This window comes from Pecten maximus, chromosome 8 (genome assembly GCF_902652985.1).
Source record: "Pecten maximus chromosome 8, xPecMax1.1, whole genome shotgun sequence".
Lineage (NCBI taxonomy): Eukaryota > Metazoa > Mollusca > Bivalvia > Pectinida > Pectinidae > Pecten > Pecten maximus.
The window spans coordinates 6,130,518-6,202,606 of record NC_047022.1 but is presented as its reverse complement, the minus strand read 5'-3'; the positions used below and the strand labels follow the sequence as shown (position 1 = coordinate 6,202,606).

At 36.2% G+C, this 72,089-nt stretch overlaps 3 protein-coding genes across 4 annotated transcripts; 2 read left to right on the top strand and 1 right to left on the bottom strand.

The window, feature by feature from the left end:
* The first annotated feature begins 12,903 nt into the window (after positions 1-12,903).
* Positions 12,904-29,150, top strand: LOC117332819 (nibrin-like). Its single transcript, XM_033891865.1, has 12 exons — positions 12,904-12,984; positions 13,881-14,014; positions 14,374-14,516; positions 15,333-15,492; positions 16,288-16,391; positions 16,958-17,075; positions 17,973-18,163; positions 18,845-18,936; positions 22,494-22,560; positions 23,409-24,614; positions 25,350-25,409; positions 28,955-29,150. Exons 1-10 carry the CDS (start codon positions 12,954-12,956, stop codon positions 24,496-24,498), a joined length of 2,130 nt encoding a protein of 709 aa, XP_033747756.1. The 5' UTR covers positions 12,904-12,953; the 3' UTR covers positions 24,499-24,614; positions 25,350-25,409; positions 28,955-29,150.
* Positions 26,221-32,070, top strand: LOC117332953 (36.4 kDa proline-rich protein-like). The gene is made up of 5 exons (XM_033892040.1): positions 26,221-27,261; positions 28,955-29,152; positions 29,721-29,834; positions 31,816-31,865; positions 32,031-32,070. Exons 1-5 carry the CDS (start codon positions 26,221-26,223, stop codon positions 32,068-32,070), a joined length of 1,443 nt encoding a protein of 480 aa, XP_033747931.1.
* A 3,917-nt stretch (positions 32,071-35,987) lies between these two features.
* Positions 35,988-39,899, bottom strand: LOC117333282 (mitotic-spindle organizing protein 2-like). 2 transcript variants are annotated; one of them, XM_033892506.1, is made up of 3 exons: positions 39,840-39,899; positions 37,872-38,026; positions 35,988-37,054 (listed from the first exon to the last, which is right to left on the bottom strand). In XM_033892506.1, the coding sequence occupies exons 2-3, from the start codon at positions 37,997-37,999 to the stop codon at positions 36,727-36,729; spliced, it is 456 nt and encodes a 151-aa protein (XP_033748397.1). In that variant the 5' UTR covers positions 38,000-38,026; positions 39,840-39,899; the 3' UTR covers positions 35,988-36,726. The 2 variants fall into 2 exon arrangements, with proteins under 2 accessions (XP_033748397.1, XP_033748398.1); XM_033892507.1 differs by having other exon boundaries at positions 39,852-39,899.
* Positions 39,900-72,089: the final 32,190 nt, after the last annotated feature.

The window sequence follows — 72,089 nt, the reverse complement described above, 5'->3', positions numbered from 1 at the left end:
AATAAATATTCCTTATTGAGCGATACGTACGTGGTACGTAAATGATACGAGCTACACCAGTAGAACTTTATCTCGTCACTAGATCAGCAACATATACATAGTTGTTTTTAAACATCTCAATTAGCTGTCCTAGATATAGACTACATATATAAATACGAGCTGAAACATGAGTGGCTAGCGGGACATATTACCTCCTCCATACTAGATCAGCAGGTGGTGTCTGTTTCTATTTCAAGTTCCTTGTTTTGATTACGATTTTGTATGCATATTTGTTACGCTTTATAATGATAATAATAGACGTTCTCATGAAAAGGTATGTTGCATTTTTAAATTATCTGGATTCGTCGCTCATAGATATACACATACACAGGTTTATGCAGCTATGAAACAAACGGCGCAAAATGATACTTAAATAATACGAGCTACAAAGGGATAGGCTTGCGGGACATGTTACATGGGGCCCCCTGCTTACTAGATTAGCTGAAGGTAACTAGCATTTATATAGCAGTATTAAATTTGTTATTTGGGTTAGAAATACCAAATGCATTCTTCAAAAATTGATGTGAACTAAGTCTCAGGCATAGCTATAACATTACAAATCCATGGAATTCTACAAGTTATGGTTTTGCTTGACAATAATAGTTTGGATGGCAAGTATGGCTATTGACCTAAATACGACGACTAGACTATGCTCTACATCGTCCAATGTAACCACCAAATTCTAAACGCATTCTGCAATCAGATCTACCAGGATATGTACTGACACTTTAGGGTATTTAAATGTCTTTAATAATGGGTACTTTGCATTTTTTTTATGTAAATAAATATTAGCCAGAAACCAAACCCCTATCGACATACAGATACATATTTTGTTGTAGATATAAATGATTACATAAATCTACATATACATAAACATATCATATAAATGAATTTTGGCAAAACAAAAATATAAAACGTCGAATGGCAGATATAAGGATAAATGTGCACCAATATATATATATATATTACAAATCGATATTTTTGTAATCAACATTGTTCTTACGTGAAAGATCAAAGCAGTAATCGGAGAGTACATCAGAGAGTGTGGATATTCCTAGTCTTCCTCGTTTGACTCGTGCGTGCCCTGCTTTTCTATCCAGTCTTGCCTCTTTACGGTTTCCAATGCTTACTATCATGTAGTATGTGATACTTTCTACTCTTGAAGTGAATTGATGCGATGTAGATTTTGATTAACTTCAATAAACTATTCAATCCATTTAAAACAACTGCAACATCAGAAAGTCCCTTTATGAAAGCCGTTGATTATTTCACTTACTTTATCTATATCGGAGGCCAAATGCAAAACTATGAGCATGAAATAAAATAAATCTTATATGTGGTTAAAAAGCTCAAGAGTCTCAGGATTGTAGTTGCCAATATCAAAGCCCAACGCGACGTTGTTTTGCAGCAATCATGTTATCACTGGCAATCCTCCGCTTCAGCAATAACAACGACAGTTTAACTCAGTTGTCCTTTAAAGTTTCGTGATTTGCGCATTAGTTTTGAAAGATAACTATAACGAAGTTTACTATTATGTGTATCTCTTAATTTAGAAAGATTATACAATTCAAATGCCACATCGCCATAGCAATAAATGTATTAAATTACGATAATGTTAGCATATCGAGTAATTTCTTCTGGAGTAAAATACTTTTTTTACTCTTGATTGGTGTTATTTGTATAATTTTTCATTTGAACCCTTTAAAATTGAATATAAAAATCATTTTAATAGAAATGGAAATATAACAACTCTATTGGAAATGCTTCTTGGTCTTTTGTTGATCAAATCCCCAATAAAAACGGGAAGAAAGTGCCTGTCCTGTTCTTCGCTTTCAGCTAGCCTGTACAACTTTGAAATATTTTCCCTTTTGGCCATAACAAATGAATTTGAAATATTAAAATAAACGCAAGAATTCGACACGATTCTAACAACTTTTTGCTTTATCTATAACATGTTGGATAATGCAGGTGTTACAGGAATTACCCGTTATACCAACTAAGTGCTGATATCTTTAGTCGAATCCATCATCATCATCATCATCATCATCATACACAATCACACATACTCTTACACGTGAATATATACTGACAGACATACTAAACATACACACATCCTCACACACAGACACAGAATATACAAACATACACATACATATTCAGTTTCCTGGTAGCCTCATCAATCGTGTCAAGGGCTAAGTATCTGTGTTGGTCATATCAACTCTTTCTTAAGCAAAATATCTACCGACAACCACTCTCCATTTGCTTATACAGGGACGTAACTCTTTTGAACCTACATTGGGGTACAGAAATAATTGTATCATATATGCTGCATTATGACAGTGAATTTCGTGAAAAGATCATTATGCTTTCTTAACCTATCTGATCAAGGACAACATCTGAGGAGCAAAATATAACGGTTTCAAAGCAGCATGTTTGGTGTTCGATTCCCCGATCGGACATTAAAATGTTTTGAGTTGCGTGCTCGACCAAATAGGTTTACTCTAGGTTCTCTGGTTTTCCCTTCTAGTAAGACCCGTCGCCGGCTGTCCCTACCCCTACCTCGTGTTTTACGTCATCAAACATTCGATCGTCTATTTATAGAAAATACCCCGGTCGAGTGGAAAATTACGGAGAAGGTCGAAAAAGCAACTCATTTTCAAAGTACTCTTGTGATCGTTCTGTAAATGATATCCTAAAATAAAAAATAAAAATAATCTTTTCCGGGAAACCTTGATTTATATGTGCCGTGCATTATATATGTTTCCGAGTGTACGTGTACGCGTTGGAATTTGAGAGCGTTTCAAACAGTACCTATCAGTCAAATTGTCGATTTTGTCGTGTTTAACACAAAATATCTTATAGATAACAATTTGCACAAGGATATCAAATACATCCAACCTAGGGCGAGTCTAGTTTAACAATGCTGAAAAAATCAGCCAAATCCTATGTGCTATTTTTTCCATTCCCAAATCGCTATTATATCCCGTACAATCGGTGACCTATCACTTCATTCTGTACCTACAGGCTGCCGGCCGTCCACTGATGAGCCCAGGGATCGAGTATGTAAAACGAAATGCTAATCCTATTGCCTGTTTAGTATCAACGCCTTATCAATACGCCCCTTTTGTACCACATTAGATAGCTCGTAAGTGCAAGTATACGCATGGTGCCTCCTCACAATACGTTCTTCAAGTATATGTCAATTTCTTTTCTAGGCCTAGTCCTTTACATTACTATATCAAAACTAGGTGCAAGCTCACCAATTGTACAGTGTATATCAGTAGACTTGATGAATCCATCCCAGCTTATGAATGATATGACTGCCTGAATTTCTGTCAATATCACGCAAGTATTTACAAAAGTAACTTAAGAGCATAATATCAACTCTAATTTCATCTGTATTTACTTCTCCGCAAATACATTACAAAAAAAAAATACTTAAAATCTCCCCTGCTTACCCCAGGCAGATGGTTGTTATATCTACACATGCTCGGAAAGCTACACATGCTTCCTATGCGACAAAATCCTATAAGACTAATAGATGTAAATTTTCAGTCCCTTTAATAGAAAAAAAAAATGCTTGAAGATAGGTTAGCCAGGTCCAATCCAAACATTATAACTTGTTCAGAAAAATGGTAGTCACCAAACATTCAAGTAAAAATATGTGTTTACCGACTCCTTCAAACTATTCAGGGAAAGTATGGAAGGTAGAGGAGGTGAAGGTGTTTTAATAGCCACTAGAAGAGCCCTCTTCGGCAATGAAGTATATGAGCCAAGATTGATAATATTGGCTGTAGAACACTTTACATATCTGCATTTCACCACCTCAAAACAAATAATTCAGGAAGTGCTAAGGGGTTCGAATCATCTGTCTGGTGTTATTGTGTTGCAATAATATAATGATTTATTAGCTTATAAATGAAAATGTCTTTTTTTTTTTACAATTTCCTTGTACGTGGTTACATCTTTGTAGAAAATAAATATCGAGTCTGTAACATTATTTTTTTTTTTATTTTAAATTTTCTTTTTTGAATAATTTTTTTTTTCAATTTATTGATTTGTTCTATTTTTTTGCGGGGAGAGGGGTGTTGCGAATTACGACAGAATAATTTGAGATATAATATATGTATAAACTATATGAAGGTAATACAATACCTCAAGTATGCAACAAATCAGTCCAATGGAGGTTGGACTACATACTAATTTGCCTTCAGTACGAGTAAGTATATTGGTTGTAATGGTTACAGCATAATAGCTCAATATAAAACACTGCAAGTTAATCTACTTCCCGGTTATGCGACAATACTTCAAACGTACAAATGTATCAGGTTTTTAACCCTACAAACTATGACAAAATAAAGCGTTTTTTAAATCTTCGTGATATCTATTTATTTACGTGTTTGATCCCTTAGGATGTTGAGATAATATGTTAAGGTTAAGTTATAAGAAGACAACTCGATTTCATATAGTAAAGCACTACTGGTGACATACTGACAGTGACAAAGAAAATCAAAGTTTTTAGATAAATGATAAAGGATGGCACAAGCGAGTTGGAGAAGGTTAAAACGGAACATGCTATATCAAGTCAAATTAGCATTTTATTCAAAGAGCTATGTCGATTCTTATATTCATAAAAGATACGAGTATGTTTATAATATATGATATATCGTTTATAGCATACGAGGTATTATATGGGGTATAAGAGATCAATATTGAGACTATATAATATGTTATATAACATACGAGATTTTTTTTTTAATTTGTCCTTTCTTTTGGATGGATTTGATATTTGAAATGATCAGTGTTTTTTTCTATCATTTTTATAGTTGTAGCAAGTATACTAATCCTGTAATACTATACAATATACGGAAATTTTGTTTGGTTGATTTGATGAGATAGTGATCAGCCGCCAACAAACGACAATGGCTGTTATAGGGGCGATAGACCCATCAAACAAACCAGTGAGACATTAAAGAAACCGCAATACTTTAACACCAATGGAGAGAGTAATTTGAATTCAATCATAATGATATTTTGATAAATGGAGTATAGAAGAATGTCTGAATGCGCCACAAAGTAAGTGTGGAAATATGTCACCATTATGTATATTGCGCCTGAATTCCTGCAATTGATTAAGAACAAGATAGTTCAATTGATTAAGAACAAGATAGTTCAATTGATTAAGAACAAGATAGTTCAATTGATAAAGAACAAGATAATTCAATTGATTCAGTATAAGAAATGAAAACAAGAATGCACCGATAATGGAGTTGTTTTGTATTTTACACGCTGATCGTTTGATAGACTCACTGCATTAAATTTGCTGGTGGTGGTTTTAATGTGAATTAATTATTAATTATCAAGGTAGGCAGTATAGTCAATAAGCAATAGTTGTATTTAAATATGTCCCAAGCGAAATGTTAATTGGTAAGAAGAGCTGTAGATCATACCCAGATAAAATGTTTTTCTTTGATGAACGTCAGAGATCAAGTGTATGTTAGAATGACTGTACTCTGGCACATGAAACATCTTAATTCGTATAAGCCATGACTGAAGTATGAAGTTCAATTGCCAAGAGGGACAGCCGGACAAACAATAACTAAGGAGTAGGTCAATGGCAATGCGTAGTTTTGAATAATAACTTTTCGTACATGTAAATCATGCCTCATTTTGCGGATATCATATAATTATTTTTGTGTTTTGCAATGAGTAACCTATATTAAATCTTTTCATCAGATTATAATTATGTGATGAATATCCCGTTATATAAATGTATACTTTAACATAAATTGCAGAATTTACGGAGGCAATAGGGAAATAGATCGGTTCGAACGGTGTTACCACAAACATTGATATTGACCCTATGTTTAAAAGCCACTAGCTTTACATTTACATCACACTTTAAACTTTTACTTTGCTAGTCCTTGTGATTTTTCAAATGACTGATTTTGTCTGGAACACCATGCGTATGTGATCTATTGCTATTATTATTTTAGCCAAGAATTAATTTTTTCTACAGCTGTTCTAAATATTATTAAAAGATACTATCCTGATAACTGCTGTAGATTTTATTTTCTATTCTTTTTATTCATTTTGTATAAATAATTCATTCTTTTATTACTATTATTCTTCATTTATTTTCATATTTGATATTTTGTTAAGTATGTTCTCTTGTCAATTAATTTTACAGCTCGATTATTAACGTTTCTATCTCTTGAAGAGCTAACATGGTGAGAACATATCATTTATTAAATTACGTGATTTGTAAAATTCCAGTGTCCTTTATGCATCCGCTAACCCAATATTCACATCGATTTATAGTGACATGCTTGTCCACACGATTAAGTCGAGATATACATATGACATATCATAAAAGCATGATATCAACAGTAATCGAGTTTTCTTTAATAACTGTTAATTAACATCTATCTGTATCTATTTTAGCGAAATTTGCGTTGTTCATAAGATGATATACGTGATATATGTATACAAAATGATAAAACAACAGTTGGAAAAGAAATGTTTTAGCATGATGTCGCTTTAATCTTTCCCTCATATCTTATTAAGTATACTGTTACACAGTATCATTGTAATAAACCAGATTTTTTTCATGTTTTCATTATATTTACGCATGTTTGTCGAAACATAAGCTCGTGGGAGGTAATACTAACTATTTCAAATATTCAACGTTTAATAAAGATTTGATATATCTTGTATGGTATCTACTAGACGTTAGCTGGTTTGACATCTGTGAAATTACGAATTGCCAACTGGGACACGAATGTTCATTAACGGATGACTAGAGGCAGGGCGGGCTGTCCGGGTCAAAACCGGTAACCCTAACACGGGCATACAGCTCTTGGTACAATTACATAATCAATATACTGAGCCATACAGGGTGGTTTCATAGTCTTCCATAAAGCAAGACATCGGTCATTCGTTGTCATCTCCCGATAGATATACACGTATGTAGTTGGCTATATCTTGCAAGTTTTTCACTGACGCGTGTCGCTTTTAACCTTATAGGGACAACAAAACCCAATCAAAATTTAATTGAGCTTTTCCCAATTTCGACAGAGGATTTGATAGAAAGGTAAATGCATCGGGGACTATTGATTGGATATTCAAGTGAGAAAGTTTCCACGTTATATGTGTGATTTGCTTCACATGTATATTTCAAATAAATAGATTTAAGCTTTTTTCCAGTCCGTTCTTGCCAGAAGGAGTTCATTGAGTGTATATGTTGTTGTACATTTTGGTTGATTTTGCCGATTTCAACAGAAGATTGTGGCACCCATTAAAAAAGGTTCAAATGGGTGTAATTTATAAAACTTTTTTACAGGATTGTGAACAGTCTTTCTCAAAATAAGGGTAATTGACCAGCCTTGAAAACTCCATTTAAGCAGGACAGTTGCAAAAACATACATTATCGTCTTTGGAAAATCATTTGATTCCGTGGTTCATATAGGTCAGATGGACGAAAATGTGTCTAACGACGTCATGGTGAGCGATCCTCTAACGGGAAAGCCATATATTCAAGAATGGGTCTGTTATGGTATAGACAGAGATATATCAAGGCTTGAAGATACCTGGTTATTAATGGTTATCTTTTAGCTGTAAGATAGTGTGATAAGGTTTTAAGAGTACACGTTCTTCCTCTCATTCGTTAATATGACCTTATATTGCAATAGAACAACGCGAGCCCCCATGTAGCTTAGATTTGACTTTCTGGCTCCACAGAATGTTCTAGTTCTTGATTGGCCACGGTACAATCTAGATATGTCCCGCATAGAACATTTGTGAAAAGAGCTATAAAGGAGGCTAGGGCGCGTTTCAACAGTCACGTCACTCATCACAAGCAGGTCCTTATTATTGAGGGAAATAAAATCCCCGAAGTAAAAAACAAAAACGCCGTATTGGAGTCAATGTTAAGGAGAGTAAAAGCAGTGACTGATGTCAAGGATGGGCACAGGTATGATAAAATAATCCAGAAACTCACAATTAATTTCTCGCTAGTATACATGTGTTCCTCACCATGAGTTTATCTCACATTTGTATAATGTCACAATAGACATTGTTTCTGTCAGTCTGTATCCTCTTTCGATATTTTTTATTCGACCGTGAAAATACCCAATACATTGAAAAATTACTTTTCAGAGACCAAAAAAACAAAACAAAAAACAAACAAACAAACAAAAATACCGACATGGGATTTTGATATTTTCCATAAACAACCAATGAAGGACACCTTTTTTCATTTTTTGGGGGGGGTAAGCACAATCTCCTTTTGAAACTAAGATGTAGCATGACTATCTGAAGCTCCCGTATATCTAACACTAATAAGCAGCCATATGATCAATTGAAATTCCGGTTACTTTGAAATCTTAAGGGCAACTTTTGATTCCCAGATTTTGATGTAAACCTTGAAAACAGGGCAATGGACCCTTTTAAATTTCTCGTACTCAAAAGACATACTCAAACTGGGGAACTGAAAATTTGAAATATCTCACAACCAGTTGTCTCCTTGGCTGGTCCAGATATAAAACAAACGTAAAGTGAACAGGATATCTGTAGGAACATTGATTTATGCAGATAGCTAATGAGAACTCATACAGTAAAATAATGCAATAGTACCTTACGAGCAAAACTGACTGAAACATACTCATTGTTTGAAAATAAGCCTCTCATAAAGATAATGTTCAAATTATGTATAGAATTGAAGTATCTGATAGTGTCTAGAGAACTTGATTCCAAAGGTCAATTTCCACGGACCTTATTGGTTCTGAACATGTGGTTTTATGCGAGATAAACGTTGATGGATTGATTACCACATGAACTGTACCAATAGTATAGGATAGTCTTTTCTTGAAAATAAGCTTGTGTTTGTTTATTATAAAATAATTTGTCAGCGTCATATTTTCCCCTTGAAGATATATTTTTAAGGATTGATTGTCAATTTTGTTGCTTGCATGGACTGATGAAGGGAAGTGAACGTCGTGCAAATGAAGTGAACTGCAAAGCAGTTCATGTACCATTTGCTCGAGGTTCACTTCCCTTCATCAGTCCATTGATTGTCAATTTTGTTGCTTGCATGGACTGATGAAGGGAAGTGAACCTCGTGCAAATGAAGTGAACTGCGAAGCAGTTCATGTACCATTTGCTCGAGGTTCACTTCCCTTCATCATGGACTGATGAAGGGAAGTGAACCTCGTGCAAATGAAGTGAACTGCGAAGCAGTTCATGTACCATTTGCTCGAGGTTCACTTCCCTTCATCAGTCCATGCAAGCAACAAAATTGACAGTCAGTCCTTATATTTACGTTAACCAAATTTAAAACTTCGCCACCAGATTGCAAAATTCGGTCGCAACAGCGACGTAAGTGCGTCACTTTGTAACATTGTTATACTTATCGTGCATGTGTGCACAGTAGTGGAACAGCAGACAGTCAACTACTCTAGTCGCCAAGGCAACGCAAAATATAGTGCCATACACGTTTTGATTATTACGATGTTGATACACATAGATACGATATTTCCAAGGTGAAATATTTATTTATAATAAATATTTATGATATTGTATAATAAAAACTTAGTAATACCTATATACATACGAATTTAAAGTACAGTGTTGACAGTATAGTATGTGTGTGATTTGGTCACTCGATACACGGGGACTCCGTTAAAAAAATATGAATATGAATGAAAAAAATCGCTGTGGACCGATTTAGCCCTCCTTTAAGTGAGCAATATCATATCATAATAGTATAGATGTCCGAAGTTGGGGGAATGTCTGAACGTGCCACAGAAATAGTGGAAATGTGCCACCATTATGACCATTGTGGCTTCAAATCGGATCCTTGATATCAGGACAATGGACCTTTTCCGGGTTCGCGTTTTCATAAGTCATGCTCAAATTGGAAGACAGAAAATATGAAATATTTCACAACCGGTTGTTTACATCTTCAGAAAGAGCAGACAAGATGCGGTTTCTTGGCTTTTCTAGAGATAAGACACATCTAAAGTCATTAATTTAGGAACATTTATTTATGCAGGTGATGAATAAGATATCATTCAGTACCAGTCAGAGCAGAATGTCAATTTAGGTACCATGTAGAAGGAATATCATCTGACTATGATCTGCTAACTTGAAGGTAGATAATATGTAGAATATCCTAAAATTTCTAAAACAAGCCGATCTGGAAAATAAGCTTACCCTGGAAAGAGCTTACGGACTTCAAAATACAACTTGTTTGAAAATGGATAATTTTCAATTATATCTGACAATGCCCAGCAATCTTGATTCGAGCGCGTAGGTAATTTATATTCCACGGGCTTTAGAAGTCCTGGATTTGTCATGTTGCAAAAATAATCTATACATTATCGTTTACCATATCATCTGCATAGAAATTTGCTTATCATTTAAGAAATAGGCTACGTTTTATACTCACGTTTGTGGTATATCTGTTATTATCAATAAACTACAGCTAATCATAATCACTCACCCTGTTTTAATCCCAGGTCATCCGCATACAACATACGTTATCCATCGGAGTCGATATTACTTGAAAAAATAACACGGGTTTTATGTAAGTTCGTAGTAAACGCAAAGTTTCTAGAAATTGTCATTTAACACATTCGCTGCATGATAATGAATCGAGAATATCCCGACCAGACAGCAGGGGTGTACCGGCCTAAACCTATAGCTATTTTACTGCATATTAGCTCTGTACAAACTAGTGCAGGTAATTCTACTTCCCGGTTAAGCGACCATGTTGAGGCAAGGCATGTATAACGTATATGGTAAACCAAGTCCAGTTTCTGTCTTGTTAACGGCTGATCTGCAGAAACGTGTATCATTATCTTTTATCCCAGAAAAAGACTTGAGACTGAGATATGTAATATAATTTATATGTATATAAGATGTAAATAGGGCTTATTACCAATTGCGCCATTGCCAAGATTTATTGTTAGTTGTATTTTCTTACTTTAATCGGAAACGGATTTTCTTAAATTGTAATAATATGTGTGCGATCCATTTGTCTTCATTGTTACTAGCTCTCATATTATATTGATGAAAATCAGAGAAATGAACATTTTTCAGGGAAAAAAATCAAAATGGTGCAGCTGTGCAATCGTTTGCTGATTTCAGAGATAATGGTGTAAGAGTATTGGAGCGGAATTAAATATCTTGTTAAAATCAGATTTATGTTGTCCCTACACAATGCCATTGTAAAATTCTGCGGCTTCTGTGGTTAAATCATAAATATAAACCCAACGTTTACCATGTCAACAATTTCAACATAAGCTATTACGTCGCTGTTAAGAGAACAGATGTTGCTTTAAATGGTGAATGGAAACTATGAGTAACACTAAGCCAACAGATGTCGTCCCCAACCACATCTGCGTCGCGAATAAACTTTATTTGGCTGTTATGAATTGTGTACAATGGAATAAATTTATATCTATATTGTCGCCATTATTGTGATGTTGCTACAATGTTTATTGATTATAAGTATTAGTATCTCGTATTTGACTGTCCTGAACTGGTGGTGATTTAAAGTTACACTCAGAAACTCAAAACCTACGACGAACACATTTTCTATGGGAAGCGTGATCTGAGGTTCACGGCTCACTGCTCTCATCACGTACTGTAGTGATTATCCTTCCAGCGCATAAGTAAACATAGCTACTGTTGACGTGGAACTCTGTAATGGTTTACACAATGTGTGACGTATCTGAAATAGAAATTTAAAGTACAAACATTCTAGTACACATGAACAACAACACATACATGTTAAAATTACTGGTGATATCTCTCTTGACGTTTCATGTTGCAAAAGTTATTCTCTATGAAGCATTTAAAAACGTAAATGAAATTTGTACTTAAGCTTTATATCTTGATATTCTATAAATTAGTTTTGTAAGATTAGTACTTATTACATCATATTCCTATAAGCTATTAAAATTTCTTTACAATATCTAGTTATTTCCATCCTTGTAGATAGTTTTTGTTTATTTTGGTCTCGAATTTTCTGATATTGATGTAATTATTGCTATTAATATCATCATTATTACAAGCTAACCGTTACTTAAAAGCTATATATTGATGTATTTAAGTTACTGTCGTAGCTCGTAACTATCCCCCATGTTCAAGGAAGGATAAACAAAAAAACTAGTTTAACTTGCAGTGGGGTGTAATACTTTTATATCTAAAAGTATTTAAAAACAGAACCTTTTTTATGAAGAACTGCACTACGTCTGAGTGCATACACGTTATAAGCCCAGCAGCAGAATTCTAAATATATTGTATGAAAACTGATTCTGAATTTACATAAAAGGTGAAATTGACTTTTGACCTCCGGGCCTGAAAGCTTATTACAGGTATTGCGCAGCAACCAACCCACAGGCCGGGTATGTCAGTATAAATCACCTTATCGCTGGACCTCTTGCATATTGATGAAAATGTGTTAAACATGTTATTATATTTGACTCCACTGGGCAGTCGGACGTGTATATCAAATAATTGTGTTTGGCAATAACGGGGCACTCAGAATTGAATAAATTACTGCAGTCAGGGCAGGGACTTTCCCTTTACAGGGATCAATCCATCAATCACTTCCTTAAATTTTCACGTAGCCTTTTTTATTTTGGTTTTTTTAGAATTTTCTTTAATATCAGCTCATCAGATTTTGAATATTCATTCTTATAAAACAATATACATAACCACCATCTAAACAATCCAATTCTACCTCGGTTCTGTCCAATTTTATCCGTTCCTGTTTAATCCTGTGAATCGTTGTTGATCCTGCCCAATCTTGTATATTGTCTTGATGTTAATTCTTTAAAAGCGTTTAGTTGACAGCGATTGATCTTGATTTTCGCGGGTACATGGACTTCCGGAAATAACACGGGACGATGTGGCTTCTAACTTCTCTGTCAAATCCAGGTAGAATATCTCTAAAGATAATTACTCTGACGGAATTGTAGGTGTTGTCTTTGCCAGTTTACATGTAATATCCAGTATTTAGTGGAAGTAAAATGTGTGTCATTCAGTAATGTATCGGTAGATCGGCGTATTTCTGCTTGCGTTCCTATAGCTCGAGTTTTCTCTGGCCCTGTCATGTCTGGTGTATACGTATATGAGGTCTTATTCCACCTGATTACATTGGTGGATATTGCGACAGCCTGTCAAAAGTTTCCTGGCGTGTAAACCTCTAATATTATTGGAGTAGTGTAGGGCCAGAACGCACTGCTATATGAAAACGTGGAATTATCCGACACCGTTTGGTGTCGCTAAGAATTTGGTGTAAATACAATAAAATCGGGTGTGACATAACACCTACCTTACATATATGGATAAATGATCATGAGATATTTATTTACCCCAGAACACCCATTTAGTCCCATCTAGATGTTTTATTCCGTCCGTATGGACCCTCGCTTTAATTAGTGACTTTGCAGTAGCTATAGTAACATGGAAGTAAGTGCTATTCATATTTGGAAGCAATTTACTTAAAGTAATCTCAATTTAACTTAAATGGTCAATAATTAAATTTTATCATTTATTTATAAAATCATCTCATTTCGACTTTAATATTTGTAGTTAAATTAATTAAATTGAATTGATTATTGCATGAGTATTTACATTTTTCTAATCCCTAGAGATATACATAACAGGTACGGATAAAAATGTTCTCGGGAGGTACAAGCATCAGGAGAGACCTTGGGAACTCGTTCCCTGAAGCTGCTATGATATAGGCTCCTTAATTCATTAATCAACTGTTTACATTCTATTACATGCTCTTTGTGTGACATTTTCTTGTGTGCTGCTCTAATTTTCAGATGTGCAGCATGTACTCTTGGTGGGAAAGAGTTACATTGTGGGCCGGAAGGACTGTGAAATCCTTGTGGAGAATGACGCTGCCGTCAGTCGTAAACATGCCGAGCTGACAGTAACCCATCCGGAGGTTAATCTGGTAATATTTTAAGATATGAAAATCTTTTCTGTGTATTTAGTGAATGTGAGTTACAAGGGTCTGTTAATGTAGTGAAAGGTTATGAGGTCAACTGCCTGACCATGTGGGTTTTCTCCGGGTACTCGGGTTTCCTCCAACAGCAAAACCCCTCGCACACTTCAATCCGGGCCAAAAAGCATGATTAATATATATTTATATAAATTGTTCATTTGAAAACTTGTTTCGCAATTGTTGTAAAATATATAAAGTTAACATTTACATGAACATTGCTATCTTATATTACTTACACTTACATCTAAGTGTTGCATGGTTTCCTGGTAATCTTATAAAATTATGGGGAAATTTTTGTTTCATTTCAGAGCAAACCTTCATTACTGCCGACCTTGTTCATCAAGGATCTCTCTAAATATGGCACGATGCTCAACTCGAGCAAAGTTCAAGGTCAGACAACGGTCAAGGATGGAGACGAGGTCATGTTTGGTTCACCAAAGTCAGCTTTCATGTGAGTGTCCGGGATGGTCATCTACCTATTTATTACACAGACCTGTTTAAACCAAATTGCATAAAGATGAATAAAAGCGTTCTAAGACTGGATCTGATGCAGTGTTACGGCCCTTTGTTCACAGTGCGGCATTGTCTGTGGCATCAATTATATACAGTTAACTGTACAAAAATTAATTATGTATATGTGTATGAGTACTTTTTGATATATGGCCATATGGACCACACTCATCAACTGAGTTTCAGAGCAAATTATATACAGAGTTGTGGCCCTTTATTTGACACCTAACTTTGGCTGGAGGTGAGGGACTTGTACATGTAGATGAATGTTTCTTGTGTGTTTCTTTTTTTGTTTTTGTTTTTGTTTTTATTTTGTTTTTGAAATGTATTCAGTTAAAATGTCAGGGAATTAGAAATTATGAAATATTGATATTGTCTCAGTCTGAAGATGTGGTGAATGAAAAAGCTTCCTCTAAAATTAAGTAAGCCAGCTTCATCTTTATGATATCAAATGAGTTTTAAGTATCTTGAGTCTTGCATGGGTACTTTAAACTATTTTAGAAACAAGTATCTATGTTATTTTGTCAATTTCCATCATAAAAACATGCAGTACTGACAATAAACCCTTTGGAATCTATTGTCAAATATTTTTTTGACATATTCCATAAATATGATTTATGTGAACTTTTATCAAAAAACATTAAAAACTTAATGCTTAAATTCATATTTACATGTTCAAGGGTATTTAGGTGTCAGTTATCGCAAATTTGAAGCACAACTTATTTACAATGGTTTATTTACTTAATCTTTCTGGTAGAGCTGTGTACGAGCCATTCATAGTTTCCACTTCCTGTCTGAGTCCTTCGTTGAAGAAGCAGGTTCGCCAAGCAGTGATGCGGTTGGGTGGTCACATCATAGCGGACTGGTCACGGCATTGCACTCACCTTGTCATGACTTCCATCAGCGTCACAATAAAGGTACACATCTTCTTTATACTCTCACTTTAATTGTCCTACTTATTAATCGCATGTGAAAAAAAATTAACGATTTATATATTTGTTGAAATGTAAATAGATAGTTTTCAATAGGAAATGAGAGAGATCTGGATTTATCTTGAAAGTCACAGTTGTATGACAGGACATCCATTTGACCCTTGATTCCGAGCAATTTTGGAAGTCAAATAATTATTACTCAGAAATCTGAAGAGTCAAAACATTTTTTCCACAGGGGCTTGGCACGATTTTCCAAATGATAGTCTATATATATATATGTATGATACTATACATATATATATGGACTATCATTTGGAAAATCGTGCCAAGCCCCTGTGATTTTTTCTAATAGACATGTCTCTTCCAACCAAAGAGTTGGATCTCTTGAAGGTCTGCTGGAAGTTCTGGGCTGTTTTTGTTTTTGCGGTCAAAACGGTTAGACCACCTTAGACCGGTGTTGTTCATTTATGAAATGAAGACGGACCTGATGATTTTATATTGTTTTCAGTTGAGCCTTGGCAAAGACTTCCAAGGCCTGTGTTATCATTTGCAAGTTCTTCAAGATATATGTTTGAAATATTGCATTTAAAAATTAAACCAGTTTGTCCTCATAAATGGCCAGGCCCCTGGTATGAATTCAGGACCAATAGACATTGCATGTACATTATTTGCATATCAGATGGTTTATAATGTATACTATTTTGTCTGTTTATTGGTTTTTTCTTTACTTACTCAGTATGATATCATCAATACATTAGGTATTTTACGTATGTATGATAGGTGGTGTGTGCCATGGTGTCCACTAAACCGATTGTCTCCCCTGATTTTTTGGACGCCTATCTGCGATCACTGGAGAACAGTAAAGAACAGCCGAATCCTGAGAGGTAATTTCTATTAAGATATTAACATATATACGTACTGTATTAAGCAGCAAATAAGTCCCTACCCTGTGCTGTTCTTCATCTGTTTCCATTCTTTTTAAGGGTACTTTGGAAAGAGATTATTTCTTCGGGTACAGTGGATGAAAATCTTTTTTTTTTCATTTACCGAAATTAAACTTTTTAGCATTAAAATTTTAGGGCGTGAACTTTTGAGTCCACCCTGCCATCAAAATAAAAAACAAAAAAGGATGAATTCTTTATAACTAGCCTACATCAAAATTAGGATATTGCTCATTGTACGATTAAAAAATCTTTTAATCTTCACGAAAAAAACTCTCCAGATTAAACAATTTGGTTATCAAAGTATTTTGTTATAAAAAAAAAGAGAAAAGATATTTTTTGGGATTTTCCGGATATTAATTTAGTATTGGAATCAATGGTTTTTCCAGAAATTAACACTTCAGCACTTGTGTGCCCTTCATATTGCTATAGATACCTGCACTGCTTGTAAAATATTGTTGCCCTAGCTGCATGTATGTTTGATTGATATCTGTTTTTGGTTGCTATAGTTACCTGCCTACTGTATCAGAATCTCAAGTCGATCCCACTGAAGTTAGTTTCACAAACGATCCTCGTCGCAAGACAATTTTCCAAGGAAAAACATTCATCTTTCTCCAGCAAAAGCAGGTATAGTGTTGAATCATTAAGATTCCATTTCATAGACATTTTACCATAATAAAGAGATTATCAGGGATTTTGTCAGGTGTGTGTAGGTTCCGGCACTTAAGCGTATTCCCAATTGAAAACCAGTTGTGTATTTTCTGAAATTCTGCTCAAATTTCCCCAGTTGAAAAATTCACCACCATGCAAGAGTGATCACAAAGGCTGCTGTACCCTAAATATTACTGTAACCAATAATGCTTTAAATTCTAATCCTGATGGAAATTTGGAATCTAGTTTAGCGCAAATGCTATTTTTACAATACTGAGAAATTGGGATCTTACATGTATATGTGTATTCAGACTACTTACTCAAGACATGTACATTATGACATGTAGATGTTAGACTTGATACTTGAATTCAACTCTTGGTCTTTTAAAAGTACTTATTATAAATACTTCTAATTTTCTAGTTTTAATTTTATTCATAACAGTTAAGAGTGAATTCATTTATCCGATTGTTCCCCATTTTCCTAAAATCTGTGACTATTTTATTTGTATGTATATATCTAACCTATTCATGCAGATATTTTATTTGTATGTATCTAACCTATTCATGCAGACTACTAATTACTCGAGACATGTGCATGGCCTTTATATTCTCCACATGAAAATAATTCCAATTTTGGGCTTTTAAATGTAATCTGAATAAAAACCACAATCATGTATAAAGTCCAATAAAAATATTTATTCTCTCTTTGTATCTGAACTAGAAAATTGTTGAATTTCGATGGGGTGAATGGAAACGACTGTTTTGATTGGCCATGGTCGATATCAAAATTTGTTCTATCATTAGTGGCAATTTAAGTTTAAAAATCAAATTGATCATTTTTGATTAATAAAAGTTTTATTGCATTGCCATTAGTTCCAGAAGATGAGTCTGGCAGTAGAACTGGGGGGTGGGATGCCTTTGTTGATAGAGACCTGCCCCGAGGAACGGGGAGAGGAAGCTGTCCTCACACAAAAAGACACAGTCGTCATGAACTGTGGTCCTGATGGTGGTACGTCAAGCCAGTGGAAAGAATGGTACAAATATGTGGAAAAGACGCTTGCTAGGTGAGTATTAAAACTGGGGAGATTATAGGTTGGCTTTCCCTCCATCTTGTACATATCTACCTAACGCCAAAGTTTGTCAGCGCTCTACCAGCTTCATTTCTTGAGGTATTTTGATCAAACTTCACACAATAATAAAGGACCATAATATCACAGACAAGATTTGAGTTCCGGGGTTTTTGGTCAAGATTGACTTTGACTATTTTTAGCAGGAACCAGTAGAGGAAATGTATTGCTTCATCAATTTATACCCTGTGTGCTAGTTAGAAGTGGAAAATTTAAACTTTAAAAGTGATCAACAATGTCTTTGTTATATTTACAGTGTATCTGCATCATGTAATTACTGGTGTAGAGTTCACTATGATTAAGACTTCAACTTTTGAATTTGTGTTATAATTCAAGTGCAATATTTAAAGATAACGAATTTGACCTAATATGCTCATGTTGGTTTTACAGAAGTGTAAAACAAGTACACTTAATATTAAAATAATAAGGTCACTTTCATCCATGAAAATGTTTTCAACTGAAAGTTGGGTTGACAAAACAAAAATCTTTTTGCTGACCAACTGGCCATGGTTTGGCATTTTCATAAGGCAGCATTTCAGGGAGAAATGTTTAAGATGCAACATTGCCACTGTCACTCTCAGACAGTCTTTTATGTATTAGGAAATGTCTTAATTTCAGGCATAAAAGACACATGAGTCAGGATGCTGAGCTGGGATTGGCTGTGTTACATTGTGATACAGAACAATACTGTAATCCCTGTGTCGACTTTGGTAAGTGTGTAACAGACCCCTGTGTAGACTTTAGTAAGTGTGTAACAGACCCCTGTGTAGACTTTAGTGTGTAACAATCCCCTGTGTAAACTTTAGTAAGTGTGTAACAGACCCCTGTGTAGACTTTGGTAAGTGTGTAACAGACCCCTGTGTAGACTGTGGTAAGTGTGTAACAGACCCCTGTGTAGACTTTAGTAAGTGTGTAACATACCCCTGTGTAGACTTTAGTGTGTAACAGACCCCTGTGTAGACTTTAGTAAGTGTGTAACAGACCCCTGTGTAGACTTAGTGTGTAACAGACCCCTGTGTAGACTTTAGTGTGTAACAGACCCCTGTGTAGACTTTAGTAAGTGTGTAACAGACCCCTGTGTAGACTTTAGTAAGTGTGTAACAGACCCCTGTGTAGACTTTAGTAAGTGTGTTACAGACCCCTGTGTAGACTTAGTAAGTGTGTAACAGACCCCTGTGTAGACTTTAGTAAGTGTGTAACAGACCCCTGTGTAGACTTTAGTGTGTAACAGACCCCTGTGTAGACTGTGGTAAGTGTGTAACAGACCCCTGTGTAGACTTGAGTAAGTGTGTAACAGACTCCTGTGTCGACTTTAGTGTGTAACAGACCCCTGTGTCGACTTGAGTGTGTAACAGACCCCTGTGTAGACTTTGGTAAGTGTGTAACAGACCCCTGTGTCGACTTTAGTGTGTAACAGACCCCTGTGTCGACTTGAGTGTGTAACAGACCCCTGTGTCGACTTTGGTAAGTGTGTAACAGACCCCTGTGTAGACTTTGGTAAGTGTGTAACAGACCCCTGTGTAGACTTTAGTGTGTAACAGACCCCTGTGTAGACTTGAGTAAGTGTGTAACACACCCCGGTGTAGACTTTGGTGTGTAAAACAGACCCCTGTGTAGACTTTAGTGTGTAACAGACCCCTGTATAGAATTTAGTAAGTGTGTAACAGACCCCTGTGTAGACTTGAGTAAGTGTAACAGACCCCTGTGTACTGAGTAAGTGTGTTAACAGACCCCTGTGTAGACTTAAGTGTGTAACAGACCCCTGTGTTGACTTTAAGGGTACAGACCCCTGTGGTAGACTTAGTAAGTGTGTAACAGACCCCTGTGTTAGACTTTAGTGTGTAACAGACCCCTGTGTAGACTTAAGTGTGTAACAGACCCCTGTGTAGACTTTAGTAAGTGTGTAACAGACCCCTGTGTAGACTTTAGTAAGTGTGTAACAGACCCCTATGTAGACTTTAGTAAGTGTGTAACAGACCCCTGTGTAGACTTTAGTGTGTAACAGACCCCTGTGTAGACTTTAGTAAGTGTGTAACAGACCCCTGTGTAGACTTTAGTGTGTAACAGACCCCCGTGTAGACTTTAGTAAGTGTGTAACAGACCCCTGTGTAGACTTGAGTAAGTGTGTAACAGACCCCTGTGTAGACTTTGGTAAGTGTGTAACAGACCCCTGTGTAGACTTTAGTAAGTGTGTAACAGACCCCTGTGTAGACTTTAGTGTGTAACAGACCCCTGTGTAGACTTTAGTGTGTAACAGACCCCTGTGTAGACTTTAGTGAGTGTGTAACCGACCCCTGTGTAGACTTTAGTAAGTGTGTAACAGACCCCTGTGTAGACTTTAGTGTGTAACAGACCCCCGTGTAGACTTTAGTAAGTGTGTAACAGACCCCCGTGTAGACTTTAGTAAGTGTGTAACAGACCCCTGTGTAGACTTGAGTAAGTGTGTAACAGACCCCTGTGTAGACTTTAGTAAGTGTGTAACAGACCCCTGTGTAGACTTTAGTGTGTTACAGACCCCTGTGTAGACTTTAGTGTGTAACAGACCCCTGTGTAGACTTTAGTGTGTAACAGACCCCGTGTAGACTTTAGTAAGTGTGTAACAGACCCCTGTGTAGACTTTAGTAAGTGTGTAACAGACCCCTGTGTAGACTGTGGTAAGTGTGTAACAGACCCCTGTGTAGACTTTAGTGTGTAACAGACCCCTGTGTAGACTTGAGTAAGTGTAACAGACCCCAGTGTAGACTTTAGTAAGTGTGTAACAGACCCCTGTGTAGACTTGAGTAAGTGTGTAACAGACCCCTGTGTAGACTTTAGTAAGTGTGTAACAGACCCCTGTGTAGACTTTAGTGTGTTACAGACCCCTGTGTAGACTTGAGTAAGTGTGTAACAGACCCCAGTGTAGACTTGGTAAGTGTGTAACAGACCCCTGTGTAGACTTTAGTGTGTAACAGACCCCTGTGTAGACTTGAGTAAGTGTGTTACAGACCCCTGTGTAGACTTTAGTGTGTAACAGACCCCTGTGTAGACTTTAGTGTGTAACAGACCCCCGTGTAGACTTTAGTAAGTGTGTAACAGACCCCTGTGTAGACTTTAGTAAGTGTGTAACAGACCCCTGTGTAGACTGTGGTAAGTGTGTAACAGACCCCTGTGTAGACTTTAGTGTGTAACAGACCCCTGTGTAGACTTGAGTAAGTGTAACAGACCCCTGTGTAGAGTTTAGTAAGTGTGTAACAGACCCCTGTGTAGAATTTAGTAAGTGTGTAACAGACCCCTGTGTAGAGTTTAGTAAGTGTGTAACAGACCCCTGTGTAGAATTTAGTAAGTGTGTAACAGACCCCTGTGTAGAATTTAGTAAGTGTGTAACAGACCCCTGTGTAGACTTTGGTAAGTGTGTAACAGACCCCTGTGTAGACATGGTAAGTGTGCAAAAGACCCCTGTTTAATCTTTGGTAAGAAGTTTGTCACAAACCCCCCATGTAGAATTTTGCATGTAATTTGTCACAGACCTGATGTAAACTTTGGTTATCAGTATGTCACAAGTCCCTGTGCTAACTAATACTTAAAATATCCCCAATCTCTGTGCATGCATTGATAAGTTGTGTGTCACAAGTCTCTATGTTAACTTCAGTATTAATTTTGTCACAAGCCCCAGTGTATGTGACAGGTCCCTGTGGTATACACTTTGGTAAGATGTGTATTGCAAGCCCCTTGATCTGATCTTATCATAAGACTTCGATATTTCAATTATTAATGTATTTAGGATGTTTAACAATATAATATGAAAATAATGATAAATACACCCCATAGTTATATCCTTTCCTTTAATTATAAAAGATTACATTATAATATACCTTGGTTTTATATTTTCGGCGTAGCCGTATATTCTTTTGGCCCCATATAATGCGACAGGTGGCGTTACTGGTCAAGATAAAATATGTGATTGGTCAATGTAGTGGTCAATTCAAAATGCAGATATGCAGTTTAAAACGAAACAGAGTTAAGATGGAATGCAAGCTGAATAAGTGAATGTATCTTTTTAAATGACACATTGATAAAATTATATTACTGATTCAAATGCAGTCTTATCACCAGAAATGATTCAAACTGATATCATTTTGTTATCCGTGTTGAAATGCATTAGTGCGTTGATTTATTTCACCAGCAGTTTTACATTATAACCACCAGCATCAAAACTGTGCCATTTATCTTTTTTAAAGATATTTTTGTTCTTAGTAAAGCTGGTTTCTTATGTATCTTTGTTTGACAGCGAGTCAGATGGTGTCCCGACTCCCCAGCCAGTCTCTGTCACAGGCCCCTGTGTTCACTCAGACACAGTAAGTTTATAATGGAATGTATGGTTCATGGATCTCCCTCACAGCTGACAGAAATTGTCATACAGGAGGAAAATCATTCGGGTTTGGTTTGTTTTTGTTTAACGTCCTATTAACAGCCATGGTAATTTAAGGACATGCCAGGTTTTGGAGGTGGATGAAAGCCGGAGAAAAAAACCACCGGCCTACAGTCAGTACCTGGCAACTGCCCCACGTAGGTTTCGGGTGGGGCAGAGAATATATATTAGGATTGTGTATATGAATCTGGCAGAAGTATTTTTACGGATTCTGACCCCTAAGAACAGAAAGAAAATCAAAGCCAAAAGTCTGGAATCTGATCTATTTCCAAAAGAAATGCTAGATAAGTTGTTTTGAATTAAGTTGATCACTGAAGTTGACCAAGATGAAAGGGAAAGAGAATTTACCCAGAACCACAGATGACAACACCCTATCCCCTCCCCCACCACAGCTGAGGTCGTATGGAGGCCATGGGCTGATTTTAATGTTAATCCAAATATGTTAGAACATAAGATGAAATTAGTTTTTATTGTACTCTTGACTTCTAGCCTAGCCATCAAGGGAATAAATCTACCTGGTAAGTTGACATAATTATCTTAATATGTTTCCAAAATGATTCAAATTCAAATTCTATGTGTATATATATCCAGTGAACCTGCCCTAAAGGCTAAAGTTCTCAATGATGTACATCTATATGAGCCTCTTTATAGCCCTTCTAATAAAGATTTTTTTTTATATATTATCTCTAAAATTTGAGAATTTTAGTTCCTTTATCCTACATGAATACTTCATTGATGATCCAATTTACATGCATTTATTGCTTTTCAAAACAGGAGAGTGAAACAAGAGAATACAACTCCACCATCAAGTTCTGTACATCATAAATCTTCGCCTGCTCCACTCAGTGTAAAAGCCAAAGAGTCTCCAAGAACAAGGGTGTCGGGTCAAGGTCACAGAGACACAGCCACAACTTCTAAATCAATAGGTCAAAGTGACACTTCCATGACTTCTGAACCAAAAAGTCAAAGTTCGCTAACAGACAGATTGCATAATTCAATTGAAATAGCAGCGTCACCTTCTCCTAAAAAGAAACCAGTGAAATCAAAATTATCACCAACCAGAAGAAGTCCAAGGTCAAGGTCACCATCTCCAGCTCCTGATAAAGGTGAATCTTTAAATCTCAGGTCAAGGTCACCGGTATCACCAGTTTCCAAAAGGTTAAATCTTCAATCGTCTCCTGTTCGTGAAATTGTGACAGATACCTCAACATCACAGGGACCTTTTGCAAAGAAAGGGGGTAAATGTAGCCCCAAAAGCTCTAAAAACAACACAATGGACATTGTTGTTAAAAAAGAGAAAGCCGTGCAAGAACCAAAGTCTCGACCCGGAAAGAGACAAATTATTGAGGATGATTCAGATGAGGACTACGGTTTTACTAGAAAATCTAAAAGAAAACGCGATGAAGTTCAAAATGAGGATGACCCGTTCGATTGGTCAAGTCGTAAAGGTGTTGTGAAAGAATCAGTAAGTTCCAACAGAGGTTTGAAAAAAGACAGAGATGAAGAAGTCGTCATAATGGACTCCGAATCTGAGACCGAGAGCAACAGAGGTCAAAGGTCAGTGTCAAGTAAAGGTCATGAGGTGAGAGTTTCTGACTCAGATTCAGATTCTGGGACAAAATGGACAGGTAAAGGAAAAAATAGGTCACTCTCGGGTCGTAAAGTTCAGCAGACAAAAGGTATAGTAGAAATAGTTGAGGAATCGCAAAAAACAGGAAAAAAGAAGAGGAAGTTAGACGATTCATCAGATGATGAGGATAAAAGTCAAAGGTCAAGAGTTAAGGTCAAAGAAGAACCTGGAATTAACTCACCTGCGACCTCCTCTAGAGTGCGCCCACACCAGGATGGAGGAACCAGAAGATGAACAGACGGGCAGACAGGAAATGAACACCAAACAGGAGAGGATAACTCCACGCAAACCTATCTCGGACAGAACGTCGGTTCAGGGTGCAGTACATGCCCGAAGCACAGAGGCAAGAGGTAATACTGTCACTATATTAATTTCAGCACTCATATTTTAGCATGTAACTGAATTTAAGCATATTTGCACAATGACGAAATGTCACACTCGTAATTATCATGTAGTAGAAAACAATAAACAGAACTACAGTTAGTACAATCAAGCTAAAGGAAAAAAAATTTCAGCACCAAAAACCACTGAAATAAGAATATCACTAAAATATACATGTATGATATATATATACCTGTTGGTGTATACCTGTTGACAGTCCAATGTATGAATGAATACAATATGTACAGTACGTCTATAATGAATTGTCATTAGTGTATTTATTGACAAATAGTATCTCTGACTACCCTCACTGAATGATGCATGTTATACCCACAATCAGAAAATACACATGCAAATACAACAACATGCCACCTATGAGGAAACTCGCAATTTTAAACCTAAGGAAAAGCTGTTTTTGTCTACATGTACTATGCTCTGATCAAACTAAAAAAAAAGTCATCAGATTTATCGTTTTAACCTTTTAAAAAAAAAATTGTAATTACAAAACTTTTTTTTGTTCCATAAATGACAAATGTCAATTAAAAAACAAAGATAACTTATCTTACCGGTAATTTGTGTTTGACATTTGTCTATTATGGAACATTATTGAAAGATATTTAATTAATAGAAAACTAATTTTTTCACTTAATCTATAAATCATTTCTTTTATTTATGTATAGTAAAAGAGCTTTTCCTATTTGCAGAAGGGGAGAGAAACACCATCTGTTCCAGGATTCCTGTCCACAGTACGTGGACAAGCTGAGGTACAATCCCATGATGATGGGGAATTTATCATTTTCGTCTTCTGAGTTACTTCCCTTGGTTCAAATCTTATTATGTTATATCAATAAGCTTGACGACAAATGGGGTCCCACTATGGAAATCTATACTTGATCTCCTACTCAGATTTAAATACATACAAAGACACCCAAAAATACCCCCAAACACCAAAAGTACCTCAAAACACCCAAAAATACCCTCAAACAACCAAAAGTACCTCAAAACACCCAAAAAATACCCTCAGACACCCAAAAGTACCTCAAAACACCCACAAATACCCTCAGACACCCAAAAGTACCTCAAAACACCCAAAAATACCCCTAGACAACCAAAAGTACAAGTACCTCAAAACACCCCAAAATACCCCCAAACACCAAAAGTACCTCAAAACACCCCAAAATACCCTCAGACACTCAAAAGTACCTCAAAACACCCAAAAATACCCTCAAACAACCAAAAGTACCTCCAAACACTCACAAATACCCTCAGACAATCAAAAGTACCTTAAAACACTCAAAAATACCCTCAGACACCCAAAAATACCTCAAAACACCCAAAAATACCCTCAGACACATAAAAGTACCTCAAAACACCCACAAATACCCTCAGACAATCAAAAGTACCTCAAAACACTCAAAAATACCCTCAGACACCCAAAAGTACAAGTACCTCAAAACACCCACAAATACCCTCAGACAATCAAAAGTACAAGTACCTCAAAACACCCAAAAATACCCTCAGACACCCAAAAGTACCTCAAAACACCCAAAAATACCCTCAAACACTTAAAAGTACATGTTCCTCAAAACACCCCAAAAAAAACCTCAAACACCCAAAAATACCCCCAAACACCAAAAGTACCTGAAAACACCCAAAAATACCCCCAGACACCCAAAAGTACCTCAAAACACCCACAAATACCCTCAAACAACCAAAAGTACAAGTACCTCAAAACACCCAAAAATACCCTCAGACACACAAAAGTACCTCAAAACACCCTCAAACAACCAAAAGTACATGTACCTCAAAACACCCAAAAAACACCTCAAACACCCAAAAATACCCCCAAACATCGAAAAATACCCTCAGACACTCAAAAGTACCTCAAAACACCCAAAAATACCCTCAGACAACCAAAAGTACAAGTACCTCAAAACCCCCAAAAATACCCCCAGACACCCAAAAGTACCTCAAAACACCTACAAATACCCTCAGACACCCAAAAGGACCCCCAAACACCCACAAATACCCTCAGACACCCAAAAGTACCTCAAAACACCCAAAAATACCGTCAGACAACCAAAAGTACAAGTACCTCAAAACACCCAAAAATACACCCAGACACCCAAAAGTACCTCAAAACACCCACAATTACCCTCAGACACCCAAAAGTACCTCAAAACACCCACAAATACCCTCACACACCCAAAAGTACCTCAAAACACCCACAAATACCCTCACACACCCAAAAGTACCTCAAAACACCCACAAATACCCTCACACACCCAAAAGTACCTCAAAACACCCAAAAATACCCCCAGACAACCAAAAGTACAAGTACCTCAAAAACCAAAAAATACCCTCAAACAACCAAAAGTACCTCAAAACACCCACAAATACCCTCACACACCCAAAAGTACCTCAAAACACCCAAAAATACCCCTAGACACCCAAAAGTACCTCAAAACACCCAAAAATACCCCCAGACACCCAAAAGTACCTCAAAACACCCCAAAATACCCTCAAACACCTAAAAGTACCTCAAAACACCCAAAAATACCCTCAAACAACCAAAAGTACCTCAAAACACACACAAATACCCTCAAACAACCAAAAGTACATGTTCCTCAAAACACCCCAAAAAAACCTCAAACACCCAAAAATACCCCCAAACACCAAAAGTACCTCAAAACACCCAAAAATACCCCAAGACACCCAAAAGGTACCTCAAAACACCCACAAATATCCTCAAACAACTAAAAGTACAAGTACCTCAAAACACCCAAAAATACCCTCAGACAAACAAAAGTACCTCAAAGCACCCTCAAACAACCAAAAGTACATGTACCTCAAAGCACCCTCAAACAACCAAAAGTACATGTACCTCAAAACTCCCTAAAACAACCAAAAGTACCTCAAAACACCAACAAATACCCTCAAACACTTAAAAGTACATGTACCTCAAAACACCCAAAAATACCCCCAGACAACCAAAAGTACCTCAAAACACCCAAAAATACCCTCAGACACATAAATGTACCTCAAAACACCCACAAATACCCTCAGACAATCAAAAGTACCTTAAAACACTCAAAAATACCCTCAGACACCCAAACGTACCTCAAAACACCCAAAAATACCCTCAGACACATAAAAGTACCTCAAAACACCCACAAATACCCTCAGACAATCAAAAGTACCTCAAAACACTCAAAAATACCCTCAGACACCCAAAAGTACAAGTACCTCAAAACACCCACAAATACCCTCAGACAATCAAAAGTACAAGTACCTCAAAACACCCAAAAATACCCCCAGACACCCAAAAGTACCTCAAAACACCCAAAAATACCCTCAAACACTTAAAAGTACATGTACCTCAAAACACCCAAAAATACCCTCAGACAACCAAAAGTACCTCAAAACACCCAAAAATACCCTCAGACACCCAAAAGTACAAGTACCTCAAAACACCCACAAATACCCTCAAACAACCAAAAGTACCTCAAAACAACCAAAAATACCCTCAAACACATAAAAGTACCTCAAAACACCCACAAATACCCTCAGACAACCAAAAGTACATGTACCTCCAAACACCCAAAAAGAAACCTCAAACAACCAAAAGTACCTCAAAACACCCACAAATACCCTCAAACACCTAAAAGTACCTCAAAACACCCACAAATACCCCCAAACACCTAAAAGTACCTCAAACACCCAAAAATACCCTCAAACACCCAAAAGTACCTCAAAACACCCAAAAATACCCTCAAACAACCAAAAGTACCTCAAAACACCCAAAATACACCCAGAACATGCCTAAACTAGACTAGAGCACGTAGAAAGACTATAGAAATCGTTTTTCAAATTGTCAAGTATACATAACCTAAGGAGGGATGGGGTATATATAGTCTCAAATTGTTGGTGAGCCCACAGGAACAGGGAAATCAAATATTTTCTCAAAATTACACTTCCAAATTAATAAAAAAAAAAAAAAACATCCATTTGATTTAATTTCCTCACACAATCATGTGGAGCATTGTTTCTTTTTTAAAATCTGGCTGAAAATCAGTATATTGGGGCATTGTTTCATAAATTTAAACATACTGTATCAATAACAGTTTGAAAACCTCCTGTTGATTTTAGATTAGAAATACATGTATTAGTTACCTGTGATAACAATATAGAACAGGTTTTCTTATTTGTAAATTATTTCAGTATTGGGATGAAAATGTCATTTTTGTTATGTCGGACGATTAGTAAGTGGTTCAGGGCATGGTTTCTGATGTATTAACCATATTTGCAGGAAGAAGATAATTACCATGGAAACTATGTGAAGGAGGAGGGGGTCCCTACTGACCTAGTCCAGACCGTTTTTGTTGACCTTGTGACCCGACGACCTTCACAACCTCAAAACTCTCCTGGAAGGTCAGAAAGGGACGTTCCTGCAGGATATTCGCGATGGAAGGGCTGTATTGTCAAAAACTTCAAGAAATTCAAGAAGGTATTAAGAAAGGATGAACATTTACCAACCATATAAAAATTATATATATATATGTTAAAATTATATACTATTTTCACATTCAGTGGAAAAGAAAGGAGCTATTTTGTTCTGATTTATGTATGTTTCTCCTATTTCTTGAAAACTTTGCCTTGATAGAATTCTTCAAGTATTAATTACATCTTCATAAAGTTTTCGTCATGGAAGCATCTAGCACAACAAAGTACATTGTGTCCTCAAAAGGTCACTTTTGCCTTTACTTCAAGGTCAAAGGTCAAATCAGTTATTGATTTTGTCATGGAAGCATCTAACACAACAGATGTACATCGTGTCCTCAAAAAGTCATTACTTTGGCCTTTACTTCGAGGTCAAAGGTCAAATTAGTTATTGATTTTGTCATGGAAACACCTAACACAACATATATACATCGTGTCCTCAAAAGGTCACTACTTTGGCCTTAACTTTAAGGTCAAAGGTCAAATTGGTTATTGGTTGAGACGACACGCAATTATCATAAAATCATTGAAATATCCTTTGGTAGCAGACGGTAACTGTTTGTTTTTCATTGTAGGCTGGTGTTGCTGGCCTAGACAGACTTCCAAGTATCATTGGTGGCAGTGATCTGGTTCCACACGTAATATCTCAGCGCCGTGAACTTGACGAGTGGTTCAAGGAAGCTCAGCAGGTGGGTTTAACATAAGGGCCGCAAGCGGGAGCACATCTTCACTAACCAAGGCTTCTGATTACGTTACACTCCACAAACCCGTTCCAATCAAATCCTGTTTTGCATTCAGACTTGGTTTCGCAGTAAACACAAATTGCGGCACCCAGTACAGAGCTACATTGTCGACTATGTCATGTCATTTTACCTAAATACAGAGACGTACAATCTTTTCGGAAACATTCACAGTGTTTGATCAATTGGTAGAAGTCACTGATCACATATCTCATCAAAATGACACAAGCCTCCATGTGTCTGTAAACATCACCGATAAAGTACATCGGTAAAGCTCGTTTTGATTGGTCGAACATTTGATGCATAAAGGGATGTAATTTCGAATTGAGGGCTACAACTGAACTAAATCTGCCAAGGGTTTGTGAAGTGTAACATAATCAGAAGCCTTGGCTAGCGAAGATGGCGGGAACATGATACGACTGTCACTGGAACAGCTACCACAGGAAAATGTAGTGTAAAACCCCTAATATATGTTGAACATAATTGCTTCTTGTTGTAGTGAACCAAATCTTAGAGCAATTGAATGGAAAATAGAAAATTCTTGCATTTTCTACACAATATTTGGCAATAAAAGGGACGTAACTCTGGTAAGAATTATCACGTGATTCTATAACACAACCTTGTTTGAGCTATTGTGTCAAGTTTGTAGCAAGTTTCATAAGATTAAAAAATCCATTGTTAAATAAAGGCCAGAAAATAACGGCTAGAGAGTGCTAACAAGGAAGAGTTAATGGACGGTCAAGCGGACAGAGGGACGTACAGACAGCGAAGGGTACCATTATACGACCTGTCATTGACAGCTGTATAAAAAAGGCTTGTCAAGAAAAATGTCTGGGGTGGAATTTTCACAGCAGGGTTTACTTTGAGTTACTGAGAGCAATAGGTTTATGTTGTATCCATCTTTCCTTTTACTCTTCCTCAATTCATCTAGATCAGTCTTTCTATCCTGCACCCCACTGATCACAGGAACTTCATTCTATTCTTGGGAGTGTACTATATATGTACATAGGGCATGGGTCGACATGGGTGTTGTACTGAAATAGCCTAGACATTATCAGTAGTGGTGTGACGATTCACCGATGCATGGCTGTATTGGATCGCAGAGTGGTGCATCGATGCATCGTCTATCCTTGATTTATATCGAGATACTTGAAAATTTGTAGTTATCTCCCTTGACCAACGTTAGCATACTGTGTGTGTATTAACAACATGGCTGACAAGGCTGTTCCAGCAGGGTATAAAGCTGCTGTTGGAGTAAATTCAATTCCAAATTACCTAAATTCAAAAACGTTTTGCGGGAAACGGACAAAACTTATGTTTTGTTTTTTGGGTTTTTTTTGTAATAAATATAGACAAAGACTCCAATATTCCAGAAATACTACAAACAAAACATGACTACTGTGTGATGGAATACTATAGCTATCTGATAGGTCATCAGCTTCTCATATATCGTGATACGTATCGTATCGCTACCCACCTTGTGATACACAGCTCTAATAATCAAATTATGTACTCCATATGTTCTAGATATTTGGTGGCACATGATTTTGAAATATAAATACAATATATATATCGACTACATTCATCTGATACTCTTTTGTTGGGAACAAAAAGTATTAAATAATAGAAATATTAAGACTTAGTCTCAACAGACTAGTAAATATTACGCTACTTAAAAAAGCATTATTTGGGACGTCATCAAGTTGTCCTTTCAAAAATAAACTTTCCTTTGGAGTAGCAATAGCTGTGAGAGCGAGAGCGCTAGAGAAAGTTTGTCGTTAAGTTTTGTTTTTATTTTTTATATACCCAACTCGACATGGACACAAACTTTTTTCTCGCTATATATATACATTTATTCAATAGACATGCACAAGTACACATTTACTGATTTCTTTAGACTAGTGTTTAATTTGTTTCTGTTTTGATACAGGCGGAGAGTCAACAATCGGAGGCCAATAGACGTGCACAGGAACTCTTTGAGTAAGTAAAAAATTTTTTTAATTTTGTCGGGGTTTTGAAAAATATTCAGTATTACAGGGAATTTGGATTGTGTCTGTATTCGTGTATTTGTATACATACGAAATATTTAATAAATTTGTATATCATTTTAAATTGAAGGCTTAATTTTCTACTTCTTTTTTTCAGATGGGAACCTCGATCTCATTCTAGTAACCGATCTCGTTGATAAGATACTTGTCCAGTCATGTATCTGGTCAGAACTTAACCAGATACATTTGTGAACATCGTGATTTACTCACGCTGGTAGCTGATCAAATCATAGCCTAATGGATTAAAAGTCGCATACTACAACTTTCCATTGTGATACAAGCATTAAAAATATGTTTTCAGATGTGCTGTGATGGCTACCAGTGATATAAGGATACGCTTGGTTATTGATGTATAACAACTGGTCAACATTTGTGAATTAGCCCTGTTTGACAGAATAGAGTTACGAAATCAGATTTCTAGATTTTTTTAAGTGAATCACTTGTTTATCATCGATAATTAAATTTGCGTTTGATTTCATGAAGTTGTTTTTCCTCAGTTCATTGCATTATTGAACAAGCTAAAGATAAAATATCACTGAAAATATGATTATCAATTTATATAAAACTATATATGGTCTGCATTAATTTTTTTTTAAATAAATTGCAAACACTTTAATATATAGTTTCAAGTTATGTATATGAAGGGAGACAATCCAGTCGTTTTAAGAGACCTGGGGGCCCAGTTGTTCAAAAGGTGATTTAGCTAATCACAGTTTAACAAATTGAGTCAAATCTGCTCTGACGGCCACCTCCGTTAAGCGGCCAGTCTGTGGTCCACCCGATGGAAAACACTATACAATTAACCTTAAATAAGCGGTCACCTGTCTAACGCGGCCAACGGCCACAAAAACTCTGCTCTGAGTCGTTGTATCGTCGTGTATTAAGAGGCCATTTTGTCCGGAAGTAGACATCTGTGATGATCACATGACAAGATATTTTTATCAAATTCATCAAAACTTTTATCTTTGTTGGTTTTGATTTCAAAATACACTATACATGGTACATTGTTATCAATATCAGTAAGTGCATCATAATATCAATTTAATAATCTGCTGAAAAAGAATTGGGAAACAGGCCGTTTTTTGCCAACATGGTTTAAGCAGCCACTATCTGTCGGTCCCTTGAGTGGCCCCTTAATACAGGTTTGACTGTAATTCGAAAATCAAGATAAAATCATTTCTGATAAAAGTAACTAGACAAAATTTCCTGAGACAATAACACTGGTCAGTCTCTTCCTACCTGTCTGCTTCCAGGAATACTCACTCAGGATTTGATGTAAGGGAGAAATGAGATTTCCACTAATCATCTGGGTCCAGTTATTCAAAAGGTGATAAGGCTATTTCTGGTAGATCTAACTTGAGAAAACTTTATGAAATTCTGTAATTTATAATTCTCTTCCAATTGGCATAATTTAAAGTAAGGAAATATCTTAGGTTTTTCAACAAATGAGAAATGAAATTTCCACTTATTAAGTGATTAACTTAAAGCTAATCACCTTTTGAACAACTGGGCCCTGATCTAGCTACGACCTTGACCAAGTGGACCCTGGTCATATGTTGATGTTAAAATTGTCTTTCAAGCAAAAACACTGTAAAATTTTAGTCAGGTCATTAGCTTTCCTAATGGCATAAAGTATTTTCTTACTAAACAAATGAACAAGCTTTGAGCAGTGTCTTGGTGTTATGGTTTTTATAACAACATCGCTGAAAACTGGGCCATAAGAGGATGTGTTACCAAGAAAGGAGATTTAAAACAAAGCGAAAAAGACACAAGAAAGACCTGATCTTTACCCTAACCACAGTTATGTGGGCAGTGGGATCAAATTTGTTTTCTTAATAGAAGATAAAACTCCAGATTCTGTGGGGGTCATATCTTTTAGTGTAATTCTGCAACCAACCTGCAGAGGGGTACAGTGTGCCTTATTCATGGTGTCTAAAGTTCGCAAAACAAAAAATAACATCTGGGAAATGATTTCTGACCTTCACAAGGCTTCCACCTCCAGTTACCTCTTACAAGCACATCATGAAGACATATTTCCCTTCCTCTTGTTTGAAGACACCACTATTATTAAGTATTGTTAAAAAGTTCAAACACAACGAAGCCAAACAAGAGCTTCAAAGTGTATAACCTGGGACCTCTAATCAGACATTAGTTAAAAAACATCATAAACAGTCATCAGTAGCTACCGTATTACGCCCACTTCTGAGCCCAATTGTTCAAAAGGCTTATCACATTTTTAGCCCACCATCATCAGATGGTGGGCTATTCAAATCGCCCTGCGTCCGTGGTCCGTGGTCCGTAAGTCCGTCCCTCCGTCCGTCCGTAAACAATTCTTGTTATCGCTATTTCTCAGAAAGTACTGAAGCGTAGGTTCCCCTTGGTGCCTAGTTATGCATATTGCGTTTTGAGACCAATCGGAAAACAACATGGCCGACAGGCAGCCATCTTGGATTTTGACAATTGAAGTTTGTTATCGCTATTTCTGAGAAAGAACTGAAGGGATCTTTCTCAAATTTCATATGAAGGTTCCCCTTGGTGCCTAGTTATGCATATTGCGTTTTGAGACCAATCAGAAAACAACATGGCCGACAGGCAGCCATCTTGGATTTTGACAATTGAAGTTTGTTATCGCTATTTCTGAGAAAGTACTGAAGGGATCTTTCTCAAATTTCATATGAAGGTTCCCCTTGGTGCCTAGTTATGCATATTGCGTTTTGAGACCAATCAGAAAACAACATGGCCGACAGGCAGCCATCTTGGATTTTGACAATTGAAGTTTGTTATCGCTATTTCTGAGAAAGTACTGGAGGGAACTTACTCAAATTTCATTTGAAGGTTCCCCTAGGTGCCTAGTTATGCATATTTTGATTTGAGACCAATCTGAAAACAACATGGCCGACAGGCAGCCATCTTGGATTTTGACAATTGAAGTTTGTTATCTCTATTTCTCAAAGTATACTGAATGGATCTTTCTCAAATTTCATATGTAGGTTCCCCTTGGTCCCTTGTATTGCATTTTTGGACCAGTTTGTCCTGAAAACAACCTGGCAAACAAACAGCCATTATCGTTAAATCTCAAATTTCTTATATAGCTAGGATTCCCTTGTTTGAAAAGTACTGGAGGGATGTCTCAATTTGCACAGATTAGTAAAATGAAGGGAAAAGTAGAGAAAAGATCAATCTGACATGGAACCTATGAAGATCATTCAATGGTGGGCGCCAAGATCCCTCTGGGATCTCTTGTTTAACAACTTTTCAAATCCTGATATCATATATTCTGGTAGAACTAACTTGACAAAACTTTGAACTTTTAGTACCTACTGAAGCCATTAGATGTCTGATCGATTGCTATTACTTTTCGCAGTTGCCTTTAACTTTATACCTCTAAAAATCACTTGAACATTTTCATACTCATCATGCCTTTTAATACTTTGTAACATGTACTTATTGCTTTATTATTATTTTTCTACATACATCTTATAATTTAGGCTCTTTTACTGGTTACTTACACAAGGACTTAAACTTTACTATTATCTACCTAATTCTTGTGACAAATCTTTATTTAATTTAGACCAATCATCATGTTGATGCCTTGTTGCTCCCTTACTACTTGGTAACGTTATGACATCATCATGTTGTCCATTGTTAGTCACATGACCTCTATTGTTATTCAGCTTCAATATGTGTAACAGTCACACTAATAAATTGTGCCCCGATGACGGCCTGCCTAGCAGACTGAAACATGTCGGCAGGATCATTTTTAAACCTGGACTCCATACCTAGTTGCTGCTCTTCTTTCATACATGTACCTTGATTTATCTACTTTTTAAGAGCGCCCTACATACCATGTGGTATCCTCTTGAGACCTAGAAGCCGAACTTTGTCTTAAACTACACTTTGGGGATTTTCCCACTTTAATTAATGAAATTCTGTAATTCTCTTCCAACTGGCATAAGTTAAACTCACAGGTTTTACAACAAATGAGAAATGAAATTTTCACTAATCACGACATTAGTAATTGTTCCAACAATATTGATTTACAAAAACAACAGAAGACTTTCAACAAATTTTATTTTTTTCAGATCATATTTCCACCACAAAACCAGTTTTTCCATACTTTCGTCCTGTTTATAATTGAAGCAAAAGGAAAAATATGCATATTTCTAGTTTCTCAAAATTGAACATATTTTAAGATGAATTTTTAATTTCCAAGACATTAGTTATGTTTCTGTCTGAATTATTAACATGCACAGCACTAAGACCATGACCTATTTTTCAATGAATTCAACATAACATTGAGATCAGCATTGTCAATGACTGAACTTTGATATAAAATGTCTTGCTTTGACTTATTGCTGTCTACTAACCTCTCATTCAAACATTACTTTCTACAATATTTCAGACAAATAGTCATAACATACTCTTTCACACAATTTTTAGCTTTTTTCATTTTATCCACACAAAGCGGAAAAATAAATTATCACAATCAAAATTTGATGTTTACCACAAACTCGGCATCAAGCTAGCCAAGAGGTCATTTGGATACACCAAATTCAAGAAATGAAGCGTTGGCTAGTGAAGATACAAATTCAGTTTTTTATATACCTCGAAGAAATCAGTCTTCGCACTTGATAATATCATACAAAAACATTAATAACAAGATGATGAGGATCGCAAATAGTCAAAAATATCCATCACAAGTCCCTTTCTCAAACATCCTGTATCATCCTGAAAGACTGAGCACTTCAGAATATTTAATACTATACAAAAGCATTGACCATAAATTATGAAAATTATTTCCTGGGATCTGATCGGGATGCCATTGTCCGCCCATGACTACCTGACCGAACACGATGTGCAGAATGTTGGGATTTGCCATCATCGCGAGACCTGGCAGGAAGTTGTGAGGATTGATCTGGACTCCCTGACCGGACAAGATGTGTAGAGTGGAGGCTTTTACCCTCATCTCGGGCTCGTGTGGGGAGATGGGAATATGGATCTGGGGCTGAATGGTCTCCTCCGACAGTCTGAGCTTTCTTTCGTCTTTGACCACACATAGACTTCAGCATCTGGAGCACTGCCGTTGGTGCTACATTCATCTTCAGAAGGTCAAGGACAATTCTGTAACGAGTAACTTTTTTTTAGAGAACTACGTATACCCATTGATGACATACAATTTTCTTATATACATGTATACAAAGAGATATTCAAAGATGCACACTTAACCAAAACCACTTGTCTGATTATGACTACGTGTACTCTAGTAAAAACCTGACAAAAATTTCAATTAAATTTTTTTTTCCAAAAATCTCAATCCTCTAAATCCAGTGCACAACTAACAAAATGTCATTAGAGACTGTATCGCTCACCTAGATAATGCAGTGAATATGGTGACACCTATATTTTTTTCCTTAAGAAGAATTCTTTGCCTGAGAATGATTCAGACCAAATTCTTTCTTTCTAGAGAAGACGAATATTTTTTTTTTTAATTTGCTATATTTCTTCTACTAGTATTATATGAATAAACCCACAGGGGCTTGGCACGATTTTCCAAATGATGGTCCATATATATATGTATTATAGTGAAAATTGTGCCAAGCCCCTGTGAATAAACCTTAGAGCTATATTCCATTAAACTATCTACTTGACCCCAGGACTCCACAATAAATCAATTTTATACATGATTGGATTGCCTTATTACTTAGCTTCTTAGTACCTGGTATGTACATGTACACTTGTAATTTGTCAAATAAATTGTATAGGAGGTTCCCCTTAACCAAACCTGGAGTCCTGGGGTGGGATAGATGTTTTACTTGAAATTTAATAACACTTACAAAACCTGTGATGTTTCAGAAAGGACTGGAATTTAGAAAAAAAAAAGGATGATTTCTCATGAGATAATAAATAGGTTTGTGCTGTCATCACTGTGTCTACATACTTGAAGACCGCGGGATCTATAACGACGCCGGCTAGGTCTGCCAGTTCATACAACTCTTGTTCCTCTGGCGACAGGACATTCTTACTTAGCAGAGTAAAGTGCATCGTGCTTTGAGTTCTAAGCGACATGATCAGATATGTCTGTACTTTTCAGCCCTGAAACATATACAATTAACACACAGCATATATATTATCTCTGATGAAGATGACCCTTCTCCTTGTGTACTGTTAGCTACATATACAGATTCATTCTCGTCCACATAAGAATTATATTATAAAGGGGACATATTATATACAATATATGCAAATCTGCATATTATACATAAATTTAGAAAAACAAAAATAATTTTAAACTTATTAAAAATTTTCATCCATATCACATTTATTTATTTATGAAATATGACAAAAAGACAAAAATAACATTTACTTGTAGGTTTTAAAGTACAATAATTTTATGCAATATTTCTGGTATAGAAACGTCAAATTTCTAATAATTACCCAATGCTTTCAGTAAAACATATTATGTACCTTTTCTTTTTTTTGTTTAAATAGCATATTCCAACTGTTCATAATTATAATAGGCAAGTTTGTGTATTATATGCAACTTGGTGACATGGTTTTCATCCAAGCAACCTGCATGTGTATATTATAGCTGTAACCAGGCCTAGGCTTCTTAGCTGTGATAATCAACTGATAACGTAGGACGAAGGACGTATGATGGTCGCTGTTAGCTGCGATAAACCCAGCTCTGGACGATGGACAGACTGACCGATTGTTGTGCCGGAGAGCAGTGTAGGCAGGGTATGAACATTCCTTCTAAGGGCTACTATGCTCAGGTTGGGGAAGCTGCCAACTTGCATATAATATGCATACTCTCGTCTCGTATTATACACCAGTTAGGAGTATGGATTTGTTACTAAAAATAGCTAAAAATCACTTAAAACTGAATTTTTTGATAATACATATTATGTGATGGCCCATTTATTTATGACAAGGTAAACAAATCTTTTACTTAAAGCGTTGTCTCCTAAGTCAGAAACTTGGATGTTACTGAACAGGAAGTATTGCATCAATTTTTCTTACGTAAACATTATTTTCATTTTTGCTTATGTATGATGTTTCATGACTAAACTAGGCCTAATGCGACTTCGACGAAAATTTAAAAAGTTATGTTTCAAGCGATTTTTGGCTTGTTTTATTAACAAAGCTATCCCTCTGTAGGTAACATAATTCTAAATTTCACTATTTATATCCATAAATAATTCTAATATCCACATTTCGATTTATGGATATCCATAAATCAACTTTAATTATGGATATCCATAATTCATTTATGGATATTAAGATACGAACTATGGATATTTACAGACGATTTATGAATATCAATAATTCATCGCGTTTTTTAAATATCCGTAAATCATTTTTAAATATCCATGTAACCTTATGTGCGCAAGACAAACAGTATCCAAAACTAAGATTTAGACCAATTCAATGATTAAAGCATTTTTTTTCAAAATGAAATGAAAAATTGTTAAACTGGAAAGTGTCAATTCACCGCAGTTTCAGCTTCCAATAATGACCGCTCCCTATGTACGGAGGTAATGTAAACAAGGCGCCGAGAGCGACTGGGTGTCTGCAGATTTTGTTTTCAAAACGAAGTTAATCCGAAGTGAAACATTTAAAACGGCTAAAGTACGACGAAAGTCTGGTATTAGTTACCATATAAACAAAAAAAGCACAGTCTTCTGTAACTTGGAGGAAAAACGAGAACAAAAATCGCCAGGTGTGCGATATTTCCATACTGTGCGAAAATACCTTTGCTAGACTTGGGCTACTAACAAAAAATTGGACAAAGTCAGCAAGTCCTAAATGATTCTGTATTACAGTCACCAACATACCATGTGATATGATATGGCAGATCAGTACTCTTATTACAGTACCCACGCACCAAATCTCTGACACAACTTACATCAACACTCACCAAATTCACCATTTTCGAATGCATCATATGCCGCTTAAGGAAATAAAATAATATTATTCAAATGAGATTTTTTTCTTAACTTGAACAGTTAGATAGGCCAAGTAAAAACTTTATATGCGTTCTTAAATATTTAATCTACATTCCATCAGAAATATTCAATTTGACGCTAAGTTCATGAAGGTGTGATTTTTTTATTAATATTATAAGCGGCTTAAAGGGAAAGGCTATCATCAGGAAACCAAACTTAAATCTGACGGTATATACATGATTTAATAAAACTTCTCCCTTCTATACTAAGGAAATGTGACATATTTCAATCTCGTTAGTGTTCTTGCATGTCATCAAATATTTTTGATAAATAAAACCGTTGGGAGAAAACAATTTAATGGTAAATGTTTTTTGATATATCTAATTGTATGTCCATATTAATGTAGCCTGGAACCCAAGGAGTTTAACTTGTCTGTATGCTATCTCGTCAGGGAATATGGTGTCCACTCCCGCGATCCAATATATATATTTATCCTGCAACTGCCACCGCATTGTCGGAATACACCCACCGTATATATTTTTGCTGTATACGGCAGTGACGGAAAACAGCTGTATTTTGGAATCATAGCACGTGCGTCAGTTCGACTGACCTACTTCAAAGTGAAACTACGTTTAAAAGGCGAACATATTTCTGTCATTTTTGACACCGTTCCACTTCAAAATGATTATTTCTGATGATTATTTTTATGTCTGTTGCAGGATAAATGGAATACATGGTCAGTGTCTTAAGATATAAGCTGTATTTTTGGCTCGGGACAGAAAGACAAAAGTGGCTCGCCAAGGCTCGCCACTTTTGTCTTTCTTTACCCTCGCCAAAATACAGCTTATATTTTAAGACACTGACCATGTATTCTCTATATCTTTTTTTTTTGTGTGATTTGTCCCTGGCTAGTCGGATGAGCTCCATTTTTTTTATATATATATATTTTGGTCACTTGTAAGGTCTTACTTAATGTGAAGCATGACACTTTGTTATATATAGTAGGCCAACATAAATTTGATATTGCTGTATCATAAAAAAATCAATATCATGAAATATAATCTCGGAATGCTTAAAGTTTCGTTTCGTTTAGTTTGGTTTATTTTGTTTAACGTTTTATTAACAGCTAAGGTCATTTAAGGACGGCCTCCTGTGCGTTCGACATGCATGCGTGTGATGAGTGCGCATGCGTGTTTTGGGAGGCTGCGGTATATTTATGTTCAGTCTCCTTGTGATAGGCCGGAACTTTTGCCGATTTATAGTGCTACCTCGTTGAAGCATACTGCCGAAGACACCCAGCAGCACACCCCACCCGTGCTCCAACAATATTAAAGGTTTACACGACAGGAAACTTTTGACAGGCTGTCATCTCGCAATATCCACCAATGTAATCAGGTGGAATAAGACTTCATATACGTATAGGAGTAACCCCACCCATACTGACAACGGGTGAACCAGTCGTCCCACTCCTAATTTGCTGAGCGCTAAGCATGAGCAGCAACTACCATTTTTAGTGAGTATATATAATTATTATATTATGTCAATTAGTTTATATCAAAAACGACTGGTGTTGTTAAGTCAGTGATATGTTGAAAAAAAAAATTTGTATAAAAATGTGAGAATTAAAAAGTTAACGCAAAGTTTAGCCGGCGACATTGATCAGAATGACATCGATCACAGGTAACCGTGTCGTCTGTATCAATACACATACTATATAATTGTATATATATAAGTCTACACGGGCGAGCCATACACGTTCCTATATATGCCAGGTTTACATAAACATCTTCTTAGTGTGTAATGAAAAAAACTAAAGAATTCAGTGCGCTTATATTTTTTTATGAAACAGATTATAATATAATTGATTATCAATAAATGTCGTGCGATTTTTTATTTTTTTATTTTTTTTTTTTTTTTTTTTTGTGAGTGTGTGAAAAATTAATTATGAAAAGCTCAAATTAGACATTTTATATGTCTTTACCTGACATAAATAGCCGGTTTTATCAAGAAATATATCAATACAACACTATTCTGACCGTTTGAATAAAATCATGTCTCGTTTAAGACTATAAATCCTGATGTTTCTCAAGGTTCCGTTCTTGGTATACTTTTCTTCTTATTATACATAAATAATATTTCCTGTTAATTTCTTCTCTGTCTACGCTTTCCACAGATGATACTTCTCTTTCCTTTCCGTCCAACGACTTAAATATTATTGAAGCTGAGGTAAGAAGTGATCTAAGACAACTTTAATTTTGGTAAAAAATAAAATGGCTGATGTTCTTTAACCCTACCAAAACCGAGGCCCTAGTTAGACAATCGGAACCCCTCGTCATTTTCTCCGAAACTAGACCTTCGCAGACGGAGGCGAGGTGTTCCGATTGCCAAGTTAGAGTCAAGTAGACAACTTCTTTTGTTCTGTCTTTCACATTTGAAAATACACCCATTGAAATCACTAACCAGCATAAACACTTATCCTTACCAATTATTGTAGATGGAACATCAAGAGGGTGTTTTGAAATCATATGTGCAAAATTAAGTTTTACGCACAAAAAATCATAATGAAAATGTTTAGAGTAATAAATGTTTGTTGAAATTGTTGCGTATAAGTATCTCACTGGAAGAGATTGATAAATGTTGTGTATTATTTCGTGTCGAATGCTGACTCGCCTTTTTCAGGGTAAGATCAGTATGATGACAATTTGAAGAATTAACATATGAATCGTGTGTGAAGTAACTCGTTGGTGATATTATTGCTTACAAGTCAAGATGCAAACAACGTTTTTGTCTGCAGACTTTAAGATGCTATAATTACTACATATTTTTGCAAATTGCTGAGTTGATATTGAAAGGGAAAAATTCTAACTATTGTCTACAGGCCTATAGGTATCTAGATCAAATGAATACTATATGTTTACTGTGCACAGATATACAAACGTGTATCAGTTACTGATTTGTTTCTATATGTGTTGATTGTTCTACACTTTTATTCATTTGTATTTCATAATGCTGAAATGACATACGATATCATGTCATAGTCAAGATAAGTTCATGATATATATAATTCCTATAACTCTTGGGTATCTTATGAACGTTTGTTATCGTCAGACAATTCATCAGTGCAATTGCTGGTTCTTCTGATATATAAACTTATTCACTTGCTAAGCCATAGGTACTTATTTTGTCTTTTGTGTTTATTAAGCTATCTTTTGCCCACAAGTACATTGTATATCATTTAATTATTTGTTTTTCTTATTATTTTTTCTGTTTAAATTTGTTTATTATTGTCTCTTTTTTACACTCATTTATCTATTTTTTTTTTTACTTTGAATTACAGTGTTCTTCATTTATTAGTAGCAATTAAGTTTCTGAATTCCTCTAGAGGACATGTCTTACTCTTTTTAAGTATATATAAACTTGGTTCTATTTATACCTATTTATTTAAAAAAAATAATATCCAAAGTTGTTTGTTTAAGTTTATCTTGAAGGCGAACACGTTTCTAGGGTCTAGTCTTTTTTGTTGAGGAAGCTGTTTACCCGATGTTACCATCAGTCTATAGCTCCTCGGTGCTTCAGGATTGATGTGAGAAATATCAAATGTTTAGTTTAAACATTATTTTATTCAACCAGACACAATAACATTACATATACAGAAAATAGCAAATGGGATGGGAAAACAAGCTTAAAGCTTATATCAATTCCTTTCCCAATCACACAGAAAAGCAAATACATCTTCGGAACTAGGACACCTTAATTTTGATAACTAAGAACAAAATAATATTTTACATAGTTATAAAAATATACATGTGGTGAATATAATTGACAGACATGATTTTTGACGCCATTGTATTGTTAGACTATAGATAAATGAGTTACCTTTAAGTACGAAGTACAAATGTAACATTTTACATAATTTTGTGAAAGTACATGTGTTGAATAGAATTGATTATAGATGATTCATGACACCATTATATTGTATGACCGTTGATATATAAATTTACCCTACAGTACGAAGTACAAATATGTATACGATACCATACAAAACATAAATATTAACTAAAGCGTTTACTTAGATGAATACATTTTTGTACTGCTAAAAATATTTCCTCATTTTTCTGCTTTGTATAAACATCATTACCCCATAAAAGTGTTGTTTTTTTTTAAGAATAATATCTAACTGTAATAAAGTATTTTGTCTGATCGTGGTGTATTTTTCACAAGAGAGTAAATAATGATGAGTACTCTCAACTGATCCACAGGTACATAATGGACTATCTTCCAGATTTCTAATGTACAAATGTTGATTTAGATTACTACATTTTAGTCTTAAATGTGTATGTAAAATTTGAAGATGTCTACTTCCAATGTTAAAGTATTTAGGAATGATTACTTTGTCTTTTTGTAAAAAAAAGCTTTAATTATATTGGCCGAGGGATTTTCGCGAATATCTAAAGGTAATAGATTCCATAAATGTACTGACGAGGATAAAAAAGAGTCTTTATAATACTGAGTTCTACAATTAATTGAAAGTAAATTATTTGAATTTCTGGTATTATGTCTGTGGCTTTCTGACACCCGGCATGGGACTAATTCAGATAGATATGATGGAGTTTTTTTATGATACATTTTGTGAAACTGTAAAATTTTATGATTTTCCCGTCTTTTAGATAGCTTTTCCCACCCAACATCTTTATATAATAAACTTACACTTGATAATTTTGTAGCACCCGTAACTATTCTCGCAGCTTCTATCTGTATGTTTTCTAAGTTTTGACTTAAATAATTTGGTAAATTATACCAGACAAAATCAGAATACTCCAATATAGGTCTTATAAAAGAGAGATAAATTGTTTCAAGAGAATTTCTATCGAGGATGTTTTTTAAATTTCTTAATACAGCCAGCCTTGGTGAAACTTTCTTCAATATATAATCAATATGGTTATTCCATGTACCATCATCAGACAACAATACTCCTAAATGTTTGTGGGATTTTACACTAGTTACATTTATATTATTCATAGTTATAGGGTCATAAGTTCTTTGTGAAGTTTTTTTGCTGAATAATAACGATTCTGTTTTGTCTGGATTGAATTTTACTAACCACTTGTTCGCCACAGTTCATATCATTTACTATATCGTTTATATATACCAGGAAGAAAAGAGGACCTTAAATTGAGCCTTGAGGTACGCCTGCAGTAATATTTTGAGTTTCAGAAGAAATTCCATTAAGTACAACTCTTTGACATCTGTCAGATAAATAGTTTTTACACCAAGACAATAGTTTTCCAGAGATACCCGATTTTTGTAGTTTGTGTATAAGACCCCTATGCCAAACTCCATCGAAAGCTATACTAATATCACAAAATACAGCTATAATTTCTTTACCCGCATCTAAAGCCCTCCCGATATCATCTGTAATACTTAATAACTGGTTACCTGAGGAATCCCCTGGTGTAAATCCTGACTGACATTTTGTAAAAAAAAATTGTATCTCTATAGAAATTATAAATATGTTTAAAAATACACCTTTCCATTAGTTTACCTACGATACTTATCAAAGATATAGGTCTGTAATTTGATACAATACATTTATTGCCTTTCTTAAAGACTGGCGTGATATTTGCTTCTTTCCATATAAAGGACATATACCACAGTCGATAGATTTATTAAAAAACCTGGAAAGAATTGAAATTATTGAATTAGTTTTTGCTTCTTTAATGATTTTAGGACTGATACTATCAGGACCTGATGCTTTAGAAGTATCTAACATACACATTGCATCTTTAACATCTTGTTCAGATATGAAAATGTTTTCCAGTTTATATTCTGGAGTAACTATATTACGCGGAAGTGTTACATGGGAGTCATCAATTGTAGACTAGCTTGTAAAGTAATAATTAAAAATATCTGCCTTTTGTTTATCGTCCTCATAATTTATATCGTTGTGTAATAATGTCGGTATACGAGATTGTTTTGTTGAAAACTTTGTAAAAGTATTAATTAATTTCCACCAGTCTCGTGTCGAAGTAGACATATTTTTTATTTTACCCGTTAACTTTAAAACATATTCACTTTTTGCTTTCCTTATAGCATCTATACATTTATTTCTTGCATGTTTAAATTGCTGCCAATGATATGGAGTTTGTGTGTTTTTAGCTTTCCGATGTAATCTTTTTCGAACCCTTATTAGTTTTCTTACTTCACTATGTATCCATGGTGGCTCACTATGTCTTATAAAATCGGTTTTATTAGGAATACATTTTTTTGCTATTTCTAAAATTTTTGAATTAAAAAAGATAGCGAATTTATTAACGGTTAAATTTTCAAGTGGGCTACTCCAGTCAATATCATTCAAGCTATCACAAAACCTTTCATAATCACCATTTTTATATAACCAAATATGTCTTTCAATGTTAATATTCAAAGTATTACGGCCAATATCTAAATATGTGTAGATGGGACAGTGGTATCTAGTATCAGCTGGCAAAAACGATTCGCCGACAACAACTTTCTTAATAACATTTAAATCATTTGTCAAAAGTATATCTAGAAGAGACGATGAGTCTACAGTAAAATGAGTAGGCTCATCAACAAGTTGGATAAGATTATATCTATACATTAAATCAATAATTCGACAAGGGTTAACGGCTAACTGGTTTTCATTAAAATCACCTGTAATTAAAATGCTATCAGATTTACAATTTGTTACCAAATCAATAGAGTGGTCAATTAAATTCCAAGTTTCATTTCCAGAGTTTGGTGGTCTATAAAAAGTTCCCAACATGATAATCCTATTATTGATATGCAATTCAACCCAAATACATTCAAGATTATTTACTTCAAATTCCGGGCGTCGACACGCAGTAGTATCTTTATTGACATACACAGCAATACCTCCACCAATTCTATCTGACCGTGATTTTACAAATGGATCATGAAACTTAGAATTCAAAAGTTCACTTGCATTTTCTGTATTCGGTGTTAACCAGGTTTCAGTAAATGATAAAATGTCATACTGGTGTAATTCACTAAAAATTAAATTAGTTTTTGGTAATAAACTCTGAACGTTGTAATGTACTAATGATAAATAATATTGGTTAAGAATAGTTAAATCAGAACATAGGGAGGAATTTTCAGGACCTGAGTTACTTTCAATATCTCCACAGCGAAGAAGCAAATTTATGAGACTAAAAAGATGTGCAATATACATTATAGGTGAACAGCTTTCAATAACGTATATGAAGTAATAGTACCATTCGCAACGTAATAGTAGGTAAAAAAGGCCTGACGGTAATATACAGTACACGGTATACTTCATGATTACAATTGCAGGTACAGTATCAAAATGATCCTCAAATACATGTATCTTATCATTACGTTTTTGGAAAGCTTGTCGTGTACAAGCATATAAAGAATCAATATGATTGGTAGAGCATTGATTTTGTACATTTGGTTTGGTTTGGTTTATTTTGTTTAACGTCCTATTAACAGCTAAGGTCATTTAAGGACGGCATCCTGTGCGTGCGACATGTATGCGTGTGGTGATTGCGTATGTTAGTTTTGGGAGGCTGCGGTATGTTCGTGTTAAGTCTCCTTGTGATAGGCCGGATCTTTTGCCGATTTAGAGTGCTACCTTACTGAAGCATACTGCCGAAGACACCCAGCAGCACACCCCACCCGGTCACATTATACTGACAACGGGCGAACCAGTCGTCCCACTCCTAATTTGCTGAGCGCCAAGCAGGAGTAGCAACTACCATTTTTAAAGACTCTGGTATGTCCCGACCAGGGGACAGAACCCAAAACCTTCCTCACAGCGGCAAACGCTCAACTAAATGCCAAAAGTGAGGCATTGTCAAGGGAGACATTAGGAAGAAGAAAGTTGTTTAGAAAGAAGAGAAAAGATAAGATCCCAAGTTTAGTCGTCTCTTACGATCATGCAATGGGTGCAGCAGGTACAATTCTTACGCCCTACCTGCAGGAACGATTTTGTACATACCAAATAAATTGGTCGCTAAGACGCAGAGTACATCTAATTGTTTACTGTAAGGTAAACGACTTGACCTCGCATGATACAAACCAGTACGAACACGGTGGGAAAAATAATCAACGGGCATTATGTTATCTCATACACATACAGTAGTAGGGATACTCCCGTGTCCAAAAATAACCAGTTTGAAAAATGCGAGGTTTAAGTGATATAAAATGGTGCATTTTATTAACACGGTAAGATGTATTTACTAGTACGAGTAATATGTAAATACGCAAGAAATAAGTTTCATTATTCACCACAATAGAGAAACATGAGTTGTAAAAAAATGATAAAAAAGAAACCGAAAAAAGAAAATTTCCTTGAGTAACCATAGGGTTTTGAGGGAAATTTAGTTTGGCCTGCTTTCTACACATCGTACATCCATGTGTATATATTAACAATCAAATATATAAATGTATGTATTAACATTGGTAGATTACTTAGACTTAAACATACATATTACTACATATACAACAACACCCGCGTGTACCTTTACATACAAAATACTTTCGATGCCTGGGAAGCCCGAGGTCCTCTCAGGCTTTCCCATACAAAATAATAATAGTAATAAAAAAGAGCAATAACCTGGCTGCTGTTTCTGAAACCTACATTTGTACTGCTTAAAAGTAAACGTACATATTACCACATATACAACAGTTATATATAAACCCAAATACTTTGTATACAAACTAGTACAAGTATACTCACTTGCACACATGTGCACGAATGTGACATGCGCATACAGAAGGTCATGTCTACCGCACACAGGCTATATAGTATAGCCATGCAACTTCTTATTTCACACTGAGAGTGAACCAAGCACACACATTAGTTACAGTTATATATGCATAAAAAATGTGGTAGTTCATATAAATATGACAGAAAACGTCTTTCTTTGGGTGAATATTCAATCACTTCAAGAATAAAGAGAACTTAATTATTACTTTATGCTACATACAAGAATTCTAAAACGAAGACTTACACGTGTCAAAGTATACAAGTTTCACGCGTTTCCTATCCTTCAAATGTTTGAAGGGAAGATTTCATATTAGGTTTGGGGAGCGTGTTTTTCCATTTTTCTTATAAAACTGCATTGTTAATTTTTGCAACCATGATTCAAATGTTTAAGTTTATAATGATATCTAATTATGAATATAGATAGAATAAGAATAAGATGTTTGAATTGTCGGGGCTTGTCTAGTGATACATGTATCATCAAGAGGCGGGACTTCTTCCATCGCTGTCGATCCAAGTATGACATTTCTATTCTAACATACACATATTATTTACATTTGCTCCGCATTTCCCCATCGACACAATGCTAAGAGGCAGTTGCCACCATACGCCTATAACACCCAGTGCCACAGGCTATAACACCCAGTGGGTCATGTGACATTAAAAAAGGCGGGATTTTTTGTGTTGGTTTAGTTTTTTTCAATGTTATATAAGTATTGAACAGTGGTTTTAATGTTGCTATAGTCGATATGGCAGCAAGATGTATGGTGGGCAAATGTAGCATGGACACCCTAATGGGTTCCCATGCCTTTTGCACAGCATACATCATGCTGCCATATCGACAATTACAACATTGAAACCAGTGTTCATTGCTTAAGTGATTCAAGTACTGAAAACGTATGAAGAAATGAATGGAGAGGAAAAGTATTTTTTGCCTCTTTCTCCTCTCAAAGCAGGGGTATAGCAATTATTTTTAAAAACTGCTTTGAATATAAAATAATATATATTGTCCAAGACCTAAATGGAAACTATTTGTTATTTAATATTATAAAACAAGATATAAAACTCACCCTTTGTGGCATATATTGCACTAATGATGACAGTCCAGAATTTTTTACTTGCGCACAAAGGAAAATTGAATTCCTTGGAAATGATACTGTAATAATTGCAGGCGATCGGAACGTCCCCCTAGAATATGAAATTGATACAACTAATTATATGAATCGTAATAATACAAAAGCCAGTAGGGAATTTCATAATATCATGCAAAACATAGATTCAATGGATCTTAGGCGAGAGTTAAATGAAAAGTCAAGGAAATATACATGGTTTGGCCCTTATGGGAAAAAATGTCTGTTAGAATTTTTTCTGATCTCATCAATTGCAATTGCAAAATTATATTCAAAATGCTAATATGGACATAGCATATGAATCTGATCACTCACATGTCTATATTGAATTTGAAGTTAACAAAACAGAACGTGGATGTGGTACTTGGAAGTTTAATAATAATTTATTGGGGAATCTAGAATATATAAACATAATTAAAAATGCTATAGGCGAAGTGATTCCTCAGTTTGTTTGTTTGTTTGAGTTTAACGGCCCATCGATAACTATGATCATTTAGGGCCAGTCGGTTTAGCTATTTCTAAGATGGAGCGGTCACTTCATTAAATAAAGGTGGACAGATAAAACAGAGATTTGTTTATTTAAAAAGATGATCAACAAGCAAAATGCATTTAAGGTATCCAGGAATAAAACTAAGATTCAGAAAAAATTCATGTTAAAAGTGATAATGAATGATGAGAATTCAAACTATGATGAATGGTTTGGAACGATAAGAACGGATGAGGTATTGTTGAATGATCATGATAAATTTAGAGTTACATTTTGTAAAACAAATCCATCTCTTTCAGATATTCAAAGATACGATCTACGCTTACAATATCAAAGAGTGTTTTCATGTCGGGAACATCGAAATGTTTATCCCGGACATGTTTAAAGTCTGCGCAATTAATTAAAAAAATGCTCCACAGTGAAAGGGGAGTCGCATGCGTGGCATATAGGCGGATCTCCCCTTTTCAGTAGATGCACTTGTGTGATGTAGGTATGCCCAGTTCGGAGGCGAGAGAGGACAACTTCCTCTCTGCGATCTCTCCGACTGGGCAGACTTGGCTTAAGTTTTGGTTGCAGTTTAAAAAGTTTATTTGTTGTCTCTGTGCACCATCGTTGTTGCAGTTGGTGTCGAATGGCTGACTGAATGATTGGCTTTATATCTGAATACGGAAGCTTGATGTTTGTTTGGTCTAGGTTTAATGCCATTTTGGTGAGTAGTGCAGCAGGCTGCTGTAACCCTCTCACCATATTTTGAGCCATCAGTGTAGTTCTGTGCATGAGTAGGGAAACCCGCAATGCACTCCCGAAAGGAGGATTTGTGTTCTGCGGGTAATGCACTGGCCTTTGCCCGCTCATGTAGCGTGAAATTAATGTCAGGTGTTTTAACAAGCCATGGTGGTATATCCGGTACTGAATACGTGGCTATGTTGTCTAAAGATATGTTTAATTCTTCTAGAAAATTTGATATTCGGATGCCAAAGGTTGGTACGAGTTTTTGGTTTTGAGTGAAGATGTTTCGATACTGTGGATTCCTCAGTATAGGACAGATGATAGCAATGCTATAGTGAATGCAGTATATAGCATAGATGATACATTGCTATTGAAAACTCTGAAATTAATTATAAGAGGGGAAACTATCAGTTACCCAGCTTTTAAGAAAACAAAGAAGCAGATGAAGTAAGATATTTGTATAATATACATCTGCATATTGTTTAGAGGAACAGGAATGTATCTCCAACAATTCCGACTAAGCTTTTTTTTTTTATAGAATATGTACTTTACATCAATGGAAATTGTGTAATTATTTTTAATCTCATAGTATTTTAACAGAATGAGACCATTTCAATTGATATGATGTACACATTCTATAAGAAAATCTCACTGGAGGTTGTGATTTATTAAAATCTAAAAATGGATAAATTTGAGATACATGCCTGTACTTCAAAGCACTCCAAATAATGTTGATAGTGTAAATCATGGTATACCAGATATTGAAGGACAACATAAAACACTGAGGTATAAGAAAATACAAGGTATTATAACAAGAGCAAAAGCAAGATGGTGGAGGTGGAGAGAGAAAACAGTACGAAGTACTTTTGTTACCTTAAAAAAGACAATATACTGAAAAGATAATTACTAAACTAATTTCATCTTAAGGAAATGAGATTTATGACATTCATGATATACTAAAAGAAAAATTTTGGTATAGTAAAAAAGGCACTGGTGTTACAGAAATACACCAATCAACAATCAATGAAAATAATCCGTATTTAAGTAAAATGACTCTAGAAAAGCAATTCAATGAATAGACCACTCACGGTAGAGGAATGTCTGAAGACTTTTGAAAAGATACGAGCAATGGGAAATCCCAGGCCTTGATGGCTTTACAACTGTTTTACAAATTTGTGTGGTCTGACATCCCAGTGGACACAAAACGTTCGGAGAACGTCCGGAAAACGTCCTATTCAGGTCACAACGTCCGGGACTTTCCTACAACGTTGTGAGAACGTTTTATGTCAAACGTTAGTGCAACGTTAGCTTTTGACGTTGTGACAACGTTGTAACAAGGTTTTAATGCAAACTTTGTGTATTTGTTGTTAATTTTAAACGGCTTGCAAGTTTACATAAATGCCAAAGACATACCGAACGAAAACATCAAATTTAATGATAAAGATAAATTTAATTATCTAATTTGCTCGAAATTTTATTTGTCAATAATGAATATGTTTAGATTAGTTTAAAAGCAACCTACGTCGCCTATAATGTGCCCTAATTATATAATATCGATTATTGATCCTTTCCTGATCCAATTTTGCTGTAAGACCTCCTTTAATACAGATAAATGTGATCAAACGAACTTACAAGGTTACGATAACAAATCGGTGTTACCTCCCTTTATGTTGCAATATATATCCGCCAGGGGGCAATGCAAACATTCGCATTCATTTCAAAAACATTTTTTTTAAACGACTTTAATTTCAGTTTTAACTGCATGAAAATATCATGTTTTGTTTGAAACTGTTGCAATTAGAAAGAAATAGATAGAGAGAAGAAAAAAGAGTATTGATATTTGCGCGGTAATTTTAACTTCCGGTTCTTTGTTCTGCAAACACACGTGGGCCGTACACACACACATTTCAATCGGACTGTTGACTTGCTATACTGGAGTATGTATTTGCTTTCAAAATAACATATGGAATCAGTTTTCTTCCCGAATACAGATCAGTAATTCAAGGTAAGTTCTGTATGATTCGTATTTTGTTAATTACACTGCGTTTGATTTTGACTTGTGTTTATTTACAAACAGATCGGGCATGCTATGATTTATCTTCACGTACGTACGTACAACGGATGTACGTTTTTGGTATCACCGGGCATAAGTTTAGTTTCACGCATATTTGTTAACCGAGCACGTTATGATATATTGCCGAAAAGTTTACGGTATATCAATAATAATTGTTTGGTTGTTTTTCTATTTACAGATTAAATGGTGATAACTGGATGCACCGAGGTAATTGGAGACATCAGAGATATGAGTGATGGGAAGAGTGCAAGCACATGGACACATGGAAATAAAGACATTAAAATAATGTTTAAAAAAAACTTGAGTTTTTGTTGTACATAATAGGTAACAATAGTAGAAAAGAAAATAATACGACGTTGTGGCAACGTCTATACAACGTAAATAAAACGTTGCCACATCGTAACTCAGTAACGTTGTGGGAACGTTGTATGAAAACGTTCCCCAAACTTTCATTTGCAACATTACTACAACCTAAATGCAACGTTGCATCCTGACGTAACTGCAACGTTCTCCAGACGTTGTGTGCCCACTGGGATAAATACATTCTATATTTAATTTATCAACCAAACTTTTCAGGATCAATCAGTGTCAATAGGCCAACACCAAGGAATAATAAAATGTATAACTAAATCGGGGAAATCAAAATGATATCTTAAAAATTGGAGACCCACTTTAATGAATATAATCAGTGAAAGCCAGTCCGGTTTTGTCAAAGGTCGTTATATCGGAGAATGTTCGAGGATTATTAATGATGTTATATTAATGATATGTTTAATTGTTTCAAGACTTTGTACTCCAACATATCAACAACTGTTGAAAATAATGGATATCTTTCTACTTTTTTATGTTACCCTAGGTGTACAACAGGGAGACCCTTTGTCTCCCTATCTATTTATTATCTGTCTCTAACTTCTTTCAGCAGCTATGAAGTTTGATCCTGATATTAAAGGTTTTATCCAAAATAATTCGGAATATATATCAAGTCAATTCGCGAATACTTTCTTTCTATTTTTATATGTTACCCTAGGTGTACAACAGGGAGACCCTTTGTCTCCCTATCTATTTATTATCTGTCTGTAACCCAGTATTATATGTGTACATGTCTATGTATGTAAATCTGTATATGGTCAGGGTTATATAATCACGTGATCTTGACATCCGTGCTGTGTGTTTGACATATATGTTGACATTGACCTGGACTCGGGACATATGCAATGCGACAAGTACGACACTGACCGGTACTCGCACTGCACGCTCCAATTTCCCGCCGGACATAACACTCTAACATCCGGTCTGCTGACCGCACCATCATTATGTGTTTGGCTCACGAGGGCAACACATCGTAGTAATCATAGTATTAGCCTTAGCTGCAAAGCTGTTGAAGGATCGGGGTGCCGGACAGTCTGGTTTCTTGTCTAAAGGAACCAAATGAAAGGAATAAAAAGAATCGTTCTCCGCTTGATGTTTGAAAAGAGTCTTCTGTTACATGTCTTTAAAGGGTTTTAGACACAAAAAGGTTAAAGTTGTCTATAGGTTGGTTTTATGAAAACCAGTCATATTACCCTCACACTCCTGGGTTTGTGTATATACACGCTGAGATACAGGGCACAGCAATGGCCCATCTGGACAACTGACCTATATGCAAAATTTCATTCTGATAACGAGGTCGGTCAGCCTCCTACGTCACAGGTTCACTGCTGCCGATATGATAGTATAACTAACGTTAATAACACCAAATGTGTGTCGCATTAAATCACTATTTACACACTATCTACCAAAGGTTTTGTGATATGGGAGTACTTTACATTAATATATTGGGTTACAACAGTGAATTGGTTACATGTACTCCAGTGATGATCCCGTTATTCATTAAACAACTGTATTAAATTCAACTTTATTCCATAAGTTTTACAACTCATTGGATAAAATAGTATATAACATTAATGGACAAAGGCATCCACGCTTACATGATTTATAATTCAATAAGCTAATTAGTCAGATTTGTTACAGGGAAACAGAGAAATAATCTTTAAAAATGAATATATTCTTATTAAAGTCTTATAAAAAATCTTTCCTTTAGTTTATTTGCTAGTGATAAATATTTTCCTAAATTGTTAAGTTCTTTTATATTTTCTACTTTGAGTAACTGAATACGTTTAAAGATACTATAGTATTTAAAATGATATGTTTTAATCAATCAATACGAATGTCTGCGTAACATTTTCACCACATCAAATACATTTCCTTCATAACCTTCATAAATATTCTTTAAGGAAATTGTCAAAAAAGGACGTTGTTTGAGTACATTACTATAAAATTGAACAGAACAGTAACTGATTTCTTGAAACAAAAGACTGACAGTTCAAAGTTACTGATTTAAATAAAGAATCCAAGGATCTTTAGTTTCCAACATGTCATCACATCATGCTTTGAGTAAAAAATTATCTGGATGCTTTAATTTCAACCAATATTTAAAAATTCTTGATCTAATGTGTACAAAGGAAATCCTCAAAGTTCAATGTACACAAAATACATGTATCGTCTCAGATAAAAATCAAACTACTGCATTTTTATCAAATCTTTATCTTGCAAAATTAAGAAATGGATATTTTTATGTTAATATTTCGTCAGAAAAGGGAAAAACATGTTCTTAAAAGTGTACAAAATCTTATCAAATTATGCCAAAAATAAAATGGTTAACAAGGCTAGGAAAATTAATCACCGTAAAAAGATTGCACAAGTGAGGTCATTTTGTCATCTCACTGTATAGTAGACCAGAGATGTATATATCACATGTGATATTTACATTTCTGAGTAGACCTATAGTGTATATGCCATTATTTGAGTTTTTAGAATAAAAATAAAATAAAAAGATGACATGTGATATTAGTAAATTACCAAGGTTATGATATTGTCCGCTGGTCTACTATTTTGATTATACAATTACAGACATGAGGTGTGGAAAGAAAATCTAAACATGTAAGATGATAAAATCAGGACATTCACTGTTATTGCTTTAAATGTTTACAAAATAATATGGGGCTCTTTGAAGTTGTCCGTCCTGAGAATCCTGATCGATGTCTGAATCAGCTGATGATGTAACCTCCTCGTTGACAGCCTGTGAATTTATGTTGTTGATGATAGGCTCAAATTGATACGGAAGTATGTTGGGAATCGAGCCCACATCAGGAAAATCACTGTCATTGCTTTCCATAATTGCAAAATAGTATCAAACTATTTGTAGTTTCTCTCTATAATGCATGTAACGAGTAGACGCTATCATCGAGATGTGAACCAGATGACGCGTTGGACCACGTGACCACCTAGCTCATTCAAATTTTTCAGCCAGCAGCAATATCCCCCTACTGGCCTAAAATAGATAAACAGCTTTGCGACGCGAGGTGGAAACCTGGCCCAGCCAATATTTATGGGGTTGGGCTGCTAGAAAATGGAAAAATACCTGGTGTGTCCAAAACCTTTTAACTTCTTTCAGCAGCTATGAAGTTTGATCCTGATATTAAAGGTTTTATCCAAAATAATTCGGAATATATATCAAGTCAATTCGCGGATGAGTCAACACTAACACTGGATGATAATAAGAAATCATTAGAAAAACATCTTTTCTTGATTGACATCTTTGGAGAATGTTCCTGCTTGAAGGAAAACTTTGACAAAACTCAAGCTGTATTGATAGGGACAATACGGAGCTGCGAAGAGGAAATCAAAACAATTCCGAAAGTTTTCTGGAATCACAATAGTAAATTCAAGCTAATAGGAATTTCATATGATCTATCCAAAGAAAATATTTTTGATAGCAATTTCACTGAAAAAAATATTAAGCAATAGAGAATCTTTTGGCTAATTGGTCTCTCAGGAATTTATCAATCATTGGTTAAAACATTGGCGCTCCCTATCATGGTGCAAGTTTTGACAGTTCTTGCAAGCCCAAATGAAATAAGTACTGAAGTCTTTCGAAAAGCCCATGTATAATTCTATCAAGAATAGCAATGTAGATAAATTACAAAATACGGATTAAAGATGTTGAGACTATGAAAATCATTCAGACTCGAAAAAAACCTATCCATTGACCATGTTTAAAAATATGGTGGCGATTACATTTGGAGCTTAACCAGTATTGGTCTTACAGAATTAAGAAAAAGGGAAAACTTTGGACCTTTCTCTCCTTTGACGAAATATACTTTACCTCCACTTGCAAATGAGTGTGGAAAATGGCGCCACCAAGGAGCGAAGATCAGTTAAAGCTACACATGTTGCTGTTTCCAGGGCTTATGATGTTGGTTACGTTGTGTTGTGTTGAGTTGGTCAAAGACATTTTCAAAAATGAAGAAATACCAATCAAACGTCTACACAGGGTTGCACAGAGACTGCGGGTTGTGGTGAAAATGTAGACGTTTTACGTCAAGGCTTGGTACCAAAAGGCTTGCTATCAGGATTAAGTCTAAGATATACTTGAATAATACTAGTCTCCCATTCTTCAACCCATTCTTCAATGATAATATAGCTAGTTAGGTGACTAATCAGATCGGCAGTGAATAAGTACTGACCGTGAAATTCGCCAAACATTTGGCTCGCATGATGTTTTTGCAAGGCACGTATCGAAGTGTGCTGAATTGATGGTAAACTGTTAAACGGGACATAGTTGACCTCTTAATATTCTATACATAGTCCGGCCAGAATGATCTGTCGTGTTGAACTTTGATTAGCATATTGATTTGAGACGAGTCTATACGAGTGATTTAGTGGAAATAGGTTTTTTTGTATATATACATGTATATAGTTGTTTATGATATAACAAACCTCATCACCAGCTGCATAATTTGTATTTATACTGGTCTAGATTTAGCGACAAAATTGTTAACATGTGGACAATTGATCACATAGTTACATGAATATGTGTAAACACTGTTTTAAAATTAAATGATGCAATCCCTGTGTTATCAATATGAAATTGTAACAAAAACGAATGGTCTAAAACAGCACCCTGCTGGACACAGTAGTATTCCTAATCAATATGTTTTGTTAACACACTAATGGACCTACCCACATTGAAAATTGAAAGGCTGTTCACAGTTGAGCTCAGGTATATCTGTATATAGTGCACGTACCGCCAATTGTCCCTACATTGAACAGCCAGTATGCTAGCTAGTCCTGTGAAACGAAAACAACAGGCTTCGTATCCTATTGACTCCGCGTCCAAACGCAGGAGCTCTCTACCAGATCTATCATGTCCTGAACGTTTCTCCTCCCCTACAGCCTCTGGGCTTGCACTCCAACTAGCAAAAGACAAAAATGTTAACCTTGACCAGATCATCAATAACAAATCCAATGACTCTACCTTTATGCAGACAACTTTGTTAAGGGGCATCTTAACAGAAAATCCGCAAAAACAGTTGATTTTTTACAAGACTATACATCCCTACTAGGGTGCAATTTAATAGAAGTAACTTGATAAAATTTTGATATCATATATCATGTCAAACTGTGAACCTTGCTGTTGAAATCTAATTTGTTCAGTAGTTCGTCAATTTCTACAAAACATGAGAAAATGCATTTTGCAGGGGGACATATTTAACTCATTTGTATCGCATTTATTGTGCAAAACAGTCATCTCGTTTTGCCCACAAGAGTCTAAAGCACAACATACGAGCATTGCTTTGACTAGATTTGGCTTTGTGATATGTATTAACACTGATTTTATTTTGACCTTCAATGCAACTGGCGGTTGTGAATAATATCACACAATTATGGCATATAAGAAGGTACATCTTCTTTTGTATTTCGAACGTCAAAAATGCTCATATTAGATACTTTAGAGAACTCTAGACATGGCAGGAAGACTGTATTTAGGAAAAACTGTTTATCCATTGAGTTCGGGGTAAAATATATGTTTCTGAAAAAAGGCCCAAAGCTCACTAGTTTGACAATTTGTCTTAAAAATGTCATTCTTACTATACTTAGATGTCTTTAAAGTATGATTAAGTAGCATTTGAAATGGCATAAAGTCAAATCCGGTCAAACAAATGCTCCCAACCTGTTCTATAGACACTTGTGGGCATGACAGCTGGGCTATTTTTCAGGTTTGGTTATTTTTGTGACTTAGAATTATTCTATACTACAACTTACCACAAAGTAACTCCATAGAAGAAATTATTAGCATCTACACAAATTATTTGTGATTTTAAGACACTACATGTCCAAACAAACATTTTGGTTTATTACATGACTATTTTTGTGCAAATTTTAACATATTTATTCGTGTTTGAAATTCAACATTATTCTGCTATATATATGACCCTTAAGTTTACTGAAGCTATTATGCCTAATATTGACGCAGTCATTCAAGATGCAGTAAGAGAGGCAGTCAATCGTCCTATCAATCGACAGAAAGTCTAAGATGAAAAAACTGATAACTTTGAGGAGCAAAACAAAAAGCAAGTTGCCGAAAACGAGCTCCTAAACGGACAGTTCTCGGATGTTCAAACTAGTATTGAGGATTTATTTAGAACAGTATAGGCGAAGGAACTTTTTGTGTTATCATAAAATACCACTTAGACCGGATACAATCCAGAATAGCGATGCCATTTTAGTTAAACTTTGCTCGAAAAGCATGGCGTGGAAATCTCGAAAAACTACGAAGACAGATAACATATCATAGGCAAAATTAACCCTACTACCGGAAAAGCTTATTTGTAGACTCAAGAATTTGAAAATAAAGACCAAAATATGTATGTCTAAATCAAAACTAACGCGCAACCTGAACAAATTATTTGTCACCGAAGACCTCATGAAATACCGCCAAGACCTTGTGGCTCATCTACTACAACTCAAACATGACAAAAGTATTGACGCATTTTGGACGATGGATGGTCGCATGCATGGTATATAGGAAGGAAACTCCAGTAAGTCGTAAAATCCTCATCAGAACTCACGATGATATAGACATTAGGGAACCAAGACAATGATGGACAACGTATACTCATTATTGACAAAGATTGAAGAGTGAAGGTGCAAATCTTCGTTCTTTTTTATTCTTGTTTTCTTTATTGATGGTAAATTTTAGCGTCGACGTTATTGAACAAATGCCATGCACAAAGAAGATGTTTTTTAATTAACTAAAAGCAGGCCTTAAGCGAATTATTTATCGACCGTAAGGATCGACTTCATAAACATTACGATATTGTCCATGGATTATCTACTACATTTGTGTAACTGTTTTATGTTCCTATATGTGATCGTTAATTATTTAGTTGTAACTTAATAACGGGGCAGATATTAAGACTCGAAAATTCGACAATTACGTAATAGCAATTCCCTGCCTTTAGGCCCCTAGCAGCAACACGTTCTCCATATACAGAGGTTATATGTAGAATAGTGTCTATTTATAGTAATGTTGTAAAGATGGCCCTATGTACGCTATTGTAACAATGTTACGCTTATGCTGGCAAGTGTAGTTCACAGTCACGCCGCACAGTACGAATGTACGTCTGTATGCTTGCTTGACTATGTGTGAACTACACGGACGAGTGATATTCGCTTTACCACATCACTTCCGGTCGGAGTTGGCGAACACTTGTCTCTAAATAATACCACCTCGCACCAATTGATCACAACACTCTTCCCCATTTTAATAGGACAAGTCACCGGCAGAATCAGTCACCTGGGTCCGTACTCGGTTCACCCAGTTCGTTGTACCCGAGTCTTTGCGGAGGACGTCTGTCTCGAATGGCGTGTCCAGAAACCTCCATTGAATCCACAGAAATCATTTGATCCTCTCCCGCCAAGCCGAGGACGCCGTCCTCCCCACAAGCATCGGTGGCGAAGAACGAATCATGGCTGTCCACCGCTTCGCCCGGAAAGTTCAGGAGCTCGTCCTCATCCTCCTCACATGTAACAGTGGCTGGGAACTGAGCATGCCCGTCCCCTGCCTCTCCACTAATTTGAGCCTCGGCTGCCACGGGTTCCGTGGGTATCCCCTCACAGAGGGCTTTGTCTCTTAATCGTTTGGCCCAGATCGGAATGTCAAGTGACTTATATCGCTTGAGACGATCGTGGTGAATGATACTTTCATTCTTCCTGTCGCGAATGCTGTAAAGGACTGTTGACAGAACTTTTGAGACTACATACGGTCCTTGCCATGGAGCACGAAGCCTCGGGCTCTGTCCAATTTTTGCTGACGAATCTATCTTAAATACAAGATCCCCGGTCCTGTACGAAACCTGCCGACAACGTAGATTATAGTCTGCGAGGACTTCAAAAGGCTTCGGGCAAGTAAATGAGTCTCTCTGATGCCCCTTTCTAGGTGTTCAAAATATAAGTCCGGCACTGAACTTTTGGTTTGTACTGCCACTGTTCCGACCATTAAATCCAAAGGCTGGACAACCTCCCTACCGATCATTAGGCGATTAGGTGTGAAACCAGTCTGGCGATGTTGCGTTGCCCGTATAGGGCCAGCAAGTTGCTGAAGGTGGACATCCCACATCCGCTGCCTCCCTTTCGCATGACACCTGATCATCTGAAGGACCGTCCTATTGTACCTTTCCACCTGACCGTTTGAGCATGGCCGGTATGTTGTCGTTCTGGTATCACCGTCCTTGTTCCTCCCTTGATCCGTATAGATTTCAAGAGAGACCCCGAAACGGGAAATTAAATCATCAACCAATGCCCCTGAAACGGTTTCTGCAGTCTGATCTGCCAAAGGAAAACATTCGACCCACTTGGTAAACTGATCAACAACGACAAGAACGTACTTATTTGCCCGTTCACTGACAGGTAATGGACCAAGTATATCAACATGGACCCTCTCCATAGGGACCCCCGCATGAAACTTCCCCAGTGGCGCCCTCGATTTCTTAGAGTAGCCTTTCTGAGAGTTACACGCTTCACATTGATCCACGTACCGCTTACAATCGCTCGTCATGCCATACCAGATTGCACTTCTCCTTACCCTTTCAAGCGTTTTCGTTTGGCCTAAGTGACCTGACAACCTGAGGTCGTGTGCGCTATGAAGAACTTGATTCCTCATCTCCAATGGCACCAAGAACAATAGTCTATCCCCAAACTGATCCTCTCATCGGTAAAACCAGACGTCATCCCGCTGAAGAAGCTGCGAACCGCAGAGGTACCAGTGACGAGTAGGCGGACTGCAAAGTTTCAATTCATGTTTATCAGGCTAATAACCGGCTTCCCGCCAGTGTATCAGCGGACCGAGATCATTATCATCAAGCTGACACTGCCTAAGCTCTTCCCTTGTCAAACCTTCCAAACATGACATGTCCCCACCGGAGATCACCTTAGTAGTCCTGACATCAGCGAGGGATAAAGGAATCATATAATCCACCTTCTCTTCAAATGTTTTCCGTTGATTCCGAGCTCTAGTGCAATAAGGGCAGCACCCACAAGGCGGATCTTGCAGAGGAACTGATCTTTGGTAACTAAGGCAGTCCTCAATCCGGTCCCGAACGCGAGATAATGCATCCGCATTGCAATAGTCCTTTCCTGACCGATAATGTATGACCATATCATACAACGAGAGTTCCTCAATCCAACGTGCTAACTGACCCTCGATGTTCCTGAAGTTGAGGAGCCATATCAGACTATTGTGGTCCGCGCGAACAACAAACTTCCTGCCAAGCAGATAGTGTCGAAAGTGACCCGTGAAAGTGACTATGGCAAGTAGTTCCTTGCGCGTTGTGCAATACTTCCTTTGAGCGGGTGTTAACACCTTCCTCGCGAAGCCAATCATACGTGTTTTTCCGCCTTGAATCTAGGAAAGTTCCTCACCAATCAAAGCATTCGATGCATCAGTGTCCAGGACGAACACAATACTCGCATCGGGATGCGCCAACGTAACTGCTCCAAGCAGAGACTTCTTCAATTGGTCAAATGCACCTTGGTGCTCGTCAGTACATGTGAATCTCGATATTTCAGTTAAGTTATGAAAAGGCTCGGCGACTTAAGCAAAATCTCGTACATGGTCCCTATGAGAGTTTGCATAGCCTAGAAATGATTTGACCTCTTTCTTTGTGGTTGGAACAGGCCACTCTGCGATTGTTTTACTGCTTTCGGGATTGACGAACACCCCATCCCTGCTCACCCTTTTCCCTAAAAGCACGACTTCTTCTTGGAAGAGATGACACTTCTTCGGTTTAAATTTGAGGTTAAAATCTCTGAACCTTGCGAGCACCTCTATAAGATTTCTAAGATGCGATTCGAAATGCTCTCCCAGTACGATCACATCGTCCAAGTATGCGAGACATTCTTTCCATGTGAGTCCATGGAGAACGAGCTGTATCACTCGGCTGAACGTTGCTGGACTGTTGCAAAAGCCGAAAGGTAGACGCAAATGCTCGAATAGACCGTACTTATGATTAAACAACCCCAATCAATATGAGGTGTGAATGTAATTTTAAGTTTGAACGGCATGTTGCAAAGAATACTTCAACTTTCACTCTGACATTGCATTCGTGATCGGAGCTTCGATCGGCTGTCATGGAAACGATGAGGTCGGTGATTTTATCACAGTGTCGAATTTACAAACTTGCATGTACAGGCGAAAATGTCTAACGTTACCTTATGTCTTTGGAAACCATCTGTAATTAATTATTTGTATTAATTACGATCCATTACATTCGTTTATTAACGTTTGTTCTTTTCTATATACCGATTTCGATACTTAAAACACTGAAGAGTTCCAATATTGAAGAATGAACATTAACACCTGCTCTATAAATCGTTCTAGAGCACCCGACTACCCTAAATCAATAATTATGAAACAGGTAAGAGCTTGAAGGTAATTGTATGAGAACAACGAAAAGTGCTGTACATTCTTACAAAAATGACAAACATCGTCAAAATTTCTTAAAAATTAGTCAATTAATCGTCACTTCGTCAATTAACCATACTTGAATAAATAGAAGAATGTAAAGCACTTTTTTTCGGTTTCAGCACGATGAATAAGTGCATCATATTTGTTTGTACGACAAAATACGTTGGTCGGGTGCTCTGGCCATATTTACCGACCAAGTGTTAATATAGTCCTTCGTGCCGGTCACGTGACCACGCGAGAACAGGAGGACCGACGAAAACATCCCGATACGGATGTTGGACACCTAACATAAAAATCCGATCAAGAAAACAAACAGAACTTACCGGGAAATCATTAAATATTGAATTTATATAAAAACCTGACGATTTTTGTTCTTTTTATGGGAAGTGTGCCTCTCATTATAGAATCAGCTATAGGATTTCATTGCGGAACCAATCGTTTGGTACCTCAAGCGGCTATCTCCGTAATCACGGGCGACAACTCGTACATACCGACACAATACACAATCAATGTTATCTCGATAGTAGATCTATATTTTGAATGTTGTAATTATTTATTATAATTCTCATAAAATCCCCAAAAAGAAATATATTTCATTTTACATCGACTTTGAATGCCACCAGAGCCTATTAATTATAACAAAAACCTTATATCTACACATAGTAGGCACACAAGTACTCGGGTCAGTTAGTAGGCCAGCTAGTACGCAGGTTACAGACGGTCGAATATTTTACGCGTATCTGATTGTAAGTAAAAACCAACGACCTGCATGAATGAGAAAATAAATAGATAAAGATGGATTTATTTTGAAGAGATAATATTTCAACCGCCACATAATGTGTGTGTTTATATTTTTATAGGGACGTTTACGCCTGACATGTTACAATCACCTACGCTTTCATTATATTAACATTCATTTTTTTTTTTTTTTTTTTTGCAGTTTCTTTTGGTTCATTTATGATGTAGTTAAACTATATATGCATTGATGAAAAATTTCAAGAATGCTATTACATGAGAAAAGTATATATTTGAGACGTCTGGTGGTAGCCTGTTATCAAAAATGCATCGCAGAGTTCCAAGTACGAGAAGAGTTGGCAACGTGAATACTCGGTACAAGAACCGTACCGACATTCGTTTCACAAAATACCGGTATTTGCAAGAATAAAAACATTAAAAACTCGACAAAACAGTTATTTTGTTCAGTTGTTTCAATCACTTACTAAAATGATGTCGCAAATTTACCGCTATTTTCTATGTAAACATCTATTCTAGCTTTACTTGTAGTTTCGTATCCATATGTCTCATTGTTGTTGTGTGTGTTGAAAAGTCGAAATTAGAAATCAATAACTTACAAAAGATTTAATTGTCTCCTTAGATGTCATATTTCATATTTTTGTATCAAAATATGTAATTAAATCAACGATCACGTGATCCGTCTGTTCACGTCTGATCACATGATCAATCGGTCAAAATGGGAGCGCCTTTTGAATACGGGCTTCATCCAAAACTCTGTAGTTTGATGTTTGTCACTAGTCTAAGATTATTTATCAACACGAATTAAAGGCAAGTTTCTTAAAAGTTGTTAAGCTGCTTGTTCACATGTTTACCTTATTTTTTCTTTAATTACTGAGGACTAAACTTTGTTTACGATTTACGTTAGTGATTCAGAGCCTGATCAGACTGCATCATTAGAAAGAAGTCATACCCTTCCTACACTGCTCTGAGACAGACATATTGTCGTCCAGATTTACGTTATCGCAGCTAGTATTTCATAAAAAAACATGTATCATGGGTCAGTGATAGTATGCTGAAATACGATTGTTATCCCCTCGCGACGAAAGTCGGGGAGGGGATATAGCGTTCCGTTCGTACGTACGTAAGTACGTACGTACGTATGTTAACTTTTTGTCAGCGCTCTTGCGACTTCATTTTTGAACGGATTCTGACCAAACTTCATATATGGGTCCAGCATGGGAATACCTCGAACGAGTTCGTGTTTCAGGGTGCCAAGGTCAAGGTCAAGGTCACTGTTACTATTTATAGAAAATCTTTGTCAGCGCTCTTGTGACTTCATTTCTGAACGGATCCTGACCAAACTTCATATATGGGTCCAGCATGGGAATACCTCGAACGAGCTTGTGTTTCAAGGTGCCAAGGTCAAGGTCAAGGTCACTGTTACTATTTATAGAAAATCTTTGTCAGCGCTCTTGCGACTTCATTTCTGAACGGATTCTGACCAAACTTCATATATGGGTCCAGCATGGGAATACCTCGAACGAGTTCGTGTTTCAGGGTGCCAAGGTCAAGGTCACTGTTACTATTTATAGAAAATCTTTGTCAGCACTCTTGCAACTTCATTTTTGAACAGATCCTGACCAAACCTCATATATGGGTCCAGCATGGGAATACCTCGAACGAGTTTGTGTTTCAGGGTGCCAAGGTCAAGGTCACCGTTACTATTTATAGAAATTCTTTGTCAGCACTCTTGCAACTTTATTTCTGAACGGATCCTGACCAAACTTTATATATGGGTTCAGCATGGGAATACCTCGAACGAGTTTGTGTTTCAGGGTGCCAAGGTCAAGGTCAAGGTCACCATTACTATTTATAGAAAATCTTTGTCAGTACTCTTACAACTTCATTTCTGAACGAAATCCTGACCAAACTTCATATATGGGTCCAGCATGGGAATACCTTGAACGAGTTCGTGTTTCAGGGTGCCAAGGTCAAGGTCAGCGTTACTATTTATAGAAAATCTTTGTCAGCTCTCTTCCGACTTCATTTTTGAACGGATCCTGACCAAACTTCATATATTGGTCCAGCATGGGAATACCTCGAACGAGTTCGTGTTTCAGGGTGCCAAGGTCAAGGTTAAGGTCATGTCTATTGCAGTTCAGTGCAAATGACAACTGATGTTATTTTAATGTCCTGCAATAACCCCACCCCCCATTTTGCGTCAGAGTTCATGTGTTAGCACGCGAGGGGATTTGTATCGTTTGCGATGCCTTGTTAATCTTATAAAGCTAATAAAACTATCGTATCTGTTAGTCGTAGTGGTCATTCCGACATTCTTGATGTTTACTGCACTCTTCCCTCACAAAGAATATACAGAATTTGGAATTTTTGGAATAATATTAACTGCAGTTGGTTATAGTATTAATAATAAAGACTCGTGTCATGGACATCTATATTCAGTTCTTATAACTAATTACAATTGGAATATTTTCAAATTTAAATGGTCCATCATTAGGGAGTAATCCAACTGGAAAGGCATTTCATGACAATTTTTACAACTGATGATTTAACCAGCTTGTCTTATTCTTCAGCTATGAATGTTGCATTTTCAAATTATTTTATGTAATGTACACAAAGCTTTGAAACTTGTGTGTTATATTGATAAATATTCTGAGTTTTCTCTGGCCCTGTCACCATGTCTGGTGTAGGGCCGGAGCGCGCTACTCTATGAAAACGTGAAATTATATCCGACACCGTTTATTATCGCTAAGAATTTGGTGCCAATACAATAAAATCAGACGTGACATTAACACCTACCTTACATAAATGGATAAATCATATATATATATTTACCCAAGAACACCCATTTAGTTCCATCTAGGTGTTTTATTTCGTCCGTATAAATTTAAAAATAATGAATTTTTGAATTTAATATAATTCACACAGGTTTTGGGAAATGATAAGCTTAGTTTTCTTAATTTAAACTATGCAAGAAGAACAAACTCAATAAAACATATGTGGTCTTTTCGGTCCATTGCGTTCCGATTCCGGTGGTGACAAGGGCCAGAGTAAAATTGGGCTCATTAATAAAATGAAAAATAATTTTAGATAATCAAAATGTTAACCAATTGCATGCCATATACTACTTTTTGAAGTATATATTTATATATATCATTAATATCTTCAATAAATATGAATATTGCTGTCAAATTGTTTATATTGTAACCCTGGTATTTATACTAGCTGCAATATAGCCCTACCGCTCAGCTAGAGAGATCTTCTCTTTAGGCAAATTGGTTGAGTGTAAGATTAGTAAGCTAGAGGCCCGGCTTCGATCCCTAGCGGAGGCAGTTATTTAGATTTAATTAAGCATGCACTCTGTTTACGATATTTATCACAGGGGGCAGGGGAGGACCAACGTCACAAAAAAATGATTGCTAGATAAATAATCTGATGATGGTGGGCTAATAAATGGACAAAAATGTTTTAGCCAACTCTCGAAAACGTTTTAGAACATTTGAAGTTATGTCGGAAGCTAACTCCTGTTATGTATGCAGACATTCAGTGTACAATGTGTCTGTCAAAGGTATTGTTCAAAACTGTAAAACTTCTTACATTGTAGGGATGAAACACACACACATATATATATACACACACACACATTTATGCTGACAATGTTATTATAATGCAGTATGTACAGGACTAACAAAATATGATCCATTGACAGGCGGCTCATAATACAAAAAAAAAAACAATATAAATCATCATAATTATAATTGTATAGCTCTATTTTTTTCGTTGAAAGAACATTGTTTGTGTTTGGTATTTCCATTGTTCATTTAATTCATACTCAAAAATTGTAACTATGACTAGGTGCTGTCATGAATTCAACATATCAACAATTATATGTGTTCTTGTTATTTCTGTTTCTAATTGAATTACATGTATACTAAAGTGCACAGTTTAATTCTTAAATGTAAAAATACACTGTAAATGTTTATTAAAAAATAACCTATCATGTTAAACAATATTAATAGAACCATGTGAATAACAATACTATTATAATACAAAACCGTATAATTGGCAGTTGTTTGTAGATCAGTAAAATAGTCTTTGATAATGTAATTCAATAGTACTAGTCTCTGTGAACTGGACAAGTGGAAGTTTGAAACGTAATTGGACAGTTAAGACTGTCATCAGGATGGTTAAAAGCATTATGTTCATCAGGACGGTTAAAACACCTAAATATGAATGTTAACTACTAAAACAGAAATTTGTTTGAAACACTTATGTAGAAATGTTTAACTATTTAAGTGGAAGCTTGTTTAAACAATAAGTAGAAATGTTAGACAACAACCTAACTAAAAGTGTTGACTTTAAAGATTTAAGTGGATATGTTTAAATACTTTAGTAGAAGTTTGTTTGAAACTTCAATATGGTTAAAACCATTGTGTTCATCAAGACAGTTAAACCATTACACTGTGTGTCCATCAGGATTGAAAACCATCTCATCTAATTGGCTTTAAACTTTTGAGAAGAAACGTTTAAGTACTTAAAACCTCACTCTTGCATGTATCTATCGACAATCATGTTGATATCAGTTTAATCATTCTTCTTTGCTTTGTTTCAAATATCACCTTTTCATCTGATTAACGCCTCCCTCAGAACTTTCAGTACTTTGATTAATTATAAATGAAACATTAACCCACATGCGTATCAGCAAACACTTCCTTAAATGACAGACGAAGCTTTGCTATCCTCAATGCTTGTTCCGGTCGTAACCCACTAACGGAACGATCGAAAAGGTCACCAAGATGAGGAAGCGCTGACCGCACCCTTGTAAATTCATTTTCCATATCCCCGCCTGGCTCAACAATAACCTCCCGGACAATCTGAGATCCGACTGCGTCCGCATCGTGGCCTATTTCATCAGCCTCTAATGCAGTGCCAATATCAAACCCTTTCCCCAGGGTGATATAGTTGTCCGTAGAATTGCACAGCTTAAAAAACATATCATTGTTGCCAGACTGTAGGGTAGCTGGATCAAGTAGGCCATTCATGGCTGCACAACTATGTCACCCGTCGATTCTTCCTTCCAAACTAATGCACCTTTGGCATATGCGAAAGATGCTGGTGGAACAACAACTTTACTTTGGAGACGGACTTTAAAAATGTTTGCTCCATCGTCATTGGAATCCTGCACGCATATTGCAGTATTGGATTCACCATTCAACTCAACAGTATATGTTGATAAGTCAATAACAGCTCTATGCTTATCAAGAAAATCAAGTCCCAATATCATTTGGTAGAGTATACGAGCAACAACCACCGGGGCCCGAGCACGAAGGGAGCCTATCTCAATGCACGCCCCCTCCATGACATGTCCTTTGACCATAGAGTCTTCCCAACCCCAGGTAAATAAATTGCAAGCGACAGTTCAGGTACAACATCAAGGGAGTTGAACAACTCTAAGCTGACGACTTTAACCTAAGCTGCTGTGTCCACAACTGCTCTGCAGTCCTTACCTTCCATTCTGATAGGGAGAATCAACGACTTCCGATGCCGTATGGAAGGGACTTCCCGGTCTTCGCCATTCTGAAATGAAACTCTTCCGAGTTCTGTCTTCGGTTGTTTTGAAGGACCATAGATAAGTTGCTGATTTGTGATCGCGCTCTGAGCCCGGGTAAGGGTATCATCGAGAGTTTTTGGGGCTTTGTCAAGCACAGCCAGGGCTACTCGTTTATCGGTCAGGCCCTTCAGGAAACTATACTATCTGTGACCATTATTTGTATAAAGTCCTCCTGTGCCCCTGGGAAACCATCTGTAGCAAGCTCCTATGCCCTCTCCGCATACTCCACATTCCAATTCGAACTCTGACACAACTCTGCTAATTCCCTTCGGACGAGATGCGGGATATCCTGCTTAACAAATCGCTGATTTAGCTTTGGGCAGAGGACCTTGAAGTTATCACGCACGTGAAATGGCCTTGAGCTGAATAACTTAAGAGCCTTGTCACGGAGACACTCAATAAGTTTATCTAGTTTCTGTCTCTCTGAACAACCATATCGGTCACCAATGTGACACCAAATGTTGTAAAGATGGCCTAATGTACGCTATTGTAACAATGTTACGCTAATACTGGCAAGTGTAGGTCACAGTCACGCCGCACAGTACGAATGTACGTCTGTATGCTTGCTTGACTATGTGTGAACTACACGGACGAGTGATATTCCCTTTACCACATTACTTCCGGTCCGAGTTGGCGAACGCTTATCTCTAAATAATACCAAATCGCACCAATTGATCACAACAGTAACGCAAAGATATTTGCGATTGTCACATGTGTATATATCCCTCGGATAATGTCCAGTATTTGATCATCAGTCTTGTTGTGTTTGCTGTGGAACACAGAAAAATGACTTGCCAACATTTTGGTCTCGATAAAAAAAATGTTGCAAAATATTATCAGGCCTTTTGAAGTACATCTACGATTTTCCACAAATTATGAACGTTTAAAGTGTCCGCATTCGTACTTTGTTAATACTAAAATCATTTCATAAACATTAAAAATGATAGCATAATACAATGCAAGGTCTTACTAAAATGCATATGATCACCACTCACAGAATGATGGGTTGTATCAAGTCACTACTACCCAAGTGACTCATTTCAGATTTCTCCGTGTAGCATTTTTTTATCAACATCAACTCAGCTCAATATCATTGATATATATACAATTTTATCCAAAACAATTCTACGGTATAGACTTGTGTATTGCTTATACTATATTATCATTGATAAGATGAAATAAGCATTTATTTATGCTTCTGTGAAAAACTAACATACATATCTTGGTTTCTTTTATTATTTTTTTTTATTTTAAAATTTTTTTATATTGTCCAGAATAATCTTATTTGTATTTTCATCCTATATTCCATGAGTGCCATAACATTTCTCCTGCTATACATTTTAAGGTCGTCCTTTTTGTTTCTTAGGTCATTCATCCTTTAGTCCCTAATTTCATTTTGCAAGGCCTCAATTTTCAGGTTTAATTTTGAATTAACCGCATCGGCTGTGTCATCTTTGGGGAATTCAAATGACTTCATGTGTAATTGGTGATGAAATTCGAGGCCCCTTGAGACGCACGAAATGGACGAAGGATTACGAGATTAGTGACCGAGAATTTTCTTTCTTTCTTTTTTTCAAAGTATCGGGTTTTATTATAGACTTGTGTTCAGTTGGTTTTGATTGACCTAGTTTTGTTCGTTTCTGCAAAATCTAGCTGACACGCCGGTGCCAGTTTTGAACTCTTTGTCTCTCACCATGTCAATATTCCACTTTAAATCGGCTAATAGCCTGCTAACAGCGCCCCGTATATTGATAGGGGTGTTTTTAGGCTATCAAGTTACTGCAGAGGACAAACTTCTTCTGACCAAAAGGAT

What these genes read in the sequence shown, in the direction of transcription:
- LOC117332819 (XM_033891865.1), top strand. Translation starts at nt 12,954, where the DNA reads ATGTGGCTTCTAACTTCTCTGTCAAATCCAG. An exon ending in CCCATCCGGAGGTTAATCTG is followed by an intron (nt 14,015 to 14,373) that starts GTAATATTTTAA and finishes GTTTCATTTCAG; the next exon opens with AGCAAACCTTCATTACTGCC. An exon ending in GAACAGCCGAATCCTGAGAG is followed by an intron (nt 16,392 to 16,957) that starts GTAATTTCTATT and finishes TGGTTGCTATAG; the next exon opens with TTACCTGCCTACTGTATCAG.
- LOC117332953 (XM_033892040.1), top strand. Translation starts at nt 26,221, where the DNA reads ATGTTCCTCAAAACACCCCAAAAAAAACCTCAAACACCCAAAAATACC. An exon ending in ATACCCTCAAACAACCAAAA is followed by an intron (nt 27,262 to 28,954) that starts GTACATGTTCCT and finishes CCATATTTGCAG; the next exon opens with GAAGAAGATAATTACCATGG. An exon ending in GGTTCAAGGAAGCTCAGCAG is followed by an intron (nt 29,835 to 31,815) that starts GTGGGTTTAACA and finishes GTTTTGATACAG; the next exon opens with GCGGAGAGTCAACAATCGGA.
- LOC117333282 (XM_033892506.1), bottom strand. Translation starts at nt 37,999, where the DNA reads ATGTCGCTTAGAACTCAAAGCACGATGCACTTTACTCTGCTAAGTAAG. An exon ending in ATAGATCCCGCGGTCTTCAA is followed by an intron (nt 37,055 to 37,871) that starts GTATGTAGACAC and finishes TACTCGTTACAG; the next exon opens with AATTGTCCTTGACCTTCTGA.